General features: G+C 35.3%; 1 protein-coding gene and 1 non-coding gene across 3 annotated transcripts; one reads left to right on the forward strand and one right to left on the reverse strand.

Moving 5' to 3' along the window:
* Window positions 1-717: 717 nt before the first annotated feature.
* On the reverse strand, window positions 718-9790 carry Ttc14 (tetratricopeptide repeat domain 14). 2 transcript variants are annotated; one of them, XM_027942208.2, is made up of 12 exons: window positions 9497-9790; window positions 8956-9080; window positions 8640-8839; window positions 7182-7266; window positions 6902-7031; window positions 6093-6248; window positions 5605-5676; window positions 5138-5257; window positions 4917-5039; window positions 3888-4005; window positions 2835-2944; window positions 718-2044 (listed from the first exon to the last, which is right to left on the reverse strand). In XM_027942208.2, exons 1-12 carry the CDS (start codon window positions 9655-9657, stop codon window positions 1132-1134), a joined length of 2313 nt encoding a protein of 770 aa, XP_027798009.1. In that variant the 5' UTR covers window positions 9658-9790; the 3' UTR covers window positions 718-1131. The 2 variants fall into 2 exon arrangements, 1 of the variants encoding a protein (XP_027798009.1); XR_011708356.1 differs by lacking the exon at window positions 718-2044 and having other exon boundaries at window positions 2859-2944; window positions 3379-4005.
* Window positions 9791-28508: 18718 nt separating this feature from the next.
* On the forward strand, window positions 28509-28615 carry LOC114098117 (U6 spliceosomal RNA). Its single transcript, XR_003583681.1, has one exon. It is a non-coding gene; the product is annotated as a U6 spliceosomal RNA (small nuclear RNA).
* Window positions 28616-72089: the final 43474 nt, after the last annotated feature.

Genomic DNA, 72089 nt, shown 5'->3' on the forward strand with positions numbered 1-72089 from the left:
CATGATTCCTATCTGTATCTCCCAGAGTATAAAATTTTCAATAATTCGGGGAATCTTTAAAATCCAAGTGCCTTCCTTCTTGAGCTCCAGCTGCTGAAATTTATTTTGAGTAAAATCAGGCTCTGGTTGAGACATCAAGTCATTTATTCAGTTCCTAAGATGGCAATATTGGAGAGGTGGTAAGTAGAAAATGGCAGATTAGCTCAAAACTTTAAAAACTTGCCTAGAGACTTCCCAACTGAACCTCTGCATTTTTTCCTCCAGAAGAAAACCAGATTTAGTATGCTTCTCTGCTATTTTTGCTAAAAGGATTACTTTCTATTTTATCTACTCTTGCCTAGAACATAGTTTCTGAGGGTCTTGCCAATATTTAAAGTCAAAAAATTTCACAGGGCCATAATGGTACCAATAAGTAAATAAGAAATAAGCAAAACAGGCTTCTAATCATCTAATATGTTCTTATTCCTAAAGGATTTGTTAAGCTCAGTAGAAGCCACTGGAGGTGGCTCAGTGGTAGAAGGCTTGCCTAGCATGGGGATCCTGGGTATGATTCCCAGCACCACACCCACACATACACAAAAATTTAAAAAATTAAATCAGGATCTAATTTACAGGAAAATTTGGACATAATCTACCAGTCTAAAATGAAATTATGCACAAAAGTAATAAATGTTAGATATAAAAAATAGCACTCAAAAATCATCCAAACACACAATCTTTCAAAAGTTGAGGGCTTTTAATTGAATAGAAGATACAATTTTTGATGAAAGTGATCCAAGCGTTCAATGCATGAATTTAATTTACTTGCATACGGCAAGGTAGGTGAGCCACAGAATTCTCACACACCATAATATAACAAAGAAACAATGCTGTCAGAGAATTATCTTCAAGTGAAGAAGTTTAAATAGAATAAGAAATACACTATACATAAACATACCCACAAAAAGCCTAAAACTTCAGGTTGTGACAATGGGACCTACAACTGAAACAAATAAAATTTGAGAAAAGGGATTCAGTAATCTTTACAAATAATCTTAAGAGCAGACATTTCTGCATCAGATTGTTAATGACTAAAACACTCCAAAACTTTCAACAGTATTTTAGTGTAACCATGCAGATTTCCATGAAATATTAATTTTTTTGCTTATTTCCTTTTTCTTTCTCAAACTCAGCTATCTGATTAAATATATTGAGTAAATTTTGAGGTAAATTTTTTTTAACTCTGCTTTCTGATTGCTCTTTGCTATTTAGTCCATCTTCTTCTGGAATCTCTGTTTTGTTATCTTCCTCAGAATTGTCCTCTCTTTCATATTCTTGATTTGTATTTACCCGGTATCTTTGCTCATGTCTACTGAAATCACGTGATCCAGAATAAGTGTATTTTTTGTGTTTTTCAACTGACTTCCAAGAGTAGTCTGAACTTGCTGGTGAAGTGGAATACCTCACGGAACCTGGCTCCCACCTTCTATAGTGCTCTTTTCTTCCCTCTATGTCTCTTTCAAATCTCCTGTGACCATACATTTTTATCTTGTCCTCTGAATTCCTATAGAAGGAATCTGAGGAATTTCTTCTACTGGAAAAATGTCTTTCTGATTTATATGGCTTTTCAGTTTTGCTACTACTTGCCTGGGTTTTATAGCTATTGTAAAAATCTCTTGGATCTTCAGACCTACCTCCAAAATCATCTGGTATTTCAGCTGAAGAGGAAGAAAGAGGGCACTTATCTTTCTCTTTTACCTGTGTCTTTTGATATTGAAACCTGTCTTGCTTTTCCAGTAGTTTTTCCACTTCTTGTTTTTGGTTAAGAAAAGATGCAGAAGTATTACTTGGAACTGGATAGCACTCCTCTTTCCTATTCTGATCTACCTGACTTGAGGATGCCCTAGATGAATGCCTTTTGGAACTGCGAGAAGACTCTGACCGGTTCCTCTTTCGTTTCTTATGCCTTCTGTGATCAGAAGAGGAGGAGGATGAGGAAGAAACTGATTCATCAGCAGAAGAAACACTTGAAGAGGAGGATGATTTTCTTCTTTTCTTCTTTAGCCTAAAAAAAAGCCAGTTCTCTCATCAGATAATGTTAAATACAAAACTGTTATTAAATTATCCATAGTTATTTTAATCCTATTGTTTCACTTACAGATTTCCTATAAGCTATAGCTCAGATAAATGATGTAACAATAATCTGTAACTATGAGGTCCAATTTTTATCATCAATCATATGACTTCTGGGAAAAATATCTATGTGGACAGGTGTCACTGTAAGCAGGTCAATTCTGAAGGATACAGTGACATTTTCAATACTACCTTAAAAACTAAAACTATATTAACACACAGGGAGAAAACTGAAGTTTTATATCTGACCCTCTCTAGTTTCATAGTTTCTCCACCTTAGCACAACTAACATTTTGGACCAAATAGCTCTTTGTGAGGGTGTAGGTCCTGTGTATTGCAGGATGTTGAACAGAATCCTTGACCTCTGTCCACCAGATGCTAGTAGCATACCACCACTTATAACAACCAAATATCTTCAAACACTGACAAAGGTCTTTTGGGGAACAAAACCATCCCTAGATAAGAACCTGCTCTTCTAAAACATTTCTTCATGACAGAAAATTAAAATAACTTATTCTATATATTTTAATTCTAAGATTAATTTTGTTTTTTTGCATAATCTTTTATAGGAAAACAAGTTGAACACATACTTGTTAAGAATTCTCAAGACATTATCATTTGAAATACTTTTTTTTTTTTTTACTTACTTTACCTCCTTATGGCACTTTGGGCTCAACTCAGTAGTTGCTTTAAGTTAAAAAATATTGAATATTTTAGTTTACCTTTTCTCCTCTTTTAAGAGCTTACGCAACTTTTCTGCACTTGTTTCTATTTTCTTTGTTTTCTGCTTTTCTTCCTTTTCAGCTTGTTTTTCTCTTAATTCCAAAGATTTCTTTTAGAACCCAGATATCGGAAAAAACCACACGTTAAAAATAGCAGAATATACAAAATAATATTCAAAAGACCACCCCCAACCAGAAACCCAATTTATTTTAATCAAATCACCATATTGCCAGCATTAAACAAGTATTTGATTTTTAACATAAAAAAATTAATCACATAGATGTTTGGCATTAATCATTGGAATGGCCAGAACAGTATTGAGGACCATATTGCAGTTGGTATCCCATGAAAAAAGGGGAAGCCATTGCAGTGGTACCAATGACCCAGAGTGCAAGAAAGGGGGGAAAAAAAGCATGTGAAAAAAAAGAATTTTTTAAAAATTGAAAAATTTAAATAAGATATAAATTTTAAAGGTCAGATGCAAATACACATATTCCATTAATGTGAATTGAAGGGAGGAAATCACCACGTTCAAATACAAACCATTTTAAAAATAGCACAGCCCAGTTGGATGCATGATTACATAAGATATCATTTTCCAGTTTGTGGATGGGGATGAGCAGCACCAGATGTCACAGACACAGCAGCAATGGTCCAATTCAGAAGAAAATGCATGAGAAAACATCATCATCAGTATTACAGGAAAAGGCAGATGAAAATATGTCTCAAAAAGATTTTTATAATTAGCTCAATTATCCAGTAGCAACACTGATAATTTCATATTTACCAGGTAAGCCCATAGATAGTTTTCATACCTTTATACTGAATTTAGGCAAAAGGAATTTTCTTACAGGGCTATTTTTGCTTTTGAATATAAACAAACAAAAAGAGGAATAGGCACTATGAAGCAATGCCAAACCTAATCATGATAGCTAAACCTAAAAAGGAACTTCATAATGTTCCACTAGGTAATTAGAAGTTTTTCCTAGAACATTATACTTTGGTATTACTTTTAAATATCTCTAGGTTTCTAAGAGGAAATAAAGAATCACCTGCATATATTTATGAAGTTTCTGCAAAGCATCCTCTGCATCTTTAAAAGTCTCATCCAAAGCCAAAGCTTTCTTATAGTAACTTTCAGCATTTAAAAACTTTTCTTCTTCTTCTAGCCTAAAAGGAAGATTTAGCATTTTTATACAAACAATAAAAGCACCCAAATACACATATAGGTCAGAAGCTTATGTGATGGAACTTATTAGGGAAAAGTCATGTTTACCAAATTATTTTCCAAAAACCATACCTAAACTATGTTTCTCACTGTAATTTACTTGATAAAAGACTCCATAAAACAAATGAAAACCTATTACTAGTAACTAACAATATTGGCACATTTATTGTAGAAATACAGAAAGATACATGATAAATTGATGTCTGCAAATTTAGTGCGATCTCAAGCTTTAACATAAAATTATGTATATAGGCTTTTCCTAGTAGTTTATAAAAAATTTTCCTTTCTATAAAAATTTTTTCCCCAGAAAATCCACTGTTAACTTTAGGAATACCAATACACACACACACACATAATTTTTTTTCCTCAAATATTTTTTAGTTGGTGAGGGACCTTTATTTCATTTATATTTATGTGGTGCTGAGAATCGAACCCAGTGCCTCACACATGCTAGGCAAGTGCTCTTCCATTGAGCTACAACCCCAGCCCCTTAATATATATTTTTGATGTTACATTATTAGAATGATAAAATCAGAAAGTAAATTCTTCATTATTAGAAAACTCCTAGTATATGTCTTGAAAAAAATAATACTCTGGTACTTTTCCATCTATATTTTTATGAAATGAGAATATTCACAGCAATAAACTTGAGACACCAAAATATACCCAATCATAAAAACCTCGGGAATAAGGCAGGGAGGGGAAGAATTCAAAAGGACTATATTTAAAAAATATTTTCATCCAAAACTGAAATGAAAGGTGTTTTGAATTGAGTGAACTAAAGATGCTTTTTCCTTATGTAAGGTTTTAATAGTAGCTGGTTCCATATTAGATCTCTAAGTTTGACACTTACTGCCCTCCTCTTTCTACAAGTGTTTGGCAGAGGTATTTTCTTGCATTTCTGTGAGTTGGACAGTTTTCTAATGCAAGCTCAAAATCTTCTATTGCTTTGTTCAGACTTCCTTTTGTTGCATATCTAGAGATATTAAATAAGAAAAATGTAATCTTGAGCTATTTATAAATATTTTTCAGATTTATCTGTAAATATTCCTTAAAAATCCATAATTCACTTACAATGCTCCACGAGCTACCAAAGCTTCCACATTTTGCTTATCTATTTCCAGAGCTTTATTGTACTCATTCATAGCATCCACATGGCGTCCAACCTTAAAATAATCAACTCCAATCTTCACACTAAAAATCACAAACATTTCATAAAATATCTAATGTTAATAAGTTTTAAAAGCAAATGTCTTAAAATTTGCAATATACAAGAAGCACTCTGCATTCTGATATTTTCATAATAATTATGTTGATACTACAATCAATTTAATTCTGAAAGACATTAAAAATGGTGGATGAACTTAAGTCTGTTTTTTTACAATGTAAGACCAATGTGATACCTACAAAATAGGCTAATGACAAAAAAACTTTATTTTATACGTATGAACACACGCTGATCTTAATGATTTAAGAATGCCTGACTTTCCGTACTCTTTTAGACTACATAATATAAGTGTTAAAACAAAACATCTTCCTACCACTTTAAGGCCCAAGACGCAGACTGTTTCTTTCTTAATGCAGAAGCATAATCATCTTCAGAGAAATTTTTGCTATTAAAAGAAAATCAAAGTCAGACTATAAACACTTTAAAAATAACTATACTTCACTCTGCCTGACATACAGGCACTCAATATTGAATGAAACCCAAGCAAGAAATTAGTATTCCATTTACATAGCAAAATCCTTCAACTGTCAGAAATGAACATTACTGTTAAATATTATTTTTTCTTAAGCACATACAAAAAAATTTTTATAAAGTTTTTGCATCCCTCTTTATTTGGTCACATGATACACAACTAATCATCAATAAGTGTACTGTCCTGAAGCAGATGAAATCATCCAGTTCATTCAACCTGTGGCATATTTCTTTTGCTAGGCCAATGATGGTCAATATGTTCTTTATGTAACCTTTGAGTTTAGCCCATTCCCCTTACCACCTTAGAGAATAATACTGATGTTACTATACCTTTGTAGGCCTCTCATTAAAGATGGTGGATTAGATTCATCTATTCCAAGTTTTTCTAGAAGGAATTCAACTACTCCAGGATTAACAAATCCCAGAGAACTCTGCATGATATTTTCATAGGACTCCAAAGAATTACTACTTAGTTCAACACTCCTCCTTGGGGTGGGGGGGACAAAAATGCAAAAATTCAAGAATAACAAATAATTAGCATATCCCATTTCTTTAAAGATATAATATCATAAGATAAGGTTTAAATACTAATAGCATTTTTTTTGTCTTTTATGGAAGTAAGTGGCACTATTATAAGATGGTTCATTCTACCAAATTTGAAATGCTTTGAGGATCAGAAAAATAAGATGAACTCATTTTATAATAAAAGAAATTAAAAGTGAGGGGAAAGGGGAAAATAATACAAGGGGGGGAGAAATGAATGACAGTAGAGGGGGTAGAGAGAGAAGAGGGGAGGGGAGGGGAGGGGAGGGGAGGGGGGATAGTAGAGGACAGGAAAGGCAGCAGAATACAACAGACACTAGTATGGCAATATGTAAATCAATGGATGTGTAACTGATGTGATTCTGCAATCTGTATACGGGGTAAAAATGGGAGTTCATAACCCACTTGAATCAAAGTGTGAAATATGATATATCAAGAACTATGTAATGTTTTGAACAACCAACAATAAAAAATTAAAAAAAAAATAATAAGAGAAATTAAAATTCCACCATTTTCAGAAGCTTGACTTGACTAAATTTGCTATTTCAATTCAAGAAATTTGTAATGAGCACTGTTGAGACAGTATGGATAAATACCTGTAATACAAAGGAAGCTCCTCAGAAGTAATTACACCTAGTTTAATACCAGACAGGTGTGGTGGAAGAGCTGAGCTATAAAGAGATACTGCAAGCTTTTCATGGTATCTGTCGATATCCTTGATTCCAGCTTAAAAGAAAAAAAACTGATTAATAAAAAACAAACTAAAATATATATTAAATAAAACTTTCTCAACACTACCCTCATTAGACTACATTTTCAAAATTAATAAAAAATAAACAGCTCTGACTTTGTTATTAGTATGATGAACATGCTTACCTCGAATGATGTCACCAGTTTGGTAATATGATAAAGGATCCCCATGGTTACTGTGAGAAGGCACATCTCTTAATGGACAAAGAGCCTGCAATTAAAAATTCGTGAAAACACTATTCATTTCACTTTTTGTTGAGAACAGTATCTTTTCTCTTAGTTTTTAATTGTTCAGTAATAATTGACATGAACATTTAAACAACCAACATTCTACAGTCTATTTTTTAATAACGACACAGTGATAACTCAATACATGTATAAAATGTGTAATTATCACACCAAGATAATTAGCATTTCCAACTTTTTATCATTTCTTTCTAGTTGGAGCCTTCAAACTCCTCTAGTTCTTCATAAAGTATATAATAAATCGTTGTTAACTATAGGCACCCTACTATGCTTCAGCACACTAGAACTTATTCCTCTTACCTAATTATATTTTGGTACCCATTAACCAATTTCCTTCTATCCCCCCATTCCCCTCTCAGTCTCTGGTAACCACTATTCTAGCCTTTCCTTTGAGATCAACTTTTTAGTTCCACATTATAAAGGAGTTTGAACATGCTATATTTGTCTTTCTGTGTCTAACTCATTTCTTAGTAGAATACCCTCTAATTCCCTCCATGTTGCCATACATGAGAGAGTTTCATTCTTTTTTCAAGGCTGAATAATATTTTTAATTGTGTATGTACATATCTCATTTCCTTATCTATTCATCCATTGATGGACTCATAAATTAAGCTAAAGTCTAAAATTTAAATAAGGATTTTAGTTACAAGAAATTTCCATGTCCAAACACAATAAACATTTTTAGTTCAGTTCAAAAGATAAAATCTCATGAATTGTTTTCTTTAGCTTTAGGAACCAAATACAGATTTTCATTTGACAACAATAAAACTATAATCTGCTCATAAAGAACAGGATTCCAATGAAAATGAAACTTGAATTCTTCAAAGTTCTGCTTTTCTTCCTTTCTATGTGTCTGGACAGACAGCAAATATCAAATCTTTAAAAGTGACACATTATTAATTCAAGACTATTTATCTTAGGCCTTATTATCAACAAATTTTATATTTATGTAAATTATAAATCACAGAAATTTTTTTCTAAATTACCCACATTCAAATGTCTAATGCTAAATATAAAATAATCAAGAATATGTTCAACTAGAAGATATAATTCCAGAATACCAATGGACTTCACCATGTCCACTGATATTTCTGAGTACGTAAAAAGGAAACCCCTCCTGTAGCCAGAGTCCACAAAACCTCTAAATTCAGAAATGGAGAAAGAAGCTGTAACTCTCTCACCAGTAACTTTTATTTTTTAAGGAAAACTATTTTTATCCAATGTTTAATTTCCAAAGCAGATATTCTTAAACACAACTGGATGCAAACACATAATTTTTTGCAGAGATGTCTATCAAAAACAGAAGTAATGTAGATAGGTGAAAAGACAGCAACTTACTGTGATTTCTAAGTGGGATATATCTCTCATGATGCCACTTCCTAAACAGATCAATACCATGAAAAAACCAAATTCTCGAATAGAACTAATTCTTCCAATCACTATATCACCACGCTCAATATCACGGAAAAACAGCTCTCTCCGGTCCATACTAGGTATCTCCATGAATTGCTCTAAAGGTGGCATGACTGCATAATGATCTGAAAAAAAAAAAGAAAAAAAAATTAACATCACTAACAATAGTTTTGACTTGTTTTATCTGAAGGACTGTTAAATCAAACCTCCTATGTTAGAAAGGTTTGGAGACTAAACTGACCTTCATTGTCTTCATTAACTTCAGAAGCTGCAGGTGCATCCGATTTCCAGGAAAGTGCAAAAAGCAGATCTGCTTTTTTGGAGATGAATTTTTGTATTTCAATGTTGTCAACTCTTTTCTCTTTTCTTAAAAGAAACAAAAACTTATGAAAACTTGTTTATTTGCAAAGCCGTTTCATGTCTAAACTTCTGATTATGAAAAACCCACTCCGTACAGCCCAGGAAAGTTTTAACCAGGCACTCCCTCATCCGACAACTTGGAAGCGGAGGGCGGGAAAACCTAGAACGTGGCGCCTCCAGCTTCAGATAGGAAAGCCCAAGAGATTTTAACTAAGGAATCCGTGGCTCGATCTAGCAGTACCAGAAAAGTTCAGCTCGAAATCCTCCTTGCCAACCTTCTTTCACTCAGCACTCTGCACCAGCTAGCCAGTCCCACGTGCCACCGCTCCGCTTCTTTTAGGTGCAGCCCGGGGCTGCGGGAGCGGAGCCCGAGTGGAAGGCGTCCCCACCCTGGTCTCACAGCCGCGCAGCAGCACCATTACCTGCCCTGTAAGTGCTGCTGGGGCGGCGGGCCGCGGGCGGGCTCGGATGCCGACCCTAGGAGGCTCCGGAAGTGCGGATTGTCCTGCTGTTCGTTCCGCAGTAGGGAGAGCAACGACGACCCGTGGCAATTCAGCGACTGACGTAGAAGATCCCGGTCCATGGCGAGAGGCTGCGGGGTCCGACAGCCGGTGGGCTGCTAGGACCCAGTTCCGTGTCTACTGCTTGAGCCCGTGATCCCGGAGGCTGAGGCAGCAGCCTAGCAGCCGCCGGAAACATACACTTACTTGCTCACCTCCCGGAAGTGTTCCCGAGGCACCCCGGGTGGCCGCGCGGCGGAGCTCTACCTCGTTCTCGCGAAACCGAGCGAGATTACGGAAGCCGGAAGGAGAGCGCTAAGCGTATTCTGTGTTGAGGACTGAGTGGGCTTTCAGGTAGACTGCTTTAAAAAATTGACGTGGTGAAATAGCCCGATCTCTAATCTAGGGTGAATAATTTATTTTCATGAGGAGGTGCAAAATGCCAGTACCTGAGTGAGAACATAAATCAATATCTGTGTGGGGGACATAATCACATTAAAACGGCCCTGGAAATGTTACCTGGAAGACTAAAGTGCAGAAGAAAGGAAGGGAGCTAATATTTTTTAAGCAACTGAAGTTGTGTTTACTATTCTTACTCCATTTACTGTTAGCGATTTTAGAGTTACAAAAGACATATGCATATGCCATTCTAGTGTTATAGCTTTACCCTAGTAGAGGATAAGCAGGATTCATTAAGGGTGATACTTATCGGATGCCTATTGTATATAGAGTAGTAACAAGAGAAATTAACTATAAGCAGGTGTACTTGAAACTCAGTTGGAGATTTTCTAACTTTGGTTAATATTGGTCTTAAGTGGAGGTAGCTACATTAGGTGTCAAGGAGAGACTTCTTAACTCCCACATATACAGGCATATTTGAATTCACTTTCTGTTGGGGCATATAAGGTGTTGATTTTGAAGGGGACGGAACACTGGATCTTTAATAGGATTGGAAGGAATGAAGAGAGTAAGTGAAGGGACTAGTTTTGCTTCTCATTTTGGAGAAAGTAGTCTTGCTTATGTTGCTTCTCAAGGTGAGCACTGAAAGAAAATGCTTTTTTTTCACTTCTTTGCTTTCTTAAAAAAAAAAAAAAACTTTAAAAAATATTTTTTCTAAGAAACTTCCAGATTAAGCAATATGAATAATTAAGCAAAGGGGGGAGAGGGAACAGTTGAGGTGAAGAAAATGGGTAAGGCTGGCCAGGCAAAACACATCTCTGATGTCTTACTTTAGGCTGATTTTTAATGTGATGTCAAATTTCATCTTTAAATAAACACATATGTACATCCTTTAATAAACACTCTAGACCCTGGAAATATAAAGATGAAGAAAACACTTCTGGGATGAAATTATGTCATTTGCCAAAAAAAAAAAGGATGGAACTTGAGAACTTTATATTAAGTGAAATAAGCCAAATTCACAAAGTCAAAGATCAACAGTTTGCTCTCACATGTGGAAGCTAGGGAGTAAAAAGCAAAAGAAAAGTGGTGGGAACCTCACGAAAATCTAAGGGAGATCAGTAGAGAAAAAGTACCAGGGGGAGAGAGGAGGGGAGAGAAACACGAATTACTAGAGAATGACACTGGTCAAATTATATTGTGTGCATGTATGAATATGCAACAATGAATCTGACCATTATGTACAATTATAATGCACCAATAAAAAATTTGAAAAAAAAAACTACTTCTGTTTCTTGAGTGGCTCACAGTTCATTGATGGAATAGACATAAGAAGGAAGAAATTTGGCACAGTGAAAAGTTCTATTGTGTGAACACATACTATAGTGTCTGTTAGGTCTCTCTTCTCTGGGAAGTGAGGTAACAGAAGTTGCTGTGGATAAGAGGGAGAGGGGAAGGCAAGTATGTGTGGTCCAGGCAGAGGGACCAATATCATTAAAGATAAGAGGTATGAAAAAGCAAGATGCATTCTGGAGATCACACGTGTGATTGAGGTAGGTAGGGACATTTTAGTTTATGGACATTTTCATTACATAAGTGTGTCATTTGAGGAGGGGTACAGATGTTGATAAAACCTCCTTTTTCGTCTGTGTGCACATACACACCCAGTTTAAAATAATAATTTATTTAGCAAAGAACACAAATTAGGTTAAGTAAGGTAGTCACATTAAATAGGGGCAGAAGCAGCATATCTCAGTATAGCTTTTCTTGGATCTTCCAGGTTTCCCAAAATAATATGCACAGCTGCTAGCATATCTGCAAAAGATAAGGTCTTTTTTTTAAATCTCAGGAACTTTCATATTACCATTTGTAAAGGACATACAAATAATCTATTCATTTATAAGGACTATCTGTTGACAATTTTTTTTCTTTTCTTGTTCTTGATCCTGATGCAAACAATTTCAATAAGACCTCATTCTCATCTGGGGTTAAGGATGAGATGAATGTGTCAGGGAAGGCCGGTAGGAAGTAAGACCCCAGGGGGTCTATTATGTTATGTCTTCTTTTCACTTCTGAGCATCTTTTTATGGCTCTCTCTCTCTCTTTTTTAAAATAGGCTTTTTTTTCTTAGAACATTTTAAGTTCATAGCAAAAAGGAGTAAAAGGTACAGAAATTTCCCATATATGTCCTATTGCTACATATACATAGCTTCCCCTATTATCAACATCCCCCACCCCCAGTGGCATATTTGTTATAGCTAATGAACCTACACTGACACATCCTATCACTCAAACTGTAGTTTACCTTAGAGTCTACTCTTGATACAGTCTATAGATTTGGACAAATGTATAATTACATGTGTTCAACATTATAATACCTTGCAGAGTGTTTTTGCTATCCTAAAAATCATCTGGGTTCTGTCTGTCCTGACCCCAGAACTAGTGGCAACCATTGAACATTTTACAGTTTTTGTATTTTTTCTTTCTCAGAATATATAATTGTGATCATACAGTATGTAATTTTTCAGACTGAATTCTTTCACTTAATAATTTAAGTTTCTTCCATGTCCTTTCATGGCTTGATGCCTCATTTGTTTTTAGTGTTGAATAATATTTAATTGTCTGGATGTGCCATAGTTTATTTATCCATTCACCTACTGAAGGGCATCTTAGTTTCTTCTAAATTTTGGAGATTATGAATGACATTGCTATAAACATCCATGTGCAGGTTTTTATATGAACATAAGTTTTAACTTTTGGGGGGTAAATACCAAGGAGTGTGATTATTGAGTCATATGTTAAGAATATGTTTAGTTTTGTGAGAAACACCAAAGCGGCTGTGCCATTTTGTATTCCCACCAACAATGAATGAGAGTTCCTGTTGCTCCACACCATCACCATTGGTGTTGTCAATGTTTAGGATTTTGATCATTCTAATTGGTGTGTAGTGGTATCTTATCTTAAGTTGCATTTCCTTGATGACATACAATGTGAAACCCCTTTTCATATGTCTATTTACCATCTGTACATCTTCTTTGGTGGGATGTCTGTAGGGTCTTTGGCCCATTTTTAAATTGGCTTGTTTGTTTTCTTATCATTGAATTTTAAGAGTTCTTTGTGTATGTCTTTTGTAAATATTTTCTTCCAGCCTGTGGCTTATCTTTTTAGTCTTTTGATGGTATCTTTTGTAGAGTAGAAATTGTTAATTTTAATGAGGTTTAGCTTATCAATCTTTGCTTTCATGGATCATGCCTTTGGTATTGTATCTAAAACATCATCACCAAAACCAAGTTTATCTTGATTTTCTCCTGTGTTATCTTTTTGGAGTTTAGTGGTTTTGTGCTTTACATTTACATCCATGATACGTTTTAAGTTAATTTTGTGAAGGGTACAAGGCCCATGTGTACATTTACTTTCCTGCAAGTGGATGTTCTGTTATTTCAGCACTATTTATTGAAAGAATACTGACTTTTCTCTGCTATATTGTTCTGCATCTTTGTCAAAAATGAGTCGACTATACTTATGTGGGTCAATTTCTGTGCTCTCAATTCTTTGGTATCTGTTTTTCTATTCTTTCTCCAGTTCCACTGATGAACCCAGCCTAATTCCATCTTAAGATTGGGAGCCATCTCATCACAAAGTCATGAAAAGTTAATTTCTGTTTTACTATAAATTACTGCAATTTCTAAACTTGCTTGGAATGCCTGCCTGTGCCTTGAACTCACCCATGCCTGGCTTTCCTTGACCAGATAACAACCCTCTCTGAAACCTTAGTGGAGCCTAATAAATTCTGATTTTTCCCTGACCAGATAACAACTCTCTCTGAAATCTCAGCAGTGCCTCATAAATTCTGGTATTGGGACACTAAATTTACTCCCTATCTTGAAATGTTGAACCATTTAGATCATTAACCTACCATCTGCCTTTGTATTATGTTTGTCAAAATCTTGTTATCTGTAAGTTCTCAAGACACCTCCCTTTTGCAACATTTTTTTTGCTATAAAACCATGCTCAGAGAGCTGGGGTACTGTTCTCTAGCCAAGGGTTTTTTGGGAGAGAGTCCTGGACAGAATTACAAGCTTGCTTTAATTTGATTTAAAACTGGAGTCGGTGGTCTTTTCTTTACATCATGGTTTTAACACCACATGGTCTTTTGTTCCTTTAACAGTAAGTCTCGAAGTCAAGTATTCCAACTTTGTTCTCCATCTCTCCACCCCTACTTTTTTTTTTTTTTTTTTGGAGGGGGAACAATCTCTTTTTGTTACTTAAGCCACATTGAGTAAATTTTTGGTTTGGAACCAAGAGTCTTAACTAATACACTAAGAAGCCACAAATTAGTAGCCTCTGCCTCTTTTACTCTGCCATTTTGAGAATGAAGAAACAAATGTGGAGAGGTTAATAAATGCTTTTGCTGTTCAAACACTAACTTTAGAATCCTGTCCATGACTGTAAATCTAATCATCTTTCTACTATGCAGTGCAAGTTTAATGAGTTAGCTGACATTGTGTTTTTTGAGGATGTAGTTTTAAATATACATGTATGGAACTTATTTTATTTCTAAATATCGGGATAATTTTAGGTGTCAACCTGTCTGTGAAGATATTTTTGAATGAGATTAGCATTTGAATCTGTGAATACAGTAGGGTAGATTGCCCTCCCCAGCATAGGTGGCCTTCATCCAATACATTAAGGACCTGCTTAGAACACAAGGCTAAGGAAGGAGGAATTTGTGGCTTTGTCTTGACTCAGTGCTTGTGCTGGGACATTTCAGTTCATCTTCTGCCTTCAAATTGAGAATTACATAATTGGCTCCTCATTCTCAGGCCTTTGGAATCAGACTGAATTGTACTACCAGCTTTCCTGGGTCTCCAACTTACAGATATCAGATCAAAGGACTTCTCAGTCTCTCTAATGCTCCATAATCATGTGAACCAATTCTTCATGATATGATATAAATGTGTATATATCCCCTATTGTTTCCCTGGAGAATCCTGGCTAATGCACACATCCATTATTATGCTAATATTCAACAGTAGCCTTTAACCTTTTTTTTCCAATAATGGGGCATTTGGTTTCTTTCCTAAGCACATGGTGCAAGATATTTAGATTATAGTTTTGCTACCATATTATGTTGCTAGCTGTGTTCTATTCAAAATTCTATTTAAAGTCACCCAAAGTGACTCAAGAAAGATTGAGATATACTAATAGAAAGTCTAGCTAATTAGCCAAAACCCATCTCTATTAGAGGAATAATTAGAATATAAGTCAATCTGACTGATAAGGATTGATACATCTTCATTCATTCCAATAGTCTTTGAAAAGATTCTAACTTCTCTTTTTCCCATCTCTTCAAGATTGGAAACATTGTCAGGCTAATCCACTTGGGGGTGCTATAAGATCATTGTGGTATCAAGTGTATATACCAAAAATTCTGACAACCAAACAAGGAATCAGAGATGAGGAGCCTGCCATACAGAGTTATTTTAGATAATTATGTCTCTATTATTTCTCCATCTTTTAGTGACTGGTAAATGTTTTGAGAATATTATTTTAATGTAAATAATTCTCAATGCCCAGAATTGATTAACTTGGGATTTTTAGTTTACTTTTTTCCCCCTAGAGGAAAGTTCACTGTTTTTAATTCCAATCTAGGCTGGTTAGTTCTGAAGAGACCCAGAGTGAACATTGTACAATTCCAGGGTGAGGGGACAGAGTGGAGGTACTTTTGCACCCTAACCCCTGTATGGTATGCATCCTGGAGGTGTGCAGTGCCTGACCATATGTAGTAGCCATCTGCAATGCTGGCCTCCCAGCATTTCTTCCATGTTTGTCTTTGTTTACAAACAAAGCTAGGATATATAAGATATTTCAGAGTAAATCCATCATGATTTGGGGGGGGGGGATGGTTGAAACACGTGTGTAATACTAACATGAAATAGGTTTGTGTGCTGATGCTCAGATAGTTATGACTGCTTATAAAGACACACTTCTTAAATTCTTAGATTCTCGTTTTGTAATAAATTTTCAGAATGCTGTACAAAGAACATGGGAGGATTACAACCAAGAAAAATTGAAAGTTTAATGTAAATAGGTACTATTATTTGTCAATAATCCTGGATTGCTTTGATACCCATTTTAATGCAAATTAGCCATTTAAAAAAACATGAGAGTAATTCATTGTTAATTATGAAATAGCAATTTTTTTAAATTTTATTGATGACAGCACCAAGGGAATTTCAGGAATTAGAAATGTATTGGTTGGTTATCTTATTACCTTTCTTAATGGAATGCACAGGAAGATTCAGTATGAAGTTATATCAGGGGAAGGATTTAACTTCCGTCCTGGGTACTTTAGATATGGCATTTGATTATCTGTAGACAGAGTGATCAGCCTGTCAAATGCATTAATGCATTCATTCAGCGAATATTTGTGGAGAGTTAGGCACTGTTTCAAATGTTAGTGATGTAACAGTGGAAAAAAATATATTCTGGAGGGAGACAGATAATGAGCAATCAACATAATAAATGAGTAAATGATGTAGTAAATTAACATCCTGCAGAAAAAGAAATAACCCTAGGTAAGTGGCATTGAAAGTTCAGGGGGATAGGTGTAGTAGTTTTAATTAGAATAGTTAGGAAAGGTCTCATTGAAAAGGTGACATTTAAGCCAACACTTGAAGGAGGTGAGGCATTTGTCATTTAACTCATTTGAGAAAAAAGGCAGAGGAAACAGCCAGAACAAAGGCCATAAAGGGAAAGGCACTTGGTATATTTGAGGAACACCAGGAAGACAGGGTGGCAGGAACAGAGTGAGCATGCAGGTGTATGGTTTTGTGGCCACTGCAGGAACCTGGTTTTTACTGATAGTGGTTGGGAGTCACTTCAAGGTTTTAGGCAGAGGGGATTATGATTTTCATTTTAAAAGCATTACTTTGGTGACTTTAAGAGCTGAAATCAAGTAAATACCTATTGTTCATAAGTGGGAGGGAGTTTGATAGAAGGATAAATATCTCTTCTTATTTCTTAAGAAATATAATTTTACTTTAAAATTTACCTGTCATTGCATAGAGTGAGAACATGAAATTTTAATGGAATCAGACTAAGATGTAAGAAAGTATTACTCTGAGGTCTGTATTTATCATAGTGGAAAGAGCATCAGCCCAGGAGAATTTGGGGCAAATCATCTAATCTCCTACCCTTCTCTTGTCACTTTTAATATTAAGGGGTTAGACACAGTGAACTTTGAGATCTAACCCTCAATGCTCTGTCAGAAGATAGAAACAGTCCAAGTGATAAGACTGTGTGTCTGTCTTTAAGCCACTGTGCTTTTTCCATGAAATCAGTATGAAGTTATTTTCTTATTGTACTGCAGTGCTGGTAAGCGTGTGTTCCTACTGTGGCTGGTCCCTTTAAATGAATAAGATTCTGTTTTTCTTGTGGTTGTAGTTACAAAAGGACCAGCAACAGAAATCACAGGAAGAGATTGGCTAATCACTGTTGTAAAGTCTCAGTGTGATACTTCTATGAGGTATGAAGATTCTGGGCACTGATATTCCATTTTTCCAGTGCAGACATTCCCTAGCTGGGGATGTAGCTCAGTGACAGAGCACTTGCCTAGCATGGGTGAGGCCTTGGGTTTCATCCCCATTACAGAGTCAGGGGAACCTCAGTGTAGAACTTCAAGTCAAGCATGGCAGTCTGATATACTCTAATCCAACTAACTGAACAGTGTTGTAGAAATCACACTGATGATGTATTGATGGTTAGATATCATTGCTATGTAGATCAGGAACTCAATATTAAGTATCAATATATTCTACCATGGAAAGCCAGCTTTAGTTAGAAATTTGTTCATGAGCCTTGAATAAAAGAAAATGCAAATCAACAAAGACAAAAGGTAAAAAAGCAAAGAAAACAAACAAAAAGCCAATGTAGTCTATCAGGTGATGTTAATGACTGACATCATCAAACTATGTAATATTATGAATTTATTTCCTGTATGTGGTTATTCTGCTAAGGGAATCAATGGTCTGTTCACCTTGGCACACTTTCCCAGCTCTCTCTCTCTCTTTCTCTCTCACTCTCTCCATATATGTGGGGGTGTGGGTGGGGGGGTTAGTATTTGAAAACTGCTTTCAAATGCAGTTTTCATTTTTAAAAAAACATTCTGAATATGGAAGTCCAGTGTACAAAACAGATGACAACCATTGAAGCAAGTCTGGAAGCAATGACAGGAAGATACTGAGAACTCAACCCAGTAATTCCTTTTCCTTTTAGTTCCCACCCTCCCATCCCGTGTGCACATCAAATTGTGGCTGGAGAGGTAGCTTTAAGAAATGTCTCAGACTTGTTAACAGATCACTTCTGCAGGCAGAGTTCTATATCTTCGATCAGGTTACAGTTTAAGTTAAAATCATATGCTAATCATTTGTCTCTGTCCATCCTTCAGTCACTTTGCAGTTGTGCATTTCTCATATACTCCAGCCACATGCACACATTTTTCTCTTCTACTTCTATCCAATTGAAATTGGATGATGATTCCTGTTCATTATGCTTTGACCTTTCCTAGTTTCACTTTCTCAGAAGGTAATTTTATTTTTCAGTTCAGGAGGGCTCAATAAATCCCTTATAAAAATCTTCATAATCTGGTCTTTGCCTATGAGTCCTGAAATTCAACCCCTCTCCTTCAATGATCATTAGGATTCAATCACATAGATTTTTTTATCTTCTAAATACTCCAAATTTTTCTCACCTCATAGATTTTGTACTTGCTGTTTTCTGAAATGTGCTTCTTTTAATTTTCCTTCTTTTTATCTTTGGGTTTCACCATAAAGAATACTTCTTCTCTAGGCTGGGGTTGTAATTCAGTGGTAAAGCACTTGCCCGACATGTTTAAGGCACTGGGTTAGATCCACATAAAAATAAACAACAAAATAAAGGTATTGTGCCCATCTATAAATAATACATATATGTACATATACATGTATATATCCTTTAGAAAAAAAGAATATTTCTCCCTCATACATTCTACTTATTTTCTTGTTTTAATCAATTTATTTGTTTTAATTAGTTATATATGAGAGCAGAATGTAATTTGATTCATAGCACACAAATGGAGCACCATTTTTCACTTCTCTGGTTGTACATAAAGTAGAGTCATATTATTCGTACAATCATACCTGTACTTAGGGTAATGATGTCCATTTCATTCCATCATCCTTCCTACCCCCATGCCCCCTCCCATCTCCTCCCTCCCCTTTTCACACATTTATTTTCATTGTAATACTTAACATAGTTGTTTTTTTAAAAAATCTTATAATTTTTTTAATTGGTGCATTGTAATTATGTGTATTAGATTCACTGTTACATATTCATTCATGCACACAACATAATTTGGTGAAATTTTAACATAGTTAAAATAGAATACCTGTCCCATTAAACTCTAAGATATATAAAGGCAGGACCATATCTGTCTTGCTCATGACTCTGTACTCAATGATTCACTCAGTGCCTGGTGCACATCAGGCACTAAGTGAAAAAATAACTATTTACAAAATGAGTGAAAAAATAACTATTTACAAAAATTTGCATGTACATATTACATTTATTTAGAGTAAGGGATGGGACATAATATATCATATATATGACAGAGCAAGGCTTAGTTCACAGGCTGAGTGGAAGGGACCTGAAAATCAACTTCAGTTTGGGGCAATAGGGTCATCTGTTGGCTTGGGAGGTAGTTATGGCAAGCAGAGCATGGCATTTGGAAATAATGGCATCAGACAAAGGCATTATTTTACAACATAGATACATTTTATCCACAATGCAGAATGGATTAAAAATGCTTTTTGGACAGGTGCACGGAACATGGTGACTCAGTATTCCAGGAGTATGTCACTTGATTTGTTTTTTAACTTGATTCTAAAGGAGGAGGGTTTTTTTTTTTTTTTTTTTGTAAGCTTAGGTATAGGTTAAATAATGTACTAATCAGAAAAGCAATTGTAATCTTCTTTTCTCTTCTCTTTACCCCAGCACTTCCCACTCAGGTTTCCAGGTTTACATTTGGTTTTTCCTTTTATGTAGTTGTTGATTTAATTTTATTTGTGAGTAGGTATATTTTCTCTGTGGTGTTCTGTGCTTACAGAACAAATAGCACTAACAGGATGTATATTTAAAAAGAGACTTCGTGTAAGTAATTGACTGGTGACTATGGAGCTGGCAAGTCTAAATATATAGGGTGGGTTGGCATGCTGAAGATCAAGGAAGAGCTAATGCTGCATTCTGCAGGCTGCCTGATGGCAGAATTTCCTGTTGTTTTGGGAATATTAGTCTTGTGTTCTAATCAGCTCTTCAAGGGATTGGATGAGACCTCACATAATGGTGAGCAATCTGCTTTATTCAAAATCCATTGATTAATAAGTTAGTCTTATCTAAAAACACCAACACAGAAATATCCAGAATACTGTTTGACCACAGATTTGGGCACCATGGCTCAGCCAAGTGGACACAAAATTAACCATAAAAATTGTGTTCTACTTCAATGCCATATTTTAAAATGATGAAGTCAATCTGGAGCAGTGCATCACCATGATGGTGAAGCAGCTGTAAGCCAGGCTATATGAAGAACAGTTGAAGGAACCTGTAATGTTCAGAAATTCTGCATCACATTGTCCATATGCAGTAGCAGTGTGAGCTGAATCACTGCTTTTTACTTATAACAGAGGAGTAATATGAATTATAGAGATTTCATAGGTTTTTGATCTAAAATTGCATTGATTTCATTTAAAGGCCTTTATCAATAGATAAGTGTATAATTTTCTAAACCTGTAATGTTTTTATTTTGCCACTTATAAGATATAGGATTTAAGATATTTTTTTTTTCTCTATGATGATTTCTGGAAAATAACTTTCATGTTGAATACTAGGTATAAAATCATCACCATTTTACATAGGTTATTGACCTGAGATGTATTCTATATCTGAACTATCAAATATCACTCCTAGTTGTAGCAATCTAGGGTTTTGCTGTTAAACATTTCATTCCCATTTCTGTGGCCATATTTCAATTTCTCTCACCAAAATAATAAACAAACCAACTATCATATGAGGAAAAGTTTTTGGCTTTGCTTTTGTTTTATTTTTTCTTGATTTTTCATTAGCAGATGATCCAAAATTTATTATACTCATTTTCATTGGCGTCATGGAGACTAGCATGAATATGAGAGTTGTAATTATTTCATTCATCTAATATTTATCAAATACCTACTTATTCCAAACAGCTGAAGGTGATGAGAATTCAGTGATGAGTAAATCAGAAAAATCCCAATTGAAAAATATAAGATGAGTGCCCATTGCTGATGTTTTGCTTTCATCTGAAGAGTCTTCCTTAACTCTAAAACCTATGGACTTGAGTATGAAAGGAAAGTAGACTATTTTTATTTATTTATTTATCTATTTTTGTGGTGCTCGGGATCAAATCCAGGGCCTTGCATATGCTAGGTAAGCACATACCACTAAGCTACATCCCAAATCCTATTTTTAAAGCTTCTATCAGCTCCACAGAATAAAAATACTAGTATCCTTATATGATTTTAAGGGAAGAAAAATATTCAAAATAGCACAATGTAATTTCACAATGAAAAATACCATCACATTGATTATATAATAAAAAATATTTTCAAACCGTTGCCATTGCTTCTTTTTTTCTGCCCAAAATTAAAGATAATTCATTTCCTCTACTGTATAAAGTCTCTGTAGGACTCTTGGAGTGAGTGGCATAAGAATGATCAATGAAATTCTTATACCATTTACTAGAAAAAAATATTATGAAATATTTTGAGTTTTACATAATCCCTTTTATAATACTCATGGAGCAAGGTTTTAACTGTAAGACAAGTATTCTCTTGATAGACTACCAATTATAATTAAACAAAAATACATTTTAGTAGGAAAGCAGATTGATAACAAATTATTGTTGTGATTTTCTTGGCTAATCTGTCTTTACAAACCTGCTTGTCTTTTTCAAATATCGATGCCTTATCTGTACAACTGAAACTTTTTGTCATGCTTGTCTGTTTGGGTTGTGCGCTCTCAATTTCCCTGAAACTTATAGGTGTTCATTTCAGTTTCTCTGAAAATCTATGCAAAACCCATCTTCACCTGGAGCATGTGGTGCACTTCTTTTCTAAGGTAAGCCCTACCACACCTACCATGTCACATCTTTTTTTTTTTCCTTCCATATTTTTTATTGGTGCATTATAGTTGTACATAATGGTGGGATTTGTTGTTACATTTGCATGTGTACACAATATCACATCTTAAGTCTAGGGGGGAGTTATGCAAATTCTTACAGATCTTCCTTATGCAAGTCTCCTGTTTACTCTTCTAGTGCATTGTGTTCTATTCCCAAAGGCCACGAAGTGATAAAATAACACCTAAGAAATTTTTAAAACTTAATTACAATGTGAGAACTTAATCTTTCTTTTTGTTCTTCAGGAAATTGCTTTTCCTTCCTTCTTCCAAAAGTCATTTCTAAATTTCATCTCTCTCTCCTTTCTCTATTCTCGTATATTCCTTTTTGTCCTGGTTTGTCGAGCAGTCTTCTGGCCCTATCCCTTCACATTATATATCTGGTCTGTGGTCATTAAAGTAGTAATAAAATTTGACTACACAATGTATCTTACAGACCTATAGAAATTGAGGATAAGTTATGACAGTACGGCTTATGAATTAATTATCTATTTTTGCTGTTCAAATGAGTAAATAGTGATGCAGTCTTCAGCTGGGCACTTACCATAGAAATTTGACCATTGTTTTAGGGACAGTAGTATTTTAAGTAAAAAGAAAAATCAAAAGCCTTGACTTCTCCTTGCAGCTATGACTGAGTAGCTGGTAACAGACTACTGTCCTGCTACTACCCCACAAGAAAACCTGGACAAAATATATGAACCAATTGTTTTCAGACACTGCGTAATAGTTAATGCAGGACTATCTCTGAGAGAAGGGAAATAAATTAGATAATTCCTGGAATTGTCCAGTTTTCTGGTTAGAAGCACTTAATAGGCAATGGTGCAGAGAGGTGAGACCCACTCAGCATGGCAGCCTTGCTAAGATGAGGGAGACAGATATGAGAGATTGGGAGACCTCAAAAAACTGGAACTGATGAGGCAGAGAACCAAAAAGGGGGAAGCCAAGCAGGAAAAGAACTCCAGAAACTTGCATAGATGTTTTTTTGCATATCTGAATACTAAGCTATGTGTATATAGGAAGAGACCTCAAAAGGCCAGACAAAGAACAATGACCAGGGAAAGAATAACTACTGGGAAGCCATGAACTGAACAACCATAAGAATTTCACAGGGTGGAGAGATATTTTAATTCTGACCAACTAGTGTAGAAAGACCTGCTGAACATTAGGTCAATTCAGATCCCCAGAAGTCCATACTCTTAGTTTAGTACTAAAAAGAAGGACTAAATCTAATCCTCAAGTGTTCTAGATTCTTATTAACAAAGTTGAAAAAGAAGCTTCAAAATAATCAAGTAAATTCATTACCTGACTGAACAAAACTCAACTCTTTTTAAAGAAATAAATAAAACTCTTGCAACAATATAATTTACTATGTCCAACATTCATCAAAAGTCACTAGAGATTAAAAAAATAAAAAAGCATGAAAATGTGACCCATAACCAGATGAAAATCCCATCAACAGAAGCAGTCTTGGAAACAATAGAGGAGATAATAGAATGAACAAACAAGGATTTATTCATAAGTTATAAATAACATGTTAAGAGTAGGAATGATATACGATGGTGTGAGGGGGAAAGGGAAGGAAAGAGAGAGAGAGAGAGAGAGAGAGAGAGAGAGAGAGAGAGAGAGAGAGAAGTGTCACAGTAGAATGGGTAGAGAATAGTGACAGGAGGGGAGGGGGAGGGAGGGGGGATAGGGAGGGCAGCAGAATACAACTGACCCTAGGATTACTGTATGTATACACATGGATGTATAACTAATGTGATCCTGCAATCTGTACTTGTGGAAAAATGAGAATTCATACCCTATTTGAATCAAATGTATGATATGTCAAGATCATTGTATTGTCTTGAGCAACTAATAAAAATTAAACAAAGAGTAGGAATGAAGATGGAAACAAGGAAAGATAAATCAGCTTTTATTATATTTTAAATTTAAATTTTAAAAAAAAATTTCTTTAAATGCAGGCATCTCCCTTAGAATGAATTCTGGTTCAAGTATCAGGAAGGAAGTGGGGGTAAATTACTTTTCCTCCTCTTTTACTGATAGATTTTCTCTTTGGCCTTAACCTTCCTCTCTGGAACTTTGGTAGGTTTGCTGAAGTTCACAATTGTATAGCAACTTGAAAGCAATGGATCAGAGAATGCTGGAGGCACAGTTTGCACAGGTGAGTGCTTGTTGACCATTCTTGGTTCAAGAGGTGTATGAAAAAGCAGTGAACATTCCACCAGAAAGAATATAGGTGAGGAGAGACTCAACATAGGTAGAAGGTTTATCCGTTTTGGCCAGGATGGGACTCCTGAGGAAAATGGGAAAAGATCAGATTATATTGCTGCATCCTGGTAGATGAATCACTGTGGGGAAACATGATCTCCATGGATACCATTTCCCTAGAATGAGACCAATTAAGATCCCAAGTGGACAGCTCTTCTATTCGGATGTCATAGTGACATTTGTTTAAGTCCCTCAGCTCAGCAACAACCAGGAGGAGAAAGAGGACAAAAAGGAAGCACACTAAATACTGAGTTTTCATTTTGGTACACATCTCAGTTTGTTTCACAAAATGGTTTCCTGCTCCCCAGTTGCTCTTCTAAGCATGTAGCTCTGGATTCATTACTGGATAATTTTAGGGATGTGCTTATTTCTGTAAAGGAATAAACGTGAAGCCAGCCTGTGAACCTATGAAAAGCTAATATACTTGGTGTAGGTAAACAATTTGAAAACTAATATGTAGGTACATTATGGAAGGAAAAGTAAAAAAAAAAAAAATTGTAATAGATAGCTAAAAATAAATCGTGTTCTTTATTATTTTAGAGAAGCTGTGATGATAAAGTACTTCACTTTCTTTTATCAGCACATAGACAGCTGCAATAAAAATCTCCATTTCCCCCATCAATGTGATCTGAGAGAACTGAATTGGTTAAAGCTTTTCTTCTCCAAATACAGACTGAGTTAGGGGAAATACACATCCAGGCTTATTCCCAACAGTTCCTTGCTACTTACTTGATAAAATTACTATGAGTTATAAAGTCATATAGTGTCCTTGATTAAAATAAAGCAGCTACATACTCTCTTTACAATTTATTTTGGAGAAAGACTTTCATTTATTCAAGATTTGTTTTGAGGGCTGGGATTATAGCTCAGTGGTGGGGCATTTGTCTCACATGTGTGAGGCACTGGGTTCAATCTTCTGCACCACATAAAAATAAATAAATAAAATAAGGGCATAGAACTAAAAATATTAAAAAAAAAAGATTTGGTTTGAAATGTTATCTAGTTTTAAGTCAGTTGAACTTTGTTGGTTCTTAGTTTCTAAATAAGCTGCTCCTTTTCATCTTAAATTTCTGTGACTATGCAACCCTTTAGGTTTCAAAACCACTTATCTTGAGAAAAAGTAATATATCTTTTTGAACAAAATAGTCCAAAGTATTGAGGCCAGAAGGCAAAATGATAGTTAGTGTAGGCAATGAATGATTGGGTCAGAAAGATGGGGGCTGATTCATGAGGAAATAAAATACTAATACTGCCAAAGCACTTCCCCCTCCTCCACCTGTTGCCAAGGTTACCTGCTTCCAGGGAATTGTTACTCCCTGCAGGGCGTTGTAGGAGTTGTTAATGAATGCCCCCTGGGCCACTCCCTTCCCTCCTGTACCCTGGGCTGCTTTGTTCCCATCCTTGGGTCACTCCATCTTTTGGCTCACCTTTTGGTCACTAGTCTTTAGGCAGGATTGGGGGAGGAGAAGGCATGAGAATAAAGGAAATCTAAAATATATAAAATCTAAAATATATAAAACCCCCACTTCCTTTAACACCCAGCTCTGGGGCCCCTTCTCTTCAGAGAAGTCTATCTCTGTTCTATCCTTTAAATAAAAGTTGCTTTCTATACCTGCCTCAGTGTTTTTCTTATAGGGTGTTCAATCTTCATGTCAGGGAAATGGGACTTGGCCCTGATTCTCATCACTGATATCAGTATCATGCTAGCATCAAATTAATTCATTAATTCAGCCAGAAGTTTGGGAAGAAAATTTTACTAACAATTAAAAGAGAAAGGGCTCCTCTTTTTCTGTAGTTAGCAGCCAAAACAGAATGCCTGAATGCCTATGTTGTGAAAATGTGCTTACAGAATCTTGAGAACTAATATAGATATTTAATAGTACAACAAATCAAATTATTGTGATGGGAAATGTATTATGTACATTCATACAAATATGAATAAATGTGTGTGTGTGTGTGTGTGTGTGTGTGTGTGTGAGAGAGAGAGAGAGAGAGAGAGAGAGAGAGAGAGAATATATCTTTTGTTTCCTTGGTAATGTGGAATTTAGATGGTGGAATTTGTTATCATATTTTTTACTACTATTTATACCTAACATATAGGTTCACATATTCATGAACATCAAGATTAATTAAGAGCTAAGAAGTATTTTTGATTACTGAAGAGAACTTGAGTCATTTGTTATCTGTTGTCTGTCTAGCATCCATTTTTTTCTTCTAATATTGGTAACAGTACTCTAAATTTTCCTCAAAGGACATCCTTTCCTCACTCTCTGCCCTGGACTTTAGGTAGCCTAGAGCACTGAGTCTAAAGATAGGCATGTGACTCACTACAGACCATTCACCATGTTTAATTCCTATAATTAAATTCTGGTTTAGGAATGAACAGGTGACTTGATTAAGCCAGTGAGTGTCAAGCCTAGAAACTCTGATTAAACTATTGAGTTGACTTTTTATTTTTATTATCTTATTTTTTTTATTAGGACTTTAACCTAAAACTGCTCTCAGATATCTTCCCACCTCAAGAAGACTTTTGAGTGAATTCTACATGGAAGAGAACAGAGTTGAGAGATGAAAAGGTACTGAGTCTCAATGACATCCTTTGAGATACTGGGTCAAGCTGGACATGAAGACAGATCTATCCCTAAACTTTTCAGATGTATAAGTGGATAAATAGTTGTTTTCTTAAACTAACTTGAATTAGATTTTGTTACCAGAAGCAAAAATGTGCTATAATGTGTGTTTCCCTTGCCTTTTATAATATTCACTCTTACTCTTTCCAACCTCTGTGCCTCCAAGGATTGACCTGTGTGGACTACATCAAAGAACTCATTTGCCCTTTAACTTCTGATTGTGTTCAGTCACAGCCTGGAGAGTAGGTCAGATATTTATTCTTTAAAAGTTCTCCCTTCCTAAATCACAATAGATTGGTTGGTCTTCTAAAGGCTCCAGAGCCAGCCAAGTGCCCTTTTCTCTCCATGTTTGAGTAGCTGTTTTCTCACTTCAAACCATCAGACCCAGGGGACTAATACCTTTCACAATTGTTAGCCCCAAGATTAAACATTACTCTTAATTGATTTCCCTTAATCTTTTCTATACATTTATAAATATATTAAATTCCCTTAAATTTTCCTGTTTGTATGAGCTGTCTCTTTCTGCCAGGACCCAGAATGATACATACTTTATTCATCATAATTTTCAAAATAAAATGGAAAATGTAATAATTTTAAGACATAATCCAATTTGCCACTTGAACAATGTACTGCTTGATATTAAATGCTCAGCTGAATGTAAAGTATAAGCCTTCAGACTTTTTGCAATGCATGCAATTTTAGGAAGTCATTGGTGAAGGGACTTGAGAGTTTTTGACATCTGTACAAACTGGGAATCATTTTAATATTTGGATTCCTTTCCATTCATGACTCCCAGAAACAACCTTTTAGTGCAACCATGGTGGTACCTTCTTTATTATCCATAGTTTTTCTAACTAAGCATCCCCATGTTCTCAGAAATTTATGTTTTCATTTTTCTAGATCTTAAAGGGCAACTTGAATTTCTGTGCATAAATGAAGAAAATAATTTAGAAATACACCAAATTAAAAGGCAACAACTTATAAGCAAGTAAAGAATTGATCTATAATCACTGAATTTATATCTCATGATTATTTGCTCAATGTTTTCTCTTATACCATCTATGTAAAAGGGATTCCTAATAAAATTAACAATATTAACAAAATTGTAAGTTTATGTCAAAAACTATTTATAAGAACAAACTTTCTGTGGGTTTTTATATACTTCTGAAAGATACAACTACAAACATGTTGATTTTAAGTTTATTAACTGAAGTAATTAATGGAGAACTCAACTAGGTTATCATGTAATTACTTTGTATATTTTAAATATTAATATTATTTCAAGATGATTTATCATTTAAACTTTTTGCATTTAGCCTTTAGCCTTTTCTTCAAATATTCTGAATTGGTGAACACTGATGATTCTTTTAAAATGATATATTAGAGTGCTCGCTTCGGCAGTACATATACTAAAATTGGAACGATACAGAGAAGATTAGCATGGCCCCTGCACAAGGATGACACGCAAATTCGTGAAGCGTTCCATATTTTTATACTGGAATAACATATTTCAAACTGAAAGAAAATGGGTTCCAACCAAGAATTGTGTATCCAGCGAAATTAAGCTTCAGGATGGAAGATGAAATTAAAACCTTCCACGATAAACAAAAGTTAAAAGAATTTGCAGCCCCTCTCTCTCCACTTCTGTTCAACATAGTTCTCGAAACACTGGCCAGAGCAATTAGACAGACGAAAGAAATTAAAGGCATAAAAATAGGAAAAGAAGAACTTAAATTATCACTATTTGCAGGTGACATGATTCTATACCTACCAGACCCAAAAGGGTCTACAAAGAAACTATTAGAGCTAATAAATGAATTCAGCAAAGTGGCAGGATATAAAATCAACACACATAAATCAAAGGCATTCCTGTATATCAGCGACAAACCCTCTGAAATGGAAATGAGGACAACCACTCCATTCACAATATCTTCAAAAAAAATAAAATACTTGGGAATCAACCTAACAAAAGAGGTGAAAGACTTATACAATGAAAACTACAGAACCCTAAAGAGAGAAATAGAAGAAGATCTTAGAAGATGGAAAAATATACCCTGTTCATGGATAGGCAGAACTAACATCATCAAAATGGCGATATTACCAAAAGTTCTCTGTAGGTTTAACGCAATGCCAATCAAAATCCCAACGGCATTTCTTGTAGAAATAGATAAAGCAATCATGAAATTCATATGGAAAAATAGAAGACCCAGAATAGCAAAAACAATGCTAAGCAGGAAGTGTGAATCAGGCGGTATAGCGATACCAGACTTCAAACTATACTACAAAGCAATAGTAACAAAAACAGCATGGTACTGGTACCAAAACAGGCGGGTGGACCAATGGTACAGAATAGAGGACACAGAAACCAATCCACAAAACTACAACTATCTTATATTTGATAAAGGGGCTAAAAGCATGCAATGGAGGAAGGATAGCATCTTCAACAAATGGTGCTGGGAAAACTGGAAATCCATATGCAACAAAATGAAACTGAATCCCTTTCTCTCGCCATGCACAAAAGTTAATTCAAAATGGATCAAGGAGCTTGATATCAAATCAGAGACACGCCGTCTGATAGAAGAAAAAGTTGGTTACGATCTACATACGGTGGGGTCGGGCTCCAAATTCCTCAATAGGACACCCATAGCACAAAAGTTAATAACTAGAATCAACAAATGGGACTCACTCAAACTAAAAAGTTTTTTCTCAGCAAAAGAAACAATAAGAGAGGTAAATAGGGAGCCTACATCCTGGGAACAAATCTTTACTCCTCATACTTCAGATAGAGCCCTAATATCCAGAGTATACAAAGAACTCAAAAAATTAGACAATAAGATAACAAACAACCCAATCAACAAATGGGCCAAGGTCCTGAACAGACACTTCTCAGAGGAGGACATACAGTCAATCAACAGGTACATGAAAAAATGCTCACCATCTCTAGCAGTCAGAGAAATGCAAATCAAAACCACCCTAAGATACCATCTCACTCCAGTAAGATTGGCAGCCATTAGGAAGTCAAACAACAATAAGTGCTGGCGAGGATGTGGGGAAAAGGGTACACTTGTACATTGCTGGTGGGACTGCAAATTGGTGCAGCCAATTTGGAAAGCAGTATGGAGATTTCTTGGAAAGCTGGGAATGGAGCCACCATTTGACCCAGCTATTCCCCTTCTCGGTCTATTCCCTAAAGACCTAAAAAGAGCATGCTACAGGGACACTGCTACATCGATGTTCATAGCAGCACAATTCACAATAGCAAGACTGTGGAACCAACCTAGATGCCCTTCAATAGACGAATGGATAAAAAAAATGTGGCATTTATACACAATGGAGTATTACTCTGCATTAAAAAATGACAAAATCATGGAATTTGCAGGGAAATGGATGGCATTAGAGCAGATTATGCTAAGTGAAGCTAGCCAATCCCTAAAAAACAAATGCCAAATGTCTTCTTTGATATAAGGAGAGTAACTAAGAACAGAGTAGGGACGAAGAGCATGAGAAGAAGATTAACATTTAACAGGGATGAGAGGTGGGAGGGAAAGGGATAGAGAAGGGAAATTGCATGGAAATGGAAGGAGACCCTCAGGGTTATACAAAAGTACATACAAGAGGAAGTGAGGGGAAAGTGAAAAATAATACAAGGGGGAGAAATGAATGACAGTAGAGGGGGTAGAGAGAGAAGAGGGGAGGGGAGGGGAGGGGAGGGGGGATAGTAGAGGATAGGAAAGGCAGCAGAACACAATAGACACTAGTATGGCAATATGTAAATCAATGGATGTGTAACTGATGTGATTCTGCAATCTGTATATGGGGTAAAAATGGGAGTTCATAACCCACTTGAATCAAAGTGTGAAATATGATATATCAAGAACTTTGTAATGTTTTGAACAACCAACAATAAAAAAATAAACAAACAAACAAACAAAAAACAAAAAAATGATATATTAGAATAGTTAATTATACTGAACATAAATAATGGATTAACTGCAGGGACTTTCAATATTGGCTCAAGGCTATGAGTATATTAAATAGCCAAAGGAAGCAAAATATTCTTTATACTTTGAATTGAAAACACTTAAGTCAGTCAAGATGCTCTCTCCACATCTAGATTTCCCTGGCTTTTACAGTACAATTTTACATTAGACAACAGTTAAAACTAGTAATAAAGATATGATTGACATATTTTTTATGAACCACAATATCTACTGATGGTGATAATCAAACAAAATATTTGACATTTCCCCTGACCCGAGAAAAAATAATCTAAACCACAAGTTTGCTAGATGTATCTTGTCATGTGTATAGCACAGTTCCTTTTAATCTCAATAGCAAAATTTAAAAAATATGTGCCAATCTTCACAGAAATCTCACAGATAAAATGTTAAAGAAAAAAATGTAATAGTAGTTAATCTTACATAAGAGTTCTGTAGCAGAAATTAGTGCTTTGGTTTATAAAAGTCAAAAAGTAGAAATAAGTGGCCTATTTTCACTTTCTAAGATTAAAAAAAGTTTAAAGTTAACAATATGGTGGAATTTCTTCCTTCTAAGTCATAAAGGATTTTGTTGATGACAAAAGTATAGTAACATGTGGCTTCTGCTCTGAAGGAGAGTGTAATCTAATTTAAGAGAAGTTAACTACTAACACAAAGCAGTACAAGTGGCTCTAACAGGTTCAAAGGCAGAGATTCTGGAGGACCGCTAAATGAAGAAATGTACAGAATGCTGGTCATGAGTATAACCTTGGCTTTAATACTGGTTGCTTTATATGTTATTTGACATTGATTAAATATTCTAATAATTTTTTTTCCTCTCTCTCTTTTTAAAGAGTATTTTATTATATTGGGGTATAACACATTAACATGTCTCCTCACTAATCAGCAAAGCCACTGAGTCACCAAAGTAGAAAATAAATGGTTTCCTTTTGGAGCATTCAAACGTCTAAGATGCCAAGTCTGTAAGAAGACTTCCTACAGAAAGATGCAGTTGAACAGTGCTCCTGATTTAAGATAAAGTACTCAAAGAAAGTTACTTACCTGGCTATCCCACAAAATCATTTCGAGGATCTGTCTTATTCTCTGAACTTTTCTTCACAAAATTCTCTTTTTTTTTTCCTTTAAATTCTTTTAATAATCTTCATAGCCATCTTACTTTTTCAATTCTATAATGCCTTACAAAGAGACTACCTGGAGTACTTAAAGGCCCCTTAAGCCTCATATGTCCAAAACCTGAATGAATAGTTGGATTTATTAAACCAATTATGTTTAAACTGATAGCTGTAATTTTCATCCCTATACCTTCAATTATCCATACACCCAGATACCTCATACATCTTAACTGGGATATATTTTAAGAATAAAAGAATAATGAAGAAATCTTAAACTTCATTCAGTGGATTTAATGTTATTTTAGTAATTTTGCTACAATTTTAAAAGAAGTCCAGTATTTTAAAATTATTGATATATAAGGAAAAGCAAATAAGTAAATATAAATATATTGATAAAATTAAGAACCAAGATTTTCAATGAGAAAAGAAAGACTGAAATCAAAGAAGTTAATTAAAAAATATGTTAATTTCAATTACAGATATCAATAGAAATAGGAAACTATTTTTTTGAAAAAATAGACTTTATTTTTTAGAGCATGTTTAGATTTGCAGGAAAATTCAGCAGAAAGCAAAGAGAGTTCTCAGAAGCCTCTTCCTACTACTCCTTTTCTCTTAGTATTAACATCTTGTAATAGTGTGGTAATTTATTACTCTTGATGAACCATTTTGATATATTATTATTAATTAAGTCTATAGTTTAAGGTTCACTCTGGGATGTGAAGTTCTATGAGTTTAGAGAAATGCATGATGTCATATAATAATTATTTTTATAATATTATATAGAATTGTTTCCTTATTCTAACAATCCCCAATATTGCACTTCTTCATTTCTGATGAAGAACTTGCACTTCTTCATTTCTGCCTCAAACTTGGCAATCTCATAATATAACCGTTTATATAATTTGTCTTTTCCAAACTGTCATATACAGTAGATGGAATTATATAATACCTTGCATTTTCATATTGGCTTCTTTCAGTTAGCAATATGCATTTAAGTTTTCTCTATGCATTTACATGGCTTGATATCTTATTTCTTTCTTTATCACAGAATAATACTACATTGTATGGATGTAGTGAAATATTTTTCTTCTTTCATTCATTTGACATGTTGATTACTTCTATCAACCTCAGTGCTGAGTGGCAACTGCTATACAGGGTAGTGGAGGTGACACAAGCAATCTTGAAGGATTAGTGTGAATAGAACTGGTATACAGTTATAACTGGGCCATTAGAAGTGGTGGGCAAGCGTTCCAGGTAGAGGAGAAAGAGTACAGAGATGTGAGACAGCATAGCACATTCGAGACTCTGCAGAAACTCAATATGTCTATGGCATATGGCAGGTGGGGGCTGGGCTGATAAGAGACTATCCTTAAAGAACTTTACATACCCTTCTAAAGATTTTAAAATTTATTCTGGATAAATGGGTGGCTGGTAAAGGATTTTAAAGAGAGGTGATACAGTCAGGTTTTTATTTTTAGAAAGCTACGTTTATGGATTCAATATGCAAAAAATTAGATGAGGAAAGGTTGGAGACTTCAGGTAAGAGATGATGAGAATCTGAGCTCAGGTAATCATTGGCATGGAGGATAGTGTCAGGTTAAAAAGATATTTAGGAGGGTAGATGAGGCAGTTTTTTTTGCCCTGCCCCTTTATTTTGGAACACAGAAACATTGGTATAATATGATCTCTGAGGGATTGTTACAATCCCCTTTTGAAACCATTTCATTTTAACTTGTGTCCTTTTTGGAGGGCTAGTGTTTTGATAAACTATTGTTGAGATCCACGGCTAGGTCAAGATGGTGCCTGGCATTTTGCCAGAAGGAGGGGTTCCTGCTGCCTTGGATGCCTGCTATTTTTGAGCTCTCGCGGAGTTCCTAGAGAGTTCGCCTGGGTGGAGTCCGAGGGTTGAGTTCCGGTTGAGTGCTCACCAAGTTCCAAAGTTCTGGTGGAGCTCTTAGGGAGTTCCTGGAGAGTTCGCGTGGGTGGCCTGCAGCGTGAGTTCTAAAAATAAAGTTCCTTCCTGTGGCTCCTGATTTGTGCCCAGCCAGACTGCAGCAAACTATATTTCTTCAATGTAAATTAGTCTGTTTGACATTTTTTCTATTAAAAAATTTTATTGTATACATATAAGGTATACAGAATAATGTTATAGGTAAACATATAATAAAAATGTGTCTATAATGAAGCAAATTAACATTCATTGTCTCATATAGTTGTCATTTCACTTTGTTTTTAGTCCTTAAATCAAGTCATTTAGCATGAATTACAATGAATTATATTGATTTTTTTATTTGCTAAGATTCTGTGGCCTAAAGTATAGTCAGTTTTGGAAAAGACTTCATGAGGAGGTGAGGAGAAAGTCAACTTGGCTTTTGTTGGTTGAAATATTTTATATTTTTATAAAAAATTAATTTAAAAAAATTTTAAATGGATCTGTTAGGTCCATTTGATTTATAATATTTTTTAGGTCTGAATAGTCTTAAATGTTATGTCTGAATAGCCTATCTATTGGTAAAATTATCTAGTATTATTGTATTATGGTCTATCTGAACTTTTAAGTTGAGTAGTGTTTGTTTTATGTAGCTAGGCACACTGATGTTGGGGCATAACTATTTACTGTTATATATTCTTGTTGGATTGTTCTCTTTACCAGCATGAAGTGACTTCCTATATCTCATTAATTTTGACTTGAAGTCTGCTTGACTTCATGACAGTAGATACTTCTGCTTGTGTTGGGGCTCCATTTGCATGGATTATTATTTTCCATCCCTTGATTTTCAACCTCTGGCTGTCTTTGTGTGTAAGATGAGTCTCTTGCTAACCCACAACATTACAATTATCTTGTATTAGACAAAGATGCCAAAAACATGTACTGGAGAAAAGATAGCATCTTCAACAAATGGTGCTGAGAAAACTGGAAATCCATATGCAACAAAATGAAATTAAACCCCTATCTCTCACCATTCACAAAACTTAACTCAAAATGGATCAAGGACCTAGGAATTAAACCAGAGACTCTGTGTCTAATAGAAGAAAAAGTAGGCACTAATCTGCATCATGTGGGATTAGATCCCAACTTCCTTAATAAGACTCCTATAGCACAAGAATTAAAACCATGAATCAATAAATGGGATGGAATCAAACTAAAAAGTTTCTTCTCAGCTAAAGAAACAATCTGTGAGGTGAACAGAGAGCCTACATCCTGGGAGCAAATTTTTACCCCTCACACATCAGATAGAGCACTAATCTCTAGGGTATATAAAGAACTCAAAAAGCTAAACACCAAAAAAAAAAAAAAAAAAAAAAAAAACCAAAAAACAAAAACAACAACAACAACAACCAACCAAACAAACAAAAACCCAATCAACAAATGGGCCAAGGACCTGAATAGACACTTCTCAGATGAGGATATACAATCGATCAACAAATATATGACAAATTGCTCATCATCTCTAGCAATTAGAGAAATGCAAATCAAAACTACTCTAAGATATCATATCATCTCACTCCAGTCAGAATGGCAGAAGACAAACAACAATAAGTGTTGGCGAGGATGTGGGGAAAAAGGCACACTCATACATTGCTGGTGGGACTGCAAATTGGTGCAGCCAATATGGAAAGCAGTATGGAGATTCTTTAGAAATCTGGGAATGGAACCACCATTTGACCCAGCTATCCCTCTCCTTGGTCTATACCCAAAGAACTTAAAAACAGCATACTTCAGGGACACAGCCACATCAATGTTTATAGCAGCACAATTCACAATAGCTAAACTGTGGAGCCAACCTAGATGCCCTTCAGTAGATGAATGGATTAAAAAAATGTGGCATATGTACACAATGGAATATTACTCATCAATAAAAGAGAATAAAATCATGGCATTTGCAGGTAAATGGATGACATTAGAGAAGATAATGCAAGTGAAGTAAGCCTATCCTAAAAACACAAATGCCGAATGTTTTCTCCAATATAAGGAGGCTGACTCATAGTGTGGTAGGGAGGGGAAGCATTGGAGGAATAGATGAATTATAGATAGGGAAGAGGGGTTGGAGGGGAAGGGAGGAGTCAGGGAATTAGCAAGGATGGTGGAATGTGATGAACATCATTATCCAAAGTACATGTATGAAGACAAATTGGGTGTCAATCTACTTTATATACAAACAGAGATATGAAACATTGTGGTATATATGTGTAATAAGAATTATAGTGCAAGAAACAAACAAAGTACATGTATAAACACATGAATTGGTGTGAACACACTTTATATACAAAGATATGAAAAATTGTGCTCTATATGTGTAATAAGAATTGTAATGCATTCCGCTATCATGTATTTAAAAAATTAAAATCAATTAAATTAAAAATAAAAAAGAGAAGACACCGAGAAGCAATAACCTTGGCTGACCCTTAACAGGCACACCTGATGTGTGAGGTCATCCAATCACGACTCTACAGTGGCTCCATTTTTAATCCCCATTTCCCAGATTGTGAAATTGGTTTGGAGAGGTTAAGTGACTTGTACAAGGACACAGATTAGAAATATTGGAACTCAGGAATGCTTTCTCCAGATCCCTGTGTTTAAAGTCTGCAAAATTCTGCCTGGGCAAAAGGATGAGAACTAAAAATAAACTGATTATTTCCTCATCTGAAAATAAAAATTTGCACAAGGATCAAAGAAAAAAGCAAATCAAGATCTGAGTCCTCTATTCTTAAGTCCATCCTTACAAAAAAGGGTCAGCCTCAGCCTGGGGAAGGATGACCTAAACAGGAAGAGAGATGGAAAAGGTACAAGTGTTTGCCACACTCTGGGGAGCCCCTGCTGTTCTGCTGGGGAGGGAGGAAGCAGACCCTGCTCCAAGTTAGTTCTTCCCATGCCAATACTATTGATCCAGAGTGACAGTGACACAGCAGAATGAATTAAAAATATGTGCTCAGAGCCATTATTGCTTCAGAATATTATAAGCAGCCAGCTAGTGTACATTTTAATATGAGTGGAGGAGTGCACGGAAACAGCAGGGAAGGATGGGGGAGATAATGTTGAACATTTCAAAGAGGCAGAGCAGTTCATCTGCTGGAGCTGAGAGATCACAGCTCCTTTGAGCAGAAAGAAGCCTTTTAGCCACATCACTGCACGGTTCCTTCTCTTAGAGGCATAAATGCATACTTTTGGGTTCTAAACATATTACACATAATATGTAGAAGCAGACTTGTTTATAGTAGTGGGTGGAAATGCCTTGGTCATATTTCTGAATCCAGAAGTATTATAATCACATTCAGAGAGTTCTCATATGGCTGGGGAAGACAATTAGGACTTTTAACCCATGTACTGCATTTCCAGACCTCACCTCTTCCAATTTTATCTCAAGTCCCAATTGAAAGATCAAAACTGGCTCTCCAATTTGTCACTTTGCCTGGTGCTAATGTGGCTTCACATTCAGTGAATTTAAATACATGAGATTTAAGAAATTTAAAAAAAAGATGAGTCTCTTGAAAGCAGAATGTAGTTGGATTTTATTTTTTTTAATGTGTTTGCCTGTCTATGTCTTTTAATTGGACTGTTGAGACCATATACATTCAATCTTATTATAGATGTTCTAACTCCTGCATTCTGATTTATCTAATGTTCAATTTGGTCCTATTTCTCTTTTGTTTATCTACTCTTCTAATGAAATTTGCCTTTTGTGAGCACTGGAGTGTATAATGTTCCTTTAAGTATAAGGCTAGCTTAGTATTAGTGAATTATTTTAATTTCTGCTTAGCTTGGAAGTTATTTATTTCTGCTATAATTCTGAAGGGTGGCTTTTCTGGATATAGCAATCTTGGTTGACAATTATTTTCTTTCCTGGATTTTAGAGTTTATGCTAAGAAATTAGAAGTAATTCTGAATGATTTACCTCTAAGTGTGACCTGATGTTTTTATCTTGAGGCTTTTAAAATTCTATCCTTGCATTTACTGGTAAATGAATTGGACAAAATAACATCAGGCTAGGTGAAATAAACCATACCAAGGAAGTCAAGGGTCTTATATATGAAAGCTAGAGAGAAACAAAGGAATAAAAAAAGGAGATCTTGTGAAAATAGAAGGAAAAATAGTTTAGAAACAGGTTACCAAGGGTAGAGAAGAAGGAAAGGTAAAGGGAAAAAACTGGGGAATAAATTTGACCAAATGATGCTACATCCATGTATGAATATATCACAATGCGCCATATGTGTGTGTGTGTATATATATATATATATATATATATATATATATATATATATATATATATCCTAATGCATTGATTAAAAAATAAGTAAATAGCAAGAAGACCAATGGAACAAAAGAAGAGGATTGGGGGAGGGAGGGAAAAAGGGATAATAATGGGGGATTTTAATGGAGAAAAATATGTAATATGCATTTATGAATATGTCAAAATGTACCCCACTACTACATATCTTATAATGCACTAAAAACAAAGCAAAATGAAACAAAAGAACAAAAACAAATTTTTAACCTTGTTCTGTAGGTTAGGTATTTTAATTACAACGTGTCATTGGAAGGTTCTTTTCTCATCTTGTCTATTTGGGGTTCTGATTGCCTTCTGTATGTGAGTGTCAATCTCATTTCCAAGGTTTGTGGAAAATTTTTGTTATTATTTCCTTGGAAAGGTTATTGGTGTCATTAACCTATATCTTAGATCTCTGTTCAAGTCCAATAATTGTTAAACTGGGTCTCTTAATGTTGTCCCATAGTTCTTGTATATTCTTATTATAGTGCTTATTTCATTTTATTATTTATTTATTTATTTATTTTAATTTTCACATATATATATATTCCTATATATGTTGATATATATACACTAATGGCAACCAAATTCCTGCTCACACATTTTCATATACATTCAGTTACATAATCATAAACTATACCTAAAATAAATTATAAATACACATCTCAAAATAAAATTGACTATATACAAATTTATATGCATTTAAATATTTTCATGAATATTTTTACATATATTCATATTTGTATTCCTGTATGTGAATAAAAATGTTCAATCCAGGGGGTTGGGTTGTGGCCCAATTGTGGAGCACTTGCCTTTCCCATGTGAGGCACTGGGTTCAATTCTCAGCACCACATATAAATAAATAAATAAAGGGCCATTGACAACTTAAAAAATATTTAAAAAATGTTCAATCCATAAACTAACCCTATTTTTCTACATTAGTCCTATCCCTACCAATAGAACACAGAGAAACCTCTATACAGGTTAATCATAACATTTCACATGAATGTACCTATGTAATTGGGAATGTAATTTAAAATTTACATAAAAACACATATATATATATATATATATATATATATATATATATATATACTCATTTCCAAAGGCATAACCCAGCTTTCACATGTAATGTGACAATATTGCTTACCTTAAAAATGTCTATAGATCAAAGTGTATGTGTGTGTGTGTGTGTGTGTGTGTATATATATATATATATATATATATATATATATGTAAATTTTGATATATAATATTACCTCTATATTCATGTTTATATCTATGTATATTGAGATATCTATTCCAAAAGTAACCCATCTCCTAAACCAAGGCTGTAACTCAGAACTTAAAACCTAATCCTACCCATAATCATGAGCCTTTTAAACAAAAATTATAAATATAACTTTGAATATCTATATATATTTCACATATATATTCTTTATATGTTTGTATACATTGATATATATAATATCAATGTATATAAACATATAAAATACATGTACCCTAATGGCAACCAAAATCCTACCCATAAGTTTTCACATATATTCAGTTACATAATTATATTATATTTTCCAAAATTGTAAATATCCATCTCAAAAGAAAAATAACTATATACAAATCCATATCAATTTAAATATTTTCACATATATAATCATATTTGTATTCATCTATATGGATAAAAATATTCAAACCCAGTATTATTGTGTTATGATATGCTTGATTCTTGAAGTTGAGAAGGGTTTGTTTGATATATGTAGATGTTCTGATCTACCAGTGAGCCACAACCACAGCCCCCTTCTTTGTTCCTTCTGATTAACTTTGGCTTAAAGTCCACATAGAGGATAGAATCCCTGCTTGTTTATGAAGTGATATGTTTTTTTCTCATCCTTCACCTTCAGTCTGTGATTGTCTTTGAGATGGGTCTATTGAAGACAACATATAGTTGGGTCTTGTTTTTAATTCACTCTGCCAGTACATGTCTTTTGATTGATGAGTTTAGGCCATTAATGTTCAAGATTATTATTGAGATATGATTTGTATTTCTGGTTACTTTGGTTTATTTCTAGTTTTTATTTGAATTAGTTTCTCTTTTGATTGACTGTTCCTTTAGTGTAGATCTTCCCTTCACTGGTTTTTACTTTTTTTTTTCCATTTCATCTTCATGGAATATTTTTTTGAGAATATTCTGGAGTGCAGGCTTTCTGGTTGTGAATTCTTTTAATTTTTGTTTATCATGAAAGATTTTTATTTCATCTTCAAATCTGAAGGTTAATTTTGCTGGATATAGAATTCTTGTTTGACATCTATTTTTTTTTTTTTCAGAGCATGGTATATGTTATTCCAGGACCTCCTATCTTTGAGGGTCTAGGTTGAGAAATCAGCTGAGATCCATATTGGTTTCCCCTTATATGTATTCTGATGTTTTTCTCTTGCAGCCTTTAAAATTCTATCCTTATTCTATATGCTAGGCATTTTCATTATCATTTGCTTGATGTGAGTCTGTTGTACTTTTACACATTTGGTGTCCTGTAAGCCACTTGTATTTGATTTTCCATTTTATTCTTTAGATTTGGAAAATTTTCTGATATTATTTCATTGAAAAGATTGTGCATTTCTTTTCATCTATCCCAATAAATCTTAAATTTGTTCTTTTCATGTTATCCCATAATTCTTGGAAGTTCTATTCATGTTTTTTTAACATCTTCTCAACTCAGTTTTCAAGATTATATATTTTGTCTTCATTGCCTGAAACTCTGTCTTCCAAGTGATCTAGTCTGTTGATGATGCTTTCAATTGATTTTTTAATTTGGTTCATTGCTTCCTTCATTTCAAGGATTTCTTCCCCCCCACCCAGAATCACTATCTCTTTATTGAAGTGTTTTTTTTTGCTACCTATATTTTATTTCTTACATCATCCTTTACATAGCAGATCAGTTTAACTATGTACATTCTAAACTCTTCCTCTGACAATACTTCCACTGTGGTGTTGATGGATTCTGTTATTGGAGTATCTTGGTTTGCTTGGGGTGATTTGTTCCCTTGCCTTTTCATGTTGTTTTTGTGTCTATCTACATAACAGTATGGATCTGAGGCAGTAGAGTTTCTATCCTGTGGACTTTTAGTGTCCCTGAAGATTTTCAGTACCTTGCTGTTTAGGGGGAGACAAATAATAATAATAACCAATGCAAACAATTTACAGCATTAAACCAAATAGTTCCTACTATTTGTGATGTGTACAATGAAAATTTTCACAGTAACAGAATTGATAAGTTATTGCCTTTAATAAAAACAGCAAGTTTGCAAAAGGGTTTACATTTTCAAATGGTAGACAGGGAGAAAACAGAAGTGATATAGGTTGTGATGATTATGAAGGAGGAGAGAAGACAGAAGTAAAAGAGTAAAGGAAGAGTGATAGAGAGAACCATAGGGATTGGCTGTAAGCAGAAGAAAAGAGAGAATCAAGGGAAACAGGTAGGGTAAAAATATATATAAAGCAAAGTTAAAAAAAATTAAAATTAAAAATAAAAGAATACAAATCAACATTAAAATATACTAATCAAACATCCTAGTTCACAAAAAAACCAATCCATGTAAAATAACTGGCTTCACATATGCTAGAGATGAGGAGAAAAAAAAATAGGAAAGTATATAAATGTCATGTACCAGTAAGGTTACAATTAAACAGTGAAAAAGAATTAAAAAAACAAAAAAAGAAAAAAATCTTGATAGAAAGTTAAAGAATTCTCTCTGTTGGAGTTGAAAATATTCTCAGCTTCTCTTCTCAGAAGTTTTAGATGGGGTCTTCTGGAGTATGATGCTCTACTCTCTGGATTGCTGAAGTGAGAGAGGTAATCCCATGGGTGGAATTCCTGGAAGCACACTTTAGGCTGAGGTGAGCTCTAGGTTCTTTGCTGAATGCTAATTTTTCTGGAGATTTTAAATCAGCACACCTCCAGGGCCCAACACTTGTTGGTTCACACTGGAAGACTATGCCCCAAGGAAACTCTCAGTCCTTAGTCCCTGCTTCACCTGAAGACCCCACATTTCCTGGTTTGGGGTTCAGTCTCCAAACAATTTCTCCCACCCCTGCCCTTCCGAGTTCCCAGCCAGATGCATTTCCCAGCCAGTCCTGCAAGCAGTTGGGTTGGGGGTGAGGGGGTAGAGCCAGATGCGTTTCTGTGACCAATCGTCTTCTGTATAAACCTCTCTCCACTTTTGATTTTCTCCTGGTCACTTAAGCACACTCTATGTCATGCAGCGTGTGTTTATTGGGCCTGTATTTCACACCAAACTCAGATTTGCCAGGAATTGGCTTCTTCAGTTGCCGGCCCTTGTGACACAGCTGCAAAACGGTTCCTTCCTTAGTCCTCTGCATGCCACCTGGAGAGATGACGGCTTCTTTTCCCATACATGGATATCCTACCACATGTCCTTCAGTTTTGCTGGGCAAAGTCCTTGGTCTCTAAACACTCTGTACTCAGACATGCCTTGGACCTCCCCAAAATTGGGGTTCCTTTAATTCCCTTATCTCTCTGTTATGCTCACAGAGGGACCTCTCTGGCTGGAGTTGTTGGCCTGGCTGTGCCACTGGGGATTTTTCCCCTTATTTTATTATATCCACACTCATGTGTCCCCACTCTGCTTTTGAATGTCCAGGTTTAGATTCCAGTAAAAAAATCCACCCCCACTTTTGTTTGTTCACTTACCTTGAAGAGAAGCTTTCCATCTGCTTTCTTTGTTTCACACTGTGGAGCAGCCAGGAACTTGACCTCCTCTATTCTGCCATCTTGGATCTCTCTCCAAAAGGAATTCTTAATGAAAAATGAAAGAATTGTCTTAACTGAGTAGTTGCGATTGTGGTTAAGGATGTATATTTCCTGCCCATCTTTTCCATTTCTTCTTGGGCTCTGTAAGAAAAACCATTCCTCCTCTTGTTTTGACCCCTGCGCTGCCAGCTCTAGTGGAACTGAAACTGGTTGAAATAGCTCTCAGCTTCCCTGCTCACCAGTACAAGGTAGGATGGAACAGGAAGTACTGTCTATCAGAGTTTTATCTGGAATAGCTAGATCAATGCACTCCCAGGTTGGGTCTGGTGCAGAACTCTATATGAGAAGTTCTGGTAGCTGGGGGTTACCTCTGATTGGAACATTGGAAATTTGTTGGGTGGTATCTGTTCCAGAGGGATCAGAATAATACACCCTGAGGGCCAGGCAGATGCCAATCTCTGCTGGGTGTCTGGATCTCAGGGGCGTTCAGGGAATTCTACTTGAAGGTTGGGGTCAACCAGCCTGGGTGGAGGGGTTCCCATTGTAATTCTGTTAGCTGGTTTCCATTTGGATATTGTGCCATCAGTTTGAAAATTCTAGGTCTTATGTGAAAAGCATCATTTTGCTTTCAAAATCAGTCCTCTTTTCTATTTTGGCTGGTGGTGTCATACTGTATCTTTCCATTTCCTCATTACCCTAAATATGGCTCTACTGAGATACACCAGTGGCCTCCTAATTTCTAAATCTAGTTTTTCATGCAACTGAAATCCCCACTTTCTTGTTTTCCTTCTTTGACTTCTGCAACTCTGAGCAACTATGGCTTTCATCCAATTTCCCTGATTACTTTTCCCCTGCATCTTTCACTGGCTTCTCTTCCTCTTTCTAAGTTAAAGGTCCAGCCATATACTCTGCTTTGTCTCCCATATCCTCCTTCAGATATTTCCTCTATCATGATGACATAACCATCACATAAATTAAAATGATCAAATCACCATCTCTAGTCCTGACCCTTCTCTTTAGCTACAGAGTTACATCTGCATTTTATTTGCCAGATGTTTCTATTTGCATATCCTGTCATCAGCTTGAAAATTCTATGCCTAAAATGAAATGCATCATTTTGCTGTCAAAACCAGCTCTTCCCTTTTCTATTTCTGTGGGTGGTACCATGATTCTCTCTATCATCCAGCTTGAAACCTCTGATTCAGGTTGGAGCCTGTCTTCCCTTCCTAGCTTCTCCCATTCATTCAGTTATGAAATCTGTTTTTTACCTCATAATGTCCCTGTACTCATTCATTTTCTCTGGCCCCATAGGTGGATGTCCTCATATACTACACAGACAGCTGCTTCTTTCTGGACCCAGAATATCTGAAGCATGGCGTGGACATGAAGGTATGGGGTGAGAAGTGATGATAGCAGCTTCATAGATAATTGTTCCAAAGTGATTTATTCATGCTACTTTTGTTTTTATTGCTGACAGGTATCATTTTATTTCATGAATGAAACTAGTGTTAAAAGAAGGAGCTATTCTTAATGTTGTCACAGTCAGAGATACCATTCTTTACTGAGGGGAAGGAGTTAAATGTAGACATACAGGCAGAGAGAACAGAATGAAGGCACAAAATGGACATTAGAAGAGTTGAAGAGAGGAGATATGAGCCTTATCACTCAAACCACATTGACTAAGCTATATTGCAGGCAGAGTGTTCTGAAATCCTTATTGTAGCATAAACATTGGGACTGTCAAAAGGCTGTGTGAACACTAGAGCTTTTGCATCACTGACAATATTTTTAATTCATATTTTTGTTGCTTTGAATTTTAAACCCTCCTCCCATCCCTTGCTTTTTGATGGAAAAGTAGGTTTCTAAGAGATAAAAACCACTTTGTGCAAAATTCTTTGAATTTTGCTTGGATACTTTCTATATGATGTTCTTTCAGCTATAGGAAGATATTCCACGGTTCTGGAAGCTATGAGAGAGAGAAAACTGCAACAAAGTCAAGCATAAAGGTCTTTGTGTGGCTGTGGGCTGTGATTAAAAGTTACTTTGACAATTGAAATAAAATAAAAACACTATACTAAGTCTTATTTGAGTTTGGGCAGGCCAGCCAAGGCTGAACGCTGCCAAGAGACTGCTCTGTTCTCTTCCTGCGGTTGACACATACACAATATGCAGCTCCTTTAGTTTCTCCAAGACACTTAACACAGATTGTCCCTGTTGGTGCATCTCCCAGTGAGAACTTTTGCTTCTTTGTAGTTTTAAATTTATATCTATGGTAGAGAGCTTGCCTAGCAATGTGAGGTCCTGGGTCCAATTCTCAGCACTACACACACACATAAAATCTGTGATGTGATTCTGGCATAATCTATTTTGAAGAGCTGTGAGTACAGGTATAGGTTTCTACAAAGAGATGTTGCAACTTTGATTTTGGTGTACCCAGTCTATATTTCTCTACTTTGCTCAGACTCCCATTACCCAAACTCCCATTTTCATCTTTTTCTGTTTTTCTAAGGAGGAAGATTTTTTATCCTGGTATCATTCACTGTGTTTTAGTTTGCAGTGCTGACAGCCATAGCCGAGTCCGAATGACGCATGGCATTTTTGCCAGAACGGAGTGGTTGAGAGTTGATGCCAGCAAGCCATTGAAATGATAATGGTTATTTTAAGCTGTGTATATTAGACCCCTGCTGTCCACCTGGGCCTGCTACTTTGGAGTTCTTGCACTATTTGGAGTTCTCGCGCTACTTTGGAGTTCTCCGGGGATTCCCGGAGAGTTCCCATTGGTTGGGGAAGTGCCGGAGGAGGGATTTCCGGTTGGTGGTTCCTGGAGGAGCCGCTTGGGGGCTTTCGGGAGAGTTCCCGGGGAGCGTGTGTGGAGTGTGCTTCTGGAGTTCAGAAATAAAGTTTGTTCCTGCTTCAGTGGCTTGTGATTTGTGCCCAGCCAGACTGCGGCATTGCAGGTTCTCAAACTTTAATGAGCATAAATATAACTTAAAATAGCTAATTTAAAATGCAGTTTACAACTATCTAGTCCCCAAAATGTTGATTTGGTATGTCTGGGATAGATTTTTTAATAGATTTTCTAGTTTCCTAGTGTATTGCAAAATCCTTCTGTAGAAACCAGCTGAAACCCTAGACCCACTAAACACTAACCCCCTGTTCCTCTTTCCTTGTGGCCCTTGGAAACCACTATTCTACTTTCTGTCTATATGAATTTAACTAACCTGGGAACCTCATATAAATGGAATCATATTGTAGAAATCACATTCAACACTGATTTAGTGAATTTCAGAAAATATCTTTTCTTTCTTAATTTTTGTGTATATGAATTCCTGTTTTTCATTGTAGAACACAAGTTTTATCCTTGTGCATGGAATTTCAGGTGTCAAAAGGTATAAGAAATATTTAGGGGCAGAGTAAGTAAAAAACCTACTTGGTTATGTGAAGATGATGGTGATTTAAAGTTTATAGTATTAGAATTTTAACACATTTGTTAAAATGTGTTATTTTAACATTTATTTATAAATATATTATAAAAATATGTTATATATTGTATCATCATCAATGGAACAACTAGGCTGTGGTTAGCCAAGTGAAGAAATGGGAAGCCAACTCCCTGCCACACCTTTTATTGTTCCAAATATGCATAAAATTTACCATTCTAATCATTTGGAGTATACATTTCTGTGGTGTTAAGCACATCACATTGTAGTAAGTCACCACCACCATCCACCTCCAGTGCTTTTTTCCTCTTCCCCAACTGAAACTCTAGGCCCACTAAACACTAACCCCCAGTTCCTCTCTCCTGTGTGTATGAATTTGACTAACCTGGGAACCTCATATAAATGGAATCATATTGTGGAAATCACATTCAGCATGAGACCAAGCACCACTTAGAAGTTTGGAGAACTCAGGTTTCTTACTCCAGCGGACCCAGGTGAGCTAGTGCTCTGAAATTCTGGGCCCTGATCTTTTATAGAAACTTTGACATCATTTCTTAACCATTACAACATTGGTGGGTTTGAATTCTTGGCCCATGTGACCAAAGCCCATGAGCAGTAATTCTTGCCATAAGCAGAACAAAGGCAGTGGAATATCTACCAATGATAGTTGGAAGTGGCCTTTACCACTGGCAGCAGTTTCTCAAGGTGGCTGCAAGTTTACACCCCTAAGAGATATAATTCAAACAAAACTGTTCTTTCTATAAAGTTATAGTTCAAACAGCAGTCAAGAGACATAGTGACCTATGACTCAACCTAACAATTAAGTGACACAGCTACATTCCTACAAAGTTCAGAAAGTTATAAGGCACTATATTTCCTTCTTCAAGGATATTTGTCCTTTTGTGATTGACTTACTTAGCGAAATGTCTTCAAAATTCACCCATGTTATAGCAAGTGTTAGAATGTCCTTGGTGAATAATATTCTGTTATGTACATGTGTATATCTAAATCACATTTTGTTTATCCATTCATCCATCGATGAACACTTGGGTTGTATCTACCTTTTGACTGTTGTGAATAATGCTTCTATGAACATGGCACACAAGTCTGTTTAAGTAAGAAAGCCCCTTTTCTAATTTAGGGGAAAATCCTTGAAGTTAATTTTTGTACTTTTTAGATGCATAAAGTTTCTCTTTCCTCAGCTACTTATAAATTTGTTATAATGCTATCACTTGCTTGCAGAACACAAAATTCCTGGATGATAGGTCGGCTGCATTATTTATTCATCTGTTCTGACACAAATAACATACTTGCTCAATAGACAGTAAAGTCTGCAAGTGAAATACCATTCCAGAATTGGAATACAGGTTTGCCAACCAGTGACCTGGAACCAATCCATATGTAGTAGTACCATGATATACATAATACTGAGGTATTAGAGAAAAATAAAAATATGTCAGAGATCCATTAAGCCTGTAACAAACTTGTTTCTAGCTCAGATTTTTGTTTGTTTGTTTTTGCAAGGAAGAAAGGAAGGTGGTTTTATCAATGATGCAGAACTCAAATGATTGAGTATCAGGTGGATGTGCTTTCAAAAGGTATAGGTAAAGACAGCCCAGAGCCTGTGCTGGAATAATAGGTTAGAGAGAGGTCTAGATGGGTGTGTGAGAATATGTCTTTGGGGTATCCCGTGTGGGGAGGTTTTTCTAACTCTACAACTGTGTTAGTGTACTCAAGGTACCTTCTGACTAGCCACTGAAAATTCTCCTCACCCTAGTCTGAAAGGAAATGAAACAGTCTCCTAACCCCCCTGGAATTTATACTCTGATTGTGGAGAAGTAGAACAGTTTAATAGACAAATAGCCAAGAAAGAAGAGAGATAACCAGTGGCCCAGACAATGGGAGAGAGAGGAATTGACATGAGCTGATGCATTTGGAAGTCAACTCAGAAGTTGGAGGTGGGAGGGCTTCACCTGGACCTGGAAGAACAGTTTTGGATGTTGACCTTTGAGAGATGTTAACTTTTAGACAATAGACCAAACACAGAAGGGCAATATTTGGCATTTTTTTTGGTGTTTGTGTATGTGTGTGTGGCAGGGGGAGGGAAGACTTGCAATATTATAATGATCTTTCTTTAAAAAAAAGGTAAAAATAAAAACACTTTTTATCCAAGCTTCTCTTTCCTTTATAAAAATGTCCACATTTCCAACTCACACACACACAAAAAAACTCTAAGCTTTTTCTTTTTTAAGATAACTAGACACCATAGCTTGAAAAGATTATCTTTTCAAGGACATGTTGCAAGTGTCAGGAACCATTTAGCCACATCTCTCAACTTTGCATATTGGGTCAACCTGTTAAAACTTGCAGCTTAAATTCGGAGCACATATCAGAGTAACAGGTTGGTATTTGGCAGAACTGGGTCATTAGATTCATTGATAACTTTGTACAGAAGATGCCATAGGAGTTAAGCACAAAAGGGCTTTTAGGATTCTGTACATCTGGTAAACTTATTGGTAGTTTTGCAGTTTTCTGTGATGTCTGAATCAGCAATTCTGAAGCACAACTTGCATAATGTGCACAATAAATAGTCACTAAAGAGCAATTAGAACAAATAAGCATTGAACATTCAATGAAGAGGAAGTTTACACATTTCCCCAAAGTAATTAACAGTCCCTTTCCTTGTTTTGTTTAAATTTTGTTTTTACCTAAATTACCTTAATGCTGCCCTTAGTGAAACAGTTTAAAATAACTTGCTGGAGTTGGATCTTTCTTTAAGTGTTAGGAATACTGAGGTTAATTGGACCAACTTTGTATTTGAAGCTGTTGAGTACAGATCAGCAGGGCTGATGTTTTCCAAAGAAGCCTTTCTCCCAGTAGGCCTGGATTTTAAGACATGGAAATTTGCATAATCATCTCTGGTGCTCAATTTTGTTACCTGAATATTTATAAAAAACAAAATACACAGAAACCTAATTTTTTGGGATCATTTTCCTGGAATGGGAAGACTCCTTTCTTCTCACAACTTGGCTAACAATTAAACAAGTAAAAAAGTGGCATCACCTCAGGTGGAGCCCACGCAAGCTTAGCTATTCAGATAGTAGTCTTGTGGAAGAGAGGATGTAGGAATTTCTGAAAACAGAATGTCCATGGCCTTAGAACCAAGGTGTCAACTAAATAAGATATGTCCCTTTCCTTGACAAAGGACATCTTTTGCAAAAATAATGGCTCTCAATTTTTCTGAGTATACATATTGTACAATCACATTGGTCATACAGTCACATACATACATACAGTAATAATGTCTGTTTCATTCTACTATTTTTTCTTATTCCCACATCCTCTGCCTTTCCCTCCTTTCACTTCCCTCTACCTAATCTAAGGTAACATTTTTTTTTATTTTTAATTTTTTTGCATTATCCCATCTATGTATGATACATTGAAGTATATAAGTGCATTCTACTGTCATGTATAACTAATTAAAACAAAAAAAATAAACGTGATTATTATTCACAGATGTAAAGTTGTGGAAAAAAGTGCCAGATTTAAAAAAGTTTTGTTGCCAATATTTAGAGACTATATTCTAAATGCTAGGCTACATCCAAATGCAGTGTATTTCCTATTACCTATTTAGAAAATGAAACTTTACTGTTTGATTGACTGAATGAATAAACACATCTTTAAAAAATTAAAAAAAAATAATGGCTCTCAAACCTTTTGATCATTGTCCAGTGGCATAAGAACTTAAGGGTAACAGTAAAGCATTCCTGTTAACATCTGCTCACCTACTACATTCCAGGAGAGAATTTTATGTAGCTGTTTTTAAAGCATTCCTATTAATTACTGCTCACTCATCACATTCCAGGAGAGAATTTTAACAATGAAAGTTGAGTAACTCAATTAGAACAACAATTCATCTTAAAGACCAGTGAAGAAATGTAGACTCCAAACATTACTTGAGTAAGCATATATAATTATAAACAATAGAGAAATCAAACAATCTTCAAAAAACTGGATTGATAAAGTTAAGCCTGAATCAAACTTCTGTATAATTAAAAAACGAAATTGCAGTAATTAACACCAAAAGCAATTCATTCATTCATTCAGCACACAAATTTATACATACACATACACATACACACACAGACAGTGAACACCTACCATGTACAAGACAAGCTATGACTATGATGAAAAAATAGACATTGTCTGGGAGCAATAGACTTTAAATCAATGAGTTGATAATGACTATGGAAAGTACTATGTAATCATAGCACAATGTTGGTTATGATGGGATGTATAATGTCCAAGAGGTAATTTGGGGGATGTAATCACATAATCTTTGTAAAAGCTAAAACAACACAGAGATGGTAAAATTCTGCTATTGAATTAGTTTTAGTTTCTTATAGCCAATTTTTTAAAAAAATATTTGTTTTGATAGTTATACATGACAGCAGAATGCATTTCGATTCATAGTACACAAATGAAGCACAACTTTTCATTTCTCTGCTTGTACACAATGTACAGTCATACCATATATGTACCTAGAGTAATGATGCCCGTGTCATTCCACCATCTTTCCTACCCCCATGCCCCCTCTGCCTCCCTTCCCCTCCCTCCTCTTTGCCCTATCCAAAGTTGCTCCATTCCTCCCATGCTCCCCCCACCCCACGCCCCACCCCACCCCCAATTATGGATCAGCATTCACTTATCAGAGAAAACATTCAGCCTTTGGTTTTGGGGATTGTCTTACTTCACTTAACATGATATTCTCCAACTCCATCCATTTACCTGGAAATGCCATGATTTTATTCTCTTTTAACGCTGATGAAGACCCTAGGAAGAGTTAATGTTGTAAGCTCAAGTTCAAAGGCACTATACAGGCAAAATTAACTCTTTTAAAATTTCTTCTTCCTTAGAGGACAAAAGAGGTAATCTCTCTCTCTCTCTCTCTCTCTCTTTCTTTCTCCTCTTAAGACCTCTTAAGGTCCACCCACATTGTGGAGAGTAATGTTTTACTCATTTAAGTGTTAATCTCATCTAAATTATACCTTCGTAGCAACATCAAGAGTGGTATTTGATCAAATATCTGGGTACCATGACCTAGCCAAGCTGACTATAAAATCATTCATCACATTTTCTTAACAGATCTTAGAAAAAGATTTCCAGAGTAATGACAAAACACTTGTTTATAACTTCCCAATGACTGGGACTGATATATAAAGTGAAGCCAATAACAATGAACTGGTGTTGGGCCAAAGTAATTAAGAGTGATTTTTAGAAAATGTGGTGTACTAACTCATGAAGAAATATGTTGACTGTGTGGATATATAATAAATCAGTTGCAGCAAAAATCAAAACCAAACCAAACCAAAACAAAACAATACAAAAATACCAAAGTTCTGAATAAGCAGATATTTTTGACAGAGGCATTATTTTAGGAACCTGAATTTCCTTAGAGTTTTTTTTTTTTCCTCAGCAATCAAGAGGCAATATGAAAATGAACTTAACTCAAGATGTCAGGAGGCCTAATCTCATATTTTGTTTATGTAACTGATTTAGGGGCCTGTTGCTTTCTCAGATGCTCTGAGACCTTAGATATTTGACCACATGAGCCTTGGACAGGGGCAGGGAATCTTTTTGAGCTCCCAGACTTTCTCTGAGCATTGATCTTTAAGGAGACCACCATTCCTTTCTGACTAGAGAGCCCTGTCTTGATTATCCCTTCGGTTTTACCATTCAATGGGCCATTGCCTCAATGCATCCAATTTCCTCTGAACCTTAAATATAACACTAAAATGAGACTAGAAGTCTTACACCACAAAAGAAGCAATCAGAAGACTGACCTCATGGCCTGTCTCTGGATTTTCCTGTTCATTTTTCCTCTGGGTAGCCCCATTTATTAGTCTACTAGTCACCTTCACTGAGTCTTTTTCTAGTTCCTGTAAACTGAGATTGCCATTAGGCCTGTTGATATCTCAGCCCAAGAATAGATGCCAATTCCTTATTCCTCTTTCTGTATTAAACCTGTTCACCCTTAGGGCCATTTCTTCCCTTTAAATTTCAAAATCTAAAATTAATTTTTTTTTCTGTTTAATCTGATAGTCCATCAAGGCATACTTTAATGATATTAAACTTGGGCATGGTTTGAATATTTAACGGGTAAATGCTTACTGTTTGTCAAGCAATTTTTTTGAATCTTATAGCAATAAGCAGGTGAATCATTACTGTATTATTTTGCTGATTAAAGAAAAAAAAAACAAGCTCTATAAGGTTAAAAATATTCTTCAAGGTTACCAAGCATGTAAATGTCAGGCACAGGATTGTGAACTCAGATTTGTTTGAAGAGTCTCTCTTCTTTCCACTATGCCATGAAAGCTGAGAGATCAAGCTTTTGTGTTTCTTGTTAGATGATACTTTATAGGACCAGCTAATATAATTTATGAGTATGCAAGACCACCATCTCTGTAACTTTGTCAGCTGTGTTTTCTCGGTACTTAGAGTGGAGTATGGCAGATGTCAGGAAGCAACAGGCATCTGCTATAGCCAGAAATCAGCACCCACATAAACATCAGTTGCCTAAATGTTTTCTTTCATGTATCTTGATATTTCTCAGAAGTACACCATCTGCTCATTGAACAGATAACCAGAAAATATCTGTAGCAGTTTTTCTTGTTATCTCTTTTCCGTTTTTTTTTTTTTTTGAAGTGGTATTGGGCCTTGAAACTAGTGTCTCACACTTGCTAGGTAAGCACTCTACCACTGTGCTACAACCCCAGCCCTTGTTATCTTTTATAATGAATTACTTTGATTCTTATACATACTTAGTCCAATTGTGCACAGGAGTGGAAAATATCTACCAGTTTATGAAGGAGGTGTATGTAAAATAGATTAAACATGAAAGCAGAATAGGTAGAGATTGAGAGCTCAGGCTCACACACACAAAGACAGGGAGTATTGCTCTGAGAGGTAGAAGCTTAAAGAGGCCAAGTTGAACATAGAATAGTGATTATTCTTGGAGTGACTTTTCTCCCACTATCCCCCTTGCCCTTGCTACTCCAGACCCTCCCCCTTTTGCCTACTGCAAAAGGGTTCCTCAGAGACTGACTTCCTCCCTCAGATAGTCTAGAGTCTATTCCCCTATTGTATTCTGCTCATCTGTTCTACTAGGTGCTGGTGCCTTGTTGGCTGTAAAATATTTTGAATGTCATTCTTTGGTTTGATACCAACAGTTCAATCTCTGTTTCACCTCCTGGGTGAGCTATGGGAGAGATATGTAGAAGTGATAAATGATCTAACTCATTTCCAAGAATTGTTTCTTTTCTCTTTATTTTAATTTGTTTATGTTTTCAGGTTTTTATCTATGAACTTGAAGCTAACAGAGAGAAACTGGCTTGTCCTTTGAATGAATTACTAACTTCTTATCTCACCTTAATTCCTTGGTTCACTGCAATTATATTTTACTTTTGGGTTGTTTATTTTAATGACAGAATCATAGAACTCTAATCCATTCTACAGATAGAATTTAAAATGATAGATCTCAGAAAGTTAGCAGAGGGTACAACTTCAAATCTATTTTCTAAAGAATTAAATGCACAGTCCTGGTTAGCAAACAAATAAGCCTATTGCTCTTAATAACTGCTTTGAAAATTGTTAGCTAATGCCTATGGTAGAACTCAGAAACCAGCCAGTTTAGAAATTTTTAGTTTTATTATTGACTGTACATGTGGATGTCAACTCATAGGTACTATAATGAGACATCTAATGAAAAGAAAATGGATTATATCCACTGTATTGTGTTTTATTAATCATCATATCATCATCATCATCATTGGTGCTGTAAATTGAAATCAGGGACACTATATCACTGAATTACATCCCTATCCCATCCCATTTTTGAAAATTTTTAAATTTTGAGAAAGAGTCTCACTAAGTTGTCCAGGCTGGTCTCAAACTGGTGATCTTCCTGCCACAGCCTCCTGAGTCACTGGGATTATAGGCGTGCATTACAATGCCCAGCTGCCACTGTATTGTCTTTTGAATCACTAGATAGCCATTATTTACACAGATGTTTAAGTGAAGAATTGATACTTTTGGAACACGTGAATAGACTCTTTAGGATCTTTCCTGAAATCCAGCTAGAAATGCTGCTTTTCAACTTCTTTGTGTTAGCTACACTGATCTATTTAATTTTTTATTGTTAAGAAGTCATTTCCCAGAAGCAACAGCCTTTTCTTTTTCCTATACATTATGCACCTATGTGTTTTAGTCAGCCTTCTCACTGTTAAGACCAAAAGACCTGACAAGAACAATTTAAAGGAGGAAAAGTTTATTTTGGAGATCACAATTTCAGAGGACTCAGTCCATACATGGCCAACTCTATTGTTCTGTGTTCAGGTGAGGCAGATTATCATGGCAGAAGGATGTGGAAGAGGAAAGAAGCTCAGGACATGGCAATCAGGAAGCAGAGAGTGCTCCATTCACCAGGGACAAAATATTTACCCTAAATGTATACCTCCCGTGACTCCTGTCCTCTAGCCCCACTCTACTTATCTATAATTACCACCCAGTTAATCCATATCAGTAGATTAAGTCATGATTAGATTACACTTCTCCATAGCCTACATTTTGCCTCTGAATTTGCCTGCATTGTCTCACACAAAAGCTTTTGCGGAACACCTCATATCTAAACTATAACAGCATGCCATCTAATATGCCACCACAGTTTTTAAAATGCTATCAGTAATTATTTCAACTAACAAACTTGAGTCTTAGCCAGTGATTTATCACTGTAATGATGAATAGATAATACCTAGAGAATAAAAGACTGCTGTGCAGGTAGGCTTTGCCACTTAAAAAAAGAAAAAACAGAATACTTAGGACTGTCTAGAAAGTTTCCAAAATTGTGAGGAGCAAAGGAAGCAGGGGGTAGCTTTCATTTCTGCATCTCCACATGGCATGGGATTTTAATGCAGTAATTATCTTAGTGTTTAATGCTAATGAGTTAACTCTTATCCAAAATACATAGCAGTTATATTTTGGAAGGAAAAAAATAGAGAACATTGCACAACAGAAGTTCGAAGACTCCAGGAAGTTCTATTCAGATAAACAAAATATATTCCATAATAAAAGGAGTGGATAATGAGGCATGAGGAAGTATTTGGAATCTTAAAAGAAAGAGAACACAGTGAACTGTGTTCTGAGAAAGAGGAATCAAGAGGGGAACAGAACCAAAGGTGAAACATCTGTTCCATTTAGAAAGCAAAGTGTTATTATGGGTAGCTAATTCTGGGTAGTGTGCCCAAAGATAAAGGGGTAGCAAATTCAGAATTTGACAGGATTAACATGTAAATCTACTCTCATGATCCTGTGAGTATTATAACATTGAAAGATGATAGAGCTTGGAGGAATTAATTCATTTGGTTAATATTTAATAAGAGTTTACCATTAGAGGTGATACTGCCCACCCATTGAAGATAAAGCAGTTAACAAAGTACCATAATCTCTGAACTTAAGAAGGTTATTATCAAATAAATTATGAATCTGGTTTTGGCTAATGGCAACTTCTATGAAGAGAAATGATGATAATGAGTATGAGGGTAATGAATGAAGGGTAGAATTGTTTTCGATTGGGTAGTCAAAAATCACTCTGTGAAGAAGACATTTAGTCAAACCTGAATGACATAAAGGCATCAAGCATATAAACGCCACTTGGAAGTGCATTCCAGGTAAGAACAAATGCCAGCACTCAGGGATAGAGGTGGGGGTGAGCTCACATATATGAGGAGCTACCACAAAGGTATTAAAGTAAGTTAGGGAGGATGGGCAAAGATGAGACTGGAGAAGTAGCTGTGACCAGATCTGGTAGGGTCAGTCTTGGTAAGGAGTCTGGAGTTTATTCTAAATATGATGAGAAATCATTGGAGGGTTTTGAGTATGTGCGTGTGTGCGCATGTGAGGGTGATATGGTCTATCGTCTTTTTACAAATTATTATTCAGTATGCTGTATGGAAATTAGACTTGTAGAAGTTAGGTATTGTAAAAGCAGGGCCAATAAAGAGGCAATTGCAATATTTCAGGTAAAGATGAAGATGCAGCAAGTGGCCATGGAAGGGTGGTGAGAAATGGCTGGATTCTGAATTTATTTTGATGGTTGACTTAGTGGGACCTGCTGATGCACTATGGGTAAGAGAAAGGCAAAAATGAAGAATGATTCCTTGATTTTTAGCCTGAGCAATTGGATAAATGGTGCTTCACTACTATAAACTGTCTAAGAAACAAATCTCATGCAGGATGCTATAATTAGTAGAAGTTATTATACACTTTACCTTAAAAGACCCAAGGTCACTCAATCTCTGTTATCACCAGCCACCTAAACCTGCTAGGTTACCCCAGAGGGGAGAATAGTATAGTGTTTTAAGTACATACCTCTGGAGCCTGACTTGGTTCAAGTCCTGGTTGTGACACTTTCTAGATGTATGACATTAGTAAGTTTACTTAACCTCTCTGTGTTTCAATTTCTTCATCTGAAAAATAAGGATGAAAATAATGGTGCCTACCTCATTGAATTTATATGACAATTATTCCACGAGTTTGCACTCTAACTAGTTGTGCTATCAAAGAATTCAACCACCCAGCACCTTAGTGCTTTGCATGTAAAATGAGGGGAGGGGGCTGGATGATCTGGGGATCTATGTAATCAGCGGACCACTAGGTATGGTTTAAGTCATCTTGTCACCAATTTTAGTCATGTTCACTGAGTCTTATTCAAAGGAGTCATCTGTTAAAACCATTCAAAAAATATTGGCTATAGATATATTGCACATAGCTCTTAGGAAAGTGTGGCCCATGGTTTTTATTTAAGATAGCTGATATTGTTATTACATACACTTTTCTGCCCATAGCCATATTCTTAGATCCTATTACTACTGATAATTGGAGTATATTTGTGTAGAGCTCTGGAAGCTTCATTTAAATCCAGAAAACTGTTTCAACCATTTCAACGTCTTCTTTTCCTTTCTTAATTTTTGTTAAAGCAGATGTCGTATGTAGGCCACAGAAAGGTTAAGTGAATTGACTGAGGTTATAAAAGTAATTAGTGTCTAAGCTGGGATGCCAACTTGGGTCATTTTTATTGCATTTTAGTATCTCTGTCTCTTATGTAAATTTCTTGAGTTTTCCATTCCTTTCAAATTTCATAGCCTGATAGGGAACTTAAAATTATTTTTCAATGTTGTCATTGCTCTTTAGCAATAACTACCATACATAAATTATACTTAGCAATTTTTGAGCCATGTAACTTCATAGATGTATAAATCTACAGGGCATTGCATTTTTATTTTATTTATTTTTTGTTTTTAGCAATGATAAGCAAGACTCAGAAGTTCTACAGGTAAAACATTCATTCACTTCAGCAAGAGAGATTTAGTAAGCATAGTATTTGGAAAATACAATCTGATAAGAATGTATTGAAGCAGCACAATAAATAGTAAGAAAGGAAAGTAAAATACATTTACATTATAATAGGACCAGAAATGTGCAGGGAATTGTGCATTAGGCATAAGTTCGTCATATAGGATCTATTGTGAATGCATCTCTAACTAGTTGTGCTATCAAAGAATTCAACCACCCAGCACCTTAGTGCTTTGCATGTAAAATGAGGGGAGGGGGCTGGATGATCTGGGAATCTATGTAATCAGTGGACCACTAGGTATAGTTTAAGTCATCTTGTCACCAATTTTAGTCATGTTCACTGAGTCTTATTCAAAGGAGTCATCTGTTAAAACCATTCAAAAAATATTGGCTATAGATAGCTTAGGAGTTGAGGGAAAGAGTTAAAAATAGAATCAAATAAATGGATTTTCTCTGAGCCAAAGACAGTCATCAGTTTCCAGAGTCTGAGGACTGGTAAGAAGAGAGAGCAGCGGGGTGATTTTAAGAGCTCTTCCTGGGAAATTTCGTGACTATCAGACTCAACATTAGTCTAACCTTGCTGTGTCCTGCCCTGACCTTGTGTTACTATTTCAGTTACTGCCTCTTGAGTCTGGCGTTCTTCTCTGAAACCCAACCTAAGACTTTACTTGCCTGCAGACTTCTGTAAAGTGCACTGCTTTCAGACTTCTTCCAAGCATGCTTCACCTGCTCATGAAAGAGGGAACTCTAGTTGGTTACTTCTTCTGGAAGCATCCATCTTGCCCACTATATTCACTCTGATCTATCAGGCTTCCCAAGATACTAGGTACCTTGTGATTATTATCTTCCTTTCTCTGGGCAAAGACAGTTTTCTCTACCAGTGCGCCCATGAAGTGGGCCATGCCCACTACAATCCTGCCAGACTGTACCATTCTGATAGCAGGGCCCAAAGCGCTTCACTTCTCCACAGTTTCTAAGGCTGCAGTGGTTGGGCCATTCACCAGCACATCCTAGCACCACCTCTAAAAGGCTGCTCATTCATCATGAGTTCTCTGGTGGAAGGACTGGTCTACAGGGTTTATTCTGTTTTTGATTATTTTTAGAAATGAGATAGAAGCCACTAGTGCTATGCTAAGGAACATCTGGCACTATCCCTTAGCACCCTAGCCATCCACTCAGCTCCACCGACTCTTATGGAAGCAGTCAGTTAATATTGCTCATCTAAAAAGTCAGATGGTGGGTTTGGCCTATTGTCAGCATTAGGATCAGGGCCTCTGATCCACAAGCTCCTGTTATTTCTTTTTCAGGATGCATCCTATAGATTTGAAGGATATATAGCCCATTTATTTAGCAAAGTTATTATTATGATTTTAACACAAACTATATGCCAGACATACGCGTGTAAAGCATATATGCAAACACAGTCATATACATGGTCCTAAACATGCTGTAGTCATGTGGACGTGCAAACTACTACGGGTTTTATTTTCTTTGGATATATGGGGCTATTTTAAAAGAAATCAGTAAAATTCCCTGTCATGTTGATTGCATTAAGAAATAAAATATGACTTTATTATATAAATAAACAAATAACCAAATATTTTCATGAAATGATTGTGGTCAAGTCCACAGCCATGGAAATCGAAATAGACCTAAGTAACTACAACTCCTGCTGTCATTTGGCAAACATGCAGACAAGGACCCAGTCTCCAATATTCCACAGATTCCAGGCTTTTCAGACCAGGGGGTAACTCCACTGCCAAAGTCTGCCTCAGAGGATCTCACAGGAAAATTTTCACATTGACTAGAGCAATGATAGTTTTTCTGTTAGCTCCTGTAAAATTTATCATGATGTTAGCTATTGGCAAGGGCTGTTGATGAGACTGGGAAATGTTGCTATCAACAGAAAAAGTACTTTAATTTTTATGCTTTTGACCCTAAGGAAATTTAGGTGACTAACTTAAAAATGATTCATTTATTTTAACAAGAGTATTGATTTGTGCATTGTTAGACACTCTAAATATTTATGTCTTTTCAATCTTTGAATGTTTTAAGTGGCTCTTGTGGTATAAGATGAAGAAAAGAGGGCTGTGTGTAAACTCAAATCCCAGAACTGGCATTTATGAACCCGAGTCACCTGTGGTTACTTAAAGGAGCTTAAAGGAGGTTATTTAGCCTCTTTAATTTTCTATTTTTTTCTGTAATGTGGGGATAATAATATCTAATTCATCATATGTTTTGAGATAATGTGTAAAATATGTATAGTGCCTGACATACTGTAAGTGCTTAATAAGTATTAGTCATTTATATTAATACAGTATCTGACATATAATAGTTTCATAAGTTATTTTCAAATGAATAAAAAAATGTATAATTTTAATATCAAAGAACCTCAGGAATATTTTACCATTTGTACTTCTGCTTGGCTCTTTTTCATAAATCCAAGTTATCACATTTTCTTTTGTGAATATGTATCCTCTTTCTTAACATCAGCCCTTTGGTGTCATGCCAAGAAAGTCATGGACTATTTTGTTTCTTAGGTCAGACCTCATTAGCCTGTCAAGGGATAATCCTTCCTTTATGTAAGAACAAAGTGGACATGGAGGTATCACTCACAAAGTTTGGGCACTTCCCTTCCCAAAGATAATTCATAAACATTAAACATGGGAAGTAACAAAATTGTGAGGTGTTCTTTGGATTCTTTGTGTTTGCCCCTACATCATAAAGATTTTGTCATGCCTGTTACTCTGAAAGATTTTTATTGGAGCAAAGTGTGTATTTCAACGTCCCAAATGAGCCTGGAAAAGTAGAATTTGACTATTGCTTGCAGCAATCGCGTTCAGTATCAAAGAGGGAGACAGGTAATCTCAGTGTGTAGACTCTTCTCTGCAGCCTGTCCTACAGTTAGATGTAGTTGGGGCCTGGTCACTGTTGGGAAATTTGAAGTAATAAAAGGAAAGGATCCTCCCAATAAAGGGCTGTACAAACAATCTGGGAGATATATGATTGTTTCTTTAATATTATCTTGAATAGAAAATAAAAAGGACTTTATTAAAAAACTGTTCTGATGGATGTCTGTTTCTGGGAGTTCCAAGTCTTTCCTGAACTACCTTATAAAACATTGGTTGATTAATTTCTGTCCTATCAAGAAGTTCTCTCTTATCCATGACTAAAGTACAGTTCCCTAAGTCAGTGTCTCACCTTTATTGACTAATTTCATATTCCTTCTTGGTTTATTTATTGATATAGGACTAACATAATTGTTTAGTAGTTACTGTTTTTATCATATTCTTTTAATTTTTAAAAATGTGGTTACTTTTAAATTCTAACTTGACTGAATAGAATTGGTCAAAATCAGGATAGCAGCAGGCAGGGTTAGTTGCCTACTAAGAGGTCTCTTTTTGATGTACTCATATTAGTTTAAGTCAGACTGTCCTTCATGGAGGAGAAGAAACCTGAGCATGCATTGTTACATGATAATAAATGCTGATATTTGACTATTTTTGACCTATGAGATTGGCAATTTCACGTAGTTAGACCTAATCCATCAGAGGTGGATTCTCGCTTCAGGACTAAAACATTTTAATCAGGTTCATGGCGGTTGATATATATACTACAATACCGCTTTTTCAACTTTAATTTTTTTTTAATTCTAATTTGTTATATATGACAGCAGAATGCATTATAATTCATATTACATATGTAGAGCACAATTTTTCATATCTCTGCTTGTATACATAGTATATTCACACCATTCATCTTTTTCATACATGTACTTAGGGTAGTGATGTCCATCTCATTCCACCATTTTTGTAACCCCTTTCCCCCTCCCTCCCACTCTTTTCCCTTTGTCCTATCTACAGTTTGTGTAATCTTCCAATGTTCCCCCTCCCAACCCCACTATGAATTAGCCTCTTATATCAGAGAAAACATTTGGCATTAGTTTTTTTGGGATTGGCTTACTTCACTTAGCATTATATTCTGCAACTTCATCCATTTACTTGCAAGTGCCATGATTTTATTCTCTTTCATTGCTGAGTAATATTCCAGTGTGTGTGTATGTATGTATGTGTGTGTGTGTGTGTGTGTGTGTGTGTGTGTATATATATATATATATATATATATATATATATATATATATATATATATATAATTTTCTTTATCCATTCATCTACTGAAGGGCATCTAGGTTGGTTCCACAGTTTATCTATTGTGAATTATGCTGCAATAAACACTGATGTGGCTGTGTCCCTGTAGTATGCTGCTTTTAAATCCTTTGGGTATAGACCGAGGAATAGGATAGCTGGGTCAAATGGTGGTTCCATTCCCAGTTTTCCAAGGAATCTCCATACTGCTTTCCATATTGGCTGCACCAATTTGCAGTCCCACCAGCAATGTATGAGTGTACCTTTTCCCCTACATCCTTGCCAACACTTATTGTTGTTTGTATTCTTAATAGCTGCCATTCTGACTGGAGTCGTTTTGATTTGCATTTCTCTAATTGCTAGAGATGTTAAGCATTTTTTTTATATATTTGTTGATTGATTGTATATCACCTTCTGAGAAGTGTCTGTTCAGTTCCTTGGCAACTTTTAATGGCCATTGCAACTGACTTGGGAAATAGCTACTGGTACATTATACCAGGGTGACATATCTACCTTGTAGGTGAATCTACATAATAAAACCAAATGATAAATCAATCTTTATCAAAGTTTCAAAAGAATGTATGGATTTATTTTGAAGAAAAAAAATGAGAATTTTTAAATTAAAAAATCATTAAAATATGTACAAACATATCAACCCAAAAAGAAACTGAGAGAGACAGGCTCTCCAAGGAAAAGATTTTATTTGGGAATAAGGATCAGGAGTTGTAATCTGGATAATGTGTGCCATGGCAAAGGACACACCCAGGGGGGCATAGAAAAATAGGGGTTTTAAAAGGCAAAATGAGGAGGATTACATAAATTGTTTGGTTACAGTAACTATTGCAGGAGTCAATATCAGTTTGTGAGTGAAGAGAGAGTGTGTCGGGTCAATGTTTTTATACACCCAACTGACTTCCTTGTGCCTCATGTAGCAAGCTGCTGTTTGGTGGAATCTCTTGCAGTGGTTGCTATTAACATGCAAATCATGGCCCCTTATAGCCTTTGGGCTTTGTTTAGTCAGGTTTGACAACAGTGACTTTCATTTCTGGCAACTTTCACAAACACAAAACCTGAGTATACTCTTTAGATGTAACAATAAAACATAAAAACTGGAAATCAGATACAAACAGAAGTATAATACCAATAGAATTTATGAACCACTTTGATTTAATGGGATAGTTTCTTTTGTTTTGTTTGTGCTCCAACTAAATTGCAGATTGCATTATTGACAGTGGAGAGTCTTCTGGGTCTTTTTGGGTAACTGTCCACATGCGTATGATCATTCAGTTTTCTCCACATTCATTCCTACAGTGTGATGTAGGAGACGATTTGGTTTTCCCTTGGCATGGATGTGTCATTAGAGTAGTGCTTTTTTGGACAGAGGCTGGAATTCAGTGAAAATACTTTTCACATTTGAGGGATAGTCTTTGAAGTCAGAACTATTGCAAACACCAACACAAATCCTTCTTTATTTCTCACTTTATTCTTCTTTATTTCTCATGGAAATGCCTTTAAAAGATAGTGCTAAAGTTGATACTTTTCCTGTCAAATTTTATTGAATTACAACATTTCCAAGATTCCATCCAAACCTTCCATCTCCTAATTGCTGACAAAGGATGATGGACTTCCCATCTTTATGGATGTTAAAAAGTTAAGTAATGACTCAGGAATTAAGTAACTGTACAGATTTTTTAATGATTTTTCCATTGACCTTGCCAACATCTCACTTTATTATCTTAAGAAGAATAAGCAACATTAAACACATCTTTTAAAAATAAGCCTAAATTGCAATTCTCTCCTTCTTCCTTCCTTCTTTCGTTCCATCCTTCGTACCCCTTTTCTCTCCTTCTTTCTCCCCCTTTCTTTCCTTTGTTCTCCTTCTTTCTTTCCTTCCTTCTCTCTCTCTCTCTCTCTCTAACTAATGAATTTGGAAATTTATAACTGCTATGATCCGAATATTGGTGTTTCCCACAATTCATATGTTGGAATCTAATACCCCACTGTGATAGTACAAGAGGTGAGGACTCTTGGGAAGTAATTAAATTCATTAAGGGCTTCACCTTAATGAATGGGATAACTGAGGTGTTCCTTCTACCACGTGAGGATGCAGCAAGAAGTGCCAACTACGAGGCAGAAAACAAGGTTTTGACAGTCACCAATTCTGCTGACAGCTTGATCTTAGATTTTTCAATCTCCAGAACTGTGATAAATAAATTTCTATTATTTATAATAGTCCAAGGCATTTTGTTTTAGCAGTCTGAAAAAGAAATATATCTTGTGTTATAACAGAAGACCTTTAGTAAATGATAGAGAATAAAAAGGACATTCAGAGAGAAGTAAAGCATATTTCTTTAAAACTCATTCATTAGTGGATTCAACAAACATTAATTGGGCAGTTAGCCCTTGAACTAGATATTGGGGATGCAAGCAACTCAATGACTTTGCATCTATTTTTAATTTCTCAAAGAATATCTTTCTACTAGTTCTCTATTTGGAAAAGTGCTCATTCTTCCAGATTCCATTCACAGGACATCCCTTGCACAGAAATAATGGATCAAGCTTTTGTGCTTTGATATATTATTTGTATATTTTATATTACTTGCATATGACTAAACAGTTACAAATAAAGTATCTACCAACTCAATATACCTACGAACTCAAGTAAAAATTCTTCATAGACAGGTATCACTATTAAACTTTTGTTTTAGTATTTCTTTTCCTTTATAAAACTGGTAATCTTCTTTCTGATTCTCTAAATACTATATGGCTGCACTTATTAATACTTAAATATTATTCAAATCCATGATTTTTTATTGATAGCATAATATGGGGATGTGGCTCAAGCGGTAGCGCACTCGCCTGGCATGCGTGCAGCCCGGGTTCGATCCTCAGCACCACATACAAACAAAGATGTTGTGTCTGCCAAAAACTAAAAAACTAAAAAAATAAAAAAATAAAATTCTCTCTCTCTCTCTCTCTTTAAAAAAAATTATAAATAGTAATTTAGCCATTTCTCTATTTTTTGACAATTAGGTTAACTTTGATTTCCTTGTAATATAGAAAACACTCAAAATCTTGAATAAAAAAATGCTTGTTCATGCCTCTGTTTATTTATAGAGTTTTAACATTTTTAGAAGTGATGCTACTGTGTCAGATCATATGTACACTTCGAAGGCCAAATTGCTTTCTAAAAGTAATGTTCCACAAGAAACAGATGTGCATGATTACTTTACCACACCCACCCTCGTGAACCCTAGATGTTATCATTTAAAGAACTTTTGCCAGTTGATATTTGAGAACTATCTCGTTATTTCTTGAGTGATTATCATAGTTTTTACTCTACTTTTGTCTTTTGGACAGTTTCATTTTCTACTGTATGATTTTATTTTCTGCACTCTTCCTAGGAAAATTGTAATTGAAAAAGCTAAAGAAAAATATATTTAGAATATGCTTTTGAAAAAGAATATTTAAGTAGTACACATCCTGAATAAATTTTTAATTTTTAAAAGTACAGGGATTAGAGTGTTTACCATTGTGTGGTCATAACTTATTTTAAAAAAAAAAACACTATGAAAAATCAAAATAATGTAATATAGAAAATAACTCAATTTTAAAGACATAGAATGGTTAAAATTAAACAAAAGCCACAATAAAAAATCGGGAAAAGACCTCCTGCATATCAAGTTTTGGGAAAATAGTGGAGTAACTTGAGCTGTTGTACTGGTGGGAATGTAAAATGGCCAAACTACTTTGGAAAACAGGCAGATATTTTTCAAGTTAAACACAGATATACTATATGATCCAGCCATTCTGCTTCTACACTTTTACCTAAGGGTACGAAAACATATTTACACACACAAAATTTTTATATGAATGTTTATAGCAGCTTTGGTTACAATAGCCACAAGCTGGAAATAATCTAAAAGCTTATAAAGGGTAAAAAATAAACAATGTATGGTATATCGATACAATGCAAAACTCCTCAGCAATAAAAAATAAGTGAATGTTGATAGCAAGAAGTGCCAACTATGAGGCAAAATATATGCAAAAATATAGATTAATCTCAAAATTATTATGCTGAATAAGAGAATCCAGGCCCAAGAGAGTATATATACTGTATTATTTCATTTATACAAAATTCTAGAAGATGCAAACTAATGCGTAGTAACTGAAAACAAATCATTGGCCTCCTGGTGTTGGGTAGAAGGAGGGATGGAATGCTGAGGACCTTGAGGAAACATTGGGATGATAGCATGTATTTTGATTATAATGATGGTTTTATGGATATTCTCTAAATACCTATCTGCCTACCTACCAATTTCAAAACTGATAAACATGAATACTTTAAATTGGTTATTTACTGTGCTTCAATTATACTTCAGTTAAATTAAAAAAAAAAAAAAACAGGAATGACGTAGAATAGAATTGACTATAGGATCTGTGCTCTCATTATACTGTGTTTGAAAAAACACCCAATTCCTTAGTACATACTTTTCCCATTTGTAATAAGAAAGGGTTTGTTTAACAGAGATCCACAAATGTAGATTTATAAGAGAAAACTAGAGTGAAACATAGTTTCTTATTTCACTGCAATTAAAAAAATGGCCATCCATCCTATTTATCTCTAAAAAAGTTTTAAATATATTTAGCCTTGTTGTAAAAACCTAAACACTGGACATTTTCTTTTTCTTTTTTTTTTTATTGGTTAAAGGGACATTTTCTTGATACATTAACAGATTCATGAAAATCTATCCCTCAGCAAACCTAGATCTTGTAGAACACCTAAATTCTGGGTTGACCTTAGAGATTATCTATTAGATCTGTTCAGTTCAATGGAGTGCCCAAATTAATTTATTAAGTAGATTAGAGATTCTACACAAAATATATTTTGGGGCTTAATTCTAAATGTTTACGTCCATCAAACAGCCTTTTATTTATTTTTAAGGGAATGAGGGATAAAACTTTGCATTCCCATCTTCTAAAAATATGCTATCAAATATATTGGTATGTACTATATCATTTATTTAAAAGTCATTTGATTTGTTTGGACATAGTGGCAGACAGTAATCTATCATAGTCTCTTGTTCTTTAAAAAAATTTACTCTTCAGATCATATCCAATGACCTAAATCTGCCAAGTGAATTTCTTACATTTGGTTTCGGGTAAAATATCTATGAAACTTTAAGTTTTTATTCATGAGGTTTTTGTTTGTTTGTTTAAGTACACGGACAGCTGTTTAATAGAATTTCAGGTTCTGAGAACAAAAAGAGACTTTGTAGGTGACTTAACTGTAACTATTCATTTTAGAATGAAGATGCTAAGGTTTAGGTTATATTTCTTAAATAGGAGTGCACATCAAGTTTGGAAGACCTAAGGTTTGAACAAAGATTTTCACTCTTACTTCCACCTTTTAGTGAATGAAAGATCAGTTTTCTTTCACATCATTTGGCACACAGTAGATGCTCAATAATATCCACTGAGTAAGCCAGGCATAGTGGCGCACATCTATAGTCCCAGCTACTCGGAGCGTGAAGTGGCAAAATAGCAAGTTTGAGGTGAGCCTGGGCAATTTAGTGAGACCCTCAAAATATAAAAATAAAAAGGGTTGAGGATGTAGCTCAATGGCAAAATGCTTCTGGCTTGAATCCCTAGTTAAAAAAAAAAAAAAAAAAGAAAGAAGAGGAAGAAAAAAAAATCCATTGACTAAATGTATGGGTCATTGTGGCAAAATACTTTGAACATCACAACCTATCCTTATAAAATTATATACACAAAAGGAGGAGAGCCAAACAGAATCAAGAGGTTCCAGTTTGAGCTCAAGACTTGTGACTTTTGACCAATGAACACTTATATGAGTCTTTATTTCTTTATCTCCTAAGATGAAGTTGGCCTTGTATTCTCCAAAATTTCTTCATTTTATAAGTGTGTTCTATTGAAAGTTAGAGATTGACTGTATTTTTATTTATTATGTTAATTGGCAAACAGGGTTAGTGACCAATGGGAACTTTGTGGTCTGTGATTATTTGGCTTATATTTTGCTTTCATATTTTGACCAAATGACACGGAGATTCAACTCAGGGACATGTACTGTCAATGACTGAGGAAATATTTGTGTCAAAATGCTAAGATCATTTTAATATAAAGTCATGTATCTAATATTACGGAATCACTATTAATTTGTTTTAAAATGTGGGCCTAGCAAAGTTAGTCTTCCCTATATTTCTAACTCTATTCTGGAATTTTCCTGATTTCAAGGTAAGACTTTTAATATTTGTGACATTTATGAAAGATAGAAAGTGGTTTAATAGGGGTCCTTGTGGAAAACCTGAGTGAGATAAGAGAAAACAGGGCTTCTAAGACAAAAATGATTATCACAACAAATAAAGGATCTATCACAATGGAAGGAGAGCAGTAGTATAGGACACAGACTGTTTTAAAATTTACCCAGCTCATATAGTAACAGAAACTGCATGGTAAGGGCAAAAAACCAGATAGTTAGATGAATGGTTCACAATAAAAGACATGGAGACAAACCCACTAATCATTTGATTGTTGACAAAGGTGCCAGAAACATATATTGGAGAAAAAACAGTCTTTTAACAAACACTATTGGGGAAACTCATTATCCATGTGTAGAAGAATGGGAGTAGACCTTTATATCTCACCCTGCTTGAAAATCAAGTCAAAATGAAGTGAAGATCTAGGAATGTGACCAGGAACTATGCAACCCCTAGAAGAAAACATAGGGTTGAAACTTCAACAGCAGTCAATGACTTTCTCAGTAGGATCCCTAAAGTTCAGGAAATAATGGCAAGAGTTAATAAATGGGATGGCATCAAATCAAAAAACTTCTTCACAGCAAAGGAAACAATTAGAAATGTGAAGAGAACCTACAGGATGGGAGAAAAATCTTTGTTAGCTACTCTTCTGACAGGATCAATATCCAAAATATCTAGAAGCTCAAAAAAATTTACACCCCCCCATAACTCAATTAATAAGTGGGTAAATGAATAAAACAGACACTTCTCAAAAGAACAAATACAAATGACCAGTAAATACATGAAAAAAAAATGCTCAACATCATTAGCAATTAGGGAAATTCAAATCAAAACTACACTGAGATTTCATCTCACACCATTCAGAATGGCAGTCATCAAAAATAACAAATAATAATAAATATTGGAGAGGATGTGGAGGAAAAGGAACACATTTACACTATTGGTGGGATTGTAAATTAGTACACCCACTATGGAAATCAGTAAGTAGATTTCTCAAAAGATTAGGATGGAACTTCCTTGTGATCCAGCTATCCTACTCCTTGTTGTTTATCCTAAAGAATTAAAGTCATTGGGATACATGCATATCTATATTTATAGCATTGCTATTCATAATAACCAAACTATGGAACAAGTTTAGGAGTCCAACAACAGATCAATAGATAAAATGTGATATATCTCTCAATATATATATATATATATATATATATATATATATATATATATATATATATTATATATGAGTTTTTTTCAACCATAAAGAAAAATGAAATTATGTCATTTGCAGAAAAATGAATGAAATTTGAGACCATCTTATTTTGTTAAACAAAATAAGCCAAACTCAGAAGGTCGACAGTCATATGTTTTCTCTCCTATGTGGAAATTAGCATAAAAGAAAATAAAGGCATGGGGATCTCATGAAAATCAAAGAGAGACCAATAGGAAAAAAGACCAGGGTGAGGGAGGAGGGGAGATAAAGAAGAAATACTGGGGAATAATATTGGCCAAATTGTATTGTTATATTGTGTGCATGCATGAATATATAATAGCAAATCTCACTATTATGTACAACTATAAAGCAGCAGTAAAAAAAAAAAAAAAAAAACATGGAAAATAATGTACCCAGCTCATTCCTATGGATGCTTTTGACCCTGGAAAGGAAATGGTAATACTGTGCTAAAGTTGGAAGAACTTTATCCTTTTTTAAAAAATATATTTTTAGTAGTAGATGAACACAATACCTTTATTTTGTTTATTTAGCTTTATTTTATGTGGTGCTGGGGATCAAACCCAGTGCCTCAGGCATGCTAGGCATGCACTGTACCCCTTGAGCCACAACCCCAGCCCCAAAGCATTTTATTCTTATGAGCTCAAACATTTCTGCTGTGGGATTCTTTCTGCCTTCTCAGGGAAAGAATGGAAGAGTGGAAATCATTTCTCTATAGTCAATGTTGGGCACATATCATTATTGATGACTAGAATAGAGTTTCAAGTGGTAGTTACGCTAGGATCTTGAAGACAGGTAAGATGTCATTCTATGCACTAGAAGTTGAAGAGAAAGATACTCCAAAGAATGCCAAAGTCCATTACCAACTTTTGAGTTCTGTACCAAGCAGAATTAGCCAAGAAGAATTTTTAAGAGACAGAACATATGGATAGCAGAAACACAGGAGACTGCAAATTCTATGTGAAATTTCCCTATCCACTTTGGAATACCTAAGAGACACCAGAGAGGTCAGAAAATTTGCCATTTGTTAGCTGGATACTATTAGTCTAGTGGCATTTGGAAAAATCAGTAAGTGTCCATACTTAGGATCCAGAAGCAAGAGGTAACTAGGTAACTAGTTTCTGCTTTTCATTTGAATTAACCTATGTTTTATAAATTAATGTTTAAAATGCTACTAATATTGTTGATAAGATTATCATTCATATGGAAAAAAGCTATTGTTAAGCAAAATCGGAAGATATATTTTTTCATATTATAGATATGATTAAATTATTTGCTATTTTGTAGCTTTGGTACCCACTTGGGGCTGTTGATTACTTATATTTCATACTTTAGCTATGTAGCTCCAAGCTATCTATCTATCTATCTATCTATCTATCTATCTATCTATCTATCTATCTATCTATTTTTTAGGGGTACTGGGGATTGAACTCAGGGGCACTCAACCACTGAGCCTTTGTTGTTGTTGTGTTTTATTTAGAGACAGGGTCTCACTGAATTGCTTAGCACCTTGCTTTTGCTGAAGCTGGCTTTGAACTTGAGATCCTCCTGCCTCTGCCTCCTGAACTGCTGGGATTACAGGTGAGCGCCACTGCACCCAGCCAAGCTACCTTCATTTGTTACATTTATTCCTGCTCTCTGTCTAGATTTTTATCATTTAGTTTATTAAGCTTCTGCCTCCTGAATGTTTTGCTGGTATCTCCCTTTGTAAAGATCAAGGGTTTTACAAAGACATTGCATCTGTACTATGGACAAATTTGCTTTGTGTTGCTGTCTTGTCACATAACCATTTAACTATATGGTCTCTTTAGGGATAAATATGGAGCTTAGAAGGAGTTTAATTTATTTATTATTCATGGAGGACCTGAGAAGTCATTTCAGTATTTGTTTGTTTCTCCATAGGGCTTACCTTTTCATTTGAAAAAAAAAGGAGGAGTTGTAGGAAGAAGAGACAGGAAAAGGAAGGAAACCATTTGTTTTTTAATCTCCATGTGAGGATGTAAGAAGAAGCATCAAAGAATATAATTCCACATCTTAATCAAATGAACTGATTCAGCTCATGGTAGCAGAACTGCTTTGTGAAACTAATTTGAATTTTAACTTAAAAGTGAAATCAGAATTTTTTAGGGGTTACTAAATGGTCCTAACATTATTATTTGTAGTTTAGTATTAGTATGGTAGCTAGATTTGACAAATGTTTATTGAAGGCCTTCTCTATGCCAGAGTCTTCAGATGTGATAGGTAAATAAAACTGTAGAACGCTCCTGGAGGTATTTATTATTTAGTCTTACTTTATGGATGAAGGTGAAAATTCAGTATGACGAATA

This window comes from Marmota flaviventris, chromosome 8 (assembly GCF_047511675.1).
Source record: "Marmota flaviventris isolate mMarFla1 chromosome 8, mMarFla1.hap1, whole genome shotgun sequence".
NCBI lineage: Eukaryota > Metazoa > Chordata > Mammalia > Rodentia > Sciuridae > Marmota > Marmota flaviventris.

Bases quoted from the DNA above. Each gene is read 5' to 3' on its own strand.
- Ttc14 (XM_027942208.2), bottom strand. From the start codon at position 9,657: ATGGACCGGGATCTTCTACGTCAGTCGCTGAATTGCCACGGGTCGTCG. The intron at 5,040-5,137 runs GTAAGTGAATTA...TAATATCTCTAG, and splicing joins TTGGTAGCTCGTGGAGCATT to ATATGCAACAAAAGGAAGTC. The intron at 2,045-2,834 runs GTAAACTAAAAT...GCTTTTTTTTAG, and splicing joins CTCTTAAAAGAGGAGAAAAG to GCTAAAGAAGAAAAGAAGAA.